General features: G+C 43.1%; 2 protein-coding genes across 6 annotated transcripts in view; one reads left to right on the forward strand and one right to left on the reverse strand.

The window, feature by feature from the left end:
• The first annotated feature begins 6,881 nt into the window (after window positions 1-6,881).
• On the forward strand, window positions 6,882-55,329 carry FN1 (fibronectin 1). 5 transcript variants are annotated; one of them, XM_075283964.1, is made up of 46 exons: window positions 6,882-7,223; window positions 15,602-15,730; window positions 15,849-15,986; window positions 16,450-16,581; window positions 16,818-16,955; window positions 18,194-18,352; window positions 19,781-19,948; window positions 20,057-20,236; window positions 20,454-20,630; window positions 21,115-21,267; window positions 21,721-21,849; window positions 22,839-22,979; window positions 24,279-24,400; window positions 24,753-24,927; window positions 25,890-26,066; window positions 27,585-27,713; window positions 27,836-27,925; window positions 28,035-28,229; window positions 28,819-29,091; window positions 30,019-30,285; window positions 31,074-31,168; window positions 32,044-32,212; window positions 32,307-32,393; window positions 33,040-33,231; window positions 36,256-36,528; window positions 38,834-39,016; window positions 40,168-40,257; window positions 42,050-42,319; window positions 42,422-42,538; window positions 42,627-42,791; window positions 42,914-43,069; window positions 43,758-43,871; window positions 45,370-45,639; window positions 46,028-46,215; window positions 46,346-46,433; window positions 46,557-46,733; window positions 46,840-46,929; window positions 47,050-47,226; window positions 47,404-47,493; window positions 50,314-50,765; window positions 50,856-50,994; window positions 52,318-52,485; window positions 52,845-52,970; window positions 53,113-53,219; window positions 53,382-53,483; window positions 54,542-55,329. In XM_075283964.1, the coding sequence occupies exons 1-46, from the start codon at window positions 7,070-7,072 to the stop codon at window positions 54,620-54,622; spliced, it is 7,392 nt and encodes a 2,463-aa protein (XP_075140065.1). In that variant the 5' UTR covers window positions 6,882-7,069; the 3' UTR covers window positions 54,623-55,329. The 5 variants fall into 5 exon arrangements, with proteins under 5 accessions (XP_075140065.1, XP_075140066.1, XP_075140067.1 ...); XM_075283965.1 differs by having other exon boundaries at window positions 6,883-7,223; window positions 50,446-50,765; XM_075283966.1 differs by lacking the exon at window positions 45,370-45,639 and having other exon boundaries at window positions 6,883-7,223.
• A 5,615-nt stretch (window positions 55,330-60,944) lies between these two features.
• ATIC (5-aminoimidazole-4-carboxamide ribonucleotide formyltransferase/IMP cyclohydrolase) overlaps window positions 60,945-71,862 on the reverse strand; it is an 11,445-nt gene continuing 527 nt past the window's right edge. The window contains exons 2-16 of the mRNA XM_075283762.1: window positions 70,048-70,174; window positions 68,889-68,965; window positions 67,838-67,904; window positions 67,631-67,719; window positions 67,274-67,425; window positions 67,044-67,200; window positions 66,146-66,271; window positions 65,841-65,948; window positions 65,152-65,237; window positions 64,217-64,306; window positions 62,993-63,121; window positions 62,632-62,724; window positions 62,161-62,343; window positions 61,921-62,073; window positions 60,945-61,119 (exon numbers count right to left, since the gene is read on the reverse strand). Of these exons, the coding sequence (XP_075139863.1) occupies window positions 61,000-61,119; window positions 61,921-62,073; window positions 62,161-62,343; window positions 62,632-62,724; window positions 62,993-63,121; window positions 64,217-64,306; window positions 65,152-65,237; window positions 65,841-65,948; window positions 66,146-66,271; window positions 67,044-67,200; window positions 67,274-67,425; window positions 67,631-67,719; window positions 67,838-67,904; window positions 68,889-68,965; window positions 70,048-70,174 (1,757 nt within the window). The 3' untranslated portion in view covers window positions 60,945-60,999. The remainder of the gene's footprint in view (window positions 61,120-61,920; window positions 62,074-62,160; window positions 62,344-62,631; window positions 62,725-62,992; window positions 63,122-64,216; window positions 64,307-65,151; window positions 65,238-65,840; window positions 65,949-66,145; window positions 66,272-67,043; window positions 67,201-67,273; window positions 67,426-67,630; window positions 67,720-67,837; window positions 67,905-68,888; window positions 68,966-70,047; window positions 70,175-71,862) is intronic.

Consider the following 71,862-nt stretch of genomic DNA (forward strand, 5'->3'; position numbering starts at 1 on the left):
CCTTAGTACTCATCTGAATGCTGCAGTTTAAGGTGTTGGACCCCCCATCCCAATTTGATTGATGACCTATCCTCATAAGATTAGGATCTCAATATCTTACTCTGGGTTCACACTTGTACTCAGGTTTCCTTAATCCCAGCTGGGGTACCTAAAAAATGGAAACCCAATCCGCTTACAAAGTGGTTACTCATAGAAATCCACAGACCCCATAGATTATAAAGGGGTCCACTAGGTTTCTCAGGACTTTTCTCTCTGCATTTTTTAAGTGGAGTGGAGAACAGAAACCCCGAGCACAGATGTGGACCTAGCCTTAGTCTTGGAAAATCTCTCATGGATACAGTGAACGTCCACATGAATACATGTTTTTCATCAAAGAACACAATCTGTATTTTCTGCCATTTTGGCTAATATCTGTAATATGCAGCCCTTGAACTTTCCCTGAAGCCATCGTAAATTCTAGAGAATGTAATATTTAATGTTTGGAACTATTAGAATAAATATTTATAGAAATGTAACAAGAATGTCATCGATAGTTCTAACAGATTTATGTATTAGACAGCGGAGTGCTAACTCTGGACGTATTGTGAGTGTAAACCTATGCAGCCGGCCCGATCACTATTCAGGATCCCCTGTTCACACCACAGGGAATATCAGACTTCTACAAGACTCAGCACTTAGGAGCTAATGAAAAGAAAGACTTTACCTCCTGACCTGGGCAGATAAATAACCAAGATCATTTCTAAATCTAAATTCAGAATAAAAACAACTTGTGTTTATGTTGAAGAACTCATACTTATACCAATAAATTATACTTAGCAGCCTGAAAACATCTGATCTAAGGCAGGGGTAGATTTCGTGTTGTGATTGTACCCCATGCTGCTCATACATCACGTACATGAACTCTTCATGGTGGGTGTGTGGTGGCCCTAGAAGCCCAAACATAAATTCCCCTTTTAGAACGCTGCATTGTAAAAGTGAAATTATTCTGCTTTCTTACTCTATTGTGCTATTAGCACATTGATTTAAGTGGGTTGGGTAGGAACTAGAGATGAGCGAACACTGTTCGGATCAGCCGTTCCGAACAGCACGCTCCCATAGAAATGAATGGAAGCAGCTGGCACGTACACTTTGCCGGTGGCCGGTCGCTTAACCCCCCCGCGTACCGGCTACGTTCATTCATTTCTATGGGAGCGTGATGTTCGGAACGGCTGATCCGAACAGTGTTCGCTCATCTCTAGTAGGAACCAAAGTAAATTTTGTTAATTAAATCACTCCCATCAGTAGCTTTCCTGATAATTTTGCTTATGGCGACCTTTCATTGTCTGCAGGGGACCCTGAGTAAGTATAGGAATAATAATGAAATTCGCTGTGACACTTGAAGAACGAATGTAATAGTAGTATACACAATATTTTTGATATTTTTCTCATTGAGTCATTATTGGTTCTGCATTAGCTACTCTCTCTAGTAAATATATGCACATTTATGTACGTGTATAAACGTCATATCTTGTGGGAAAGGTAGCTCGGTAGCAGCAATGGTGTGGACCAGTGGCGCAACTAGGAATGGCGGGGCCCCGTGGCGAACCTTTGACATGGGGCCCCCAACCGACACCGAAGACCTTGACCGACCCCTCCTCCGCATTATGTCCCATAGTGGCCCCTGCACACAGTATTATGTCCCATAGTGGCCCCTGCACACAGTATTATGTTCCATAGTGGCCCCTGCACACAGTATTATCCCCCATAGTGGCCCCTGCACACAGTATTATCCCCCATAGTGGCCCCTGCACACAGTATTATCCCCCATAGTGGCCCCTGCACACAGTATTATCCCCCATAGTGGACACCCATAAACAATTATTATACTCTGGGGTCTTTTCAGACCCCAGAGTATAATAATCGGAGACCCGGGGGAATAAAAACACAAAAAATTACTGTTTCTTACCTGTCCCCGGCTCCTACGCTGTCTTCTCCGCTGCCGTCCTTCTTCTATGACGTCAGACATCACATGATCCGAGAAACAGGCCAAGTTCATGTGACGTCAGAGACGTCAGACAAGAAGGAAGGAGGCCTGGCAGGATCGTGGAGAGGTAAGTAGCTGTGTTTGTTACGTTCCCTTACCTCTCCCAGTCCGCCGATCATTATACTCGAGGATCTGCAAAGACCCCCGAGTATAATGATAGCAGCGGTAACGGCTGTCAACGGGCCCTTAATGTCCCGGGCCCTGTGGCAGCGGCCTCCGCTGCTATGGCGGTAGTTACGCCACTGGTTTGGACCCAACCAGTCAGAGACAGGGACACAATGTCTGGTGAAAACTGGTTTATTTGAAAAAACTGCAAAAATAAATAAACCTTCACGTCAGGCACAGATTAAGCCAAATAAAATACAGCCATAACTTCAGGCAAAAATGTCAAACAAAACCCTTACTTCCAGCCACATGAACATACACATTGGCACAATACTGTCTCAACAGGCTCTCAATGTCAGGACAGACCCAGGCACCTCCTCTCGCTCCCAGGATCTACCCTGAACAGTAGGCTCTGCAGCCTTTTATGGCCCAGTAATGAGTCCAGGACCTACACTACCACACATAGGTCAGAAACCTGAAGCTGATATTTTGGGACTCCAGCGCTCTGTCTGTCACCTTCCCACAATATGGTTCAACAAAAATGCAGACAGATCCCTAGAAATTACTTGTCATAGATCCTCATTTCCTGAAATCCATTCTAGAATTTTGTCAAAGATATACAAAAGGAATGTCCACAAATATGTATATTTTCCCAAATACAAGGTATATAGTCAAAGAGGACAATGTCCTTTTAGATCACAATAGATGTATATTTCCTGTTCCCTTCCCCCCTCAAAAAACCCAACCCACGAAAAGAGAACTCTGGCTGAGCACATATTGAGAAAAAGCTGGACTTTTTGAGTCAAAGGCGTCTTCAAGAGGAATAAGAAATGTAATGGAAGAACTTCTACGTCTCCCTTCTGCTAAACCCTCTCCTGGTTTTGGCTCAAAAACTGCAGCAAAATGTGAAACAGTAAACGCAGCTTCTCTGCAATGTGTGGCCTCTGCCTAATACGTCAATTTTACTAGACTAAAATAGGTTTTGGCCCCTATAAGCAGATTCCAGATGAAAGAAGAGAACGCAATTAAACATTGCCCACAAGACCAACCTGACGTTCTCTGTGCATGGAACTCTTCTTTAATAACTTCATATAAAATGTGTTTAAAAGCACATGTAGTTCTTTCCCATTGTCAAATTATGTTTTTTTGATAAAATAAGATGACAGAGAGGTACGCTTGTTCCAATTTTCTGCTATATTGCCCCTTTATATATTTCTTTGTATATAGTAACTAGGGTTGAGCGATCGGGATCGGAAAAGATCGGATTCCGATCGGCAATCGAGTAAATTTCACGATCGCTATCGGAATTCCGATCCTGAACTTTTTAGGCGGGATCGAGGTCGCAGATTATTTCCCACAATGCTTTGCTACTGGCCAAGCATTGTGGGAAAAACTACAAATTGTACAGTGCTGCGGAATATGTTGGCACTATATAAATAAAATGTATTATTATTATTAACAATGTTAGCTAGGTCCTATAGGAATGAATGGATGAAGCCGGCACACAGCCTGTGCCGGCGTCCGGCCGCTTAACCCCCTGCGCGCCGGCTGCGTCCATTCATTCTAATGGGGGTCTAGCTAACATCTCTAGTAGCTTAAGGCTTGGTTCACATATGCTGATGTGTTCCGTCCATAAGAGTCAGCATGAGGACCCCTACGGACGGAACACAAGCGCAACTGCAAGCACTGTGCAGTTCAAGCGCACGGGCCCCCTAGACTATAAAAAAACAACCCCCCCAAATTAACTCATAAACAATAACATGATTTATTACACTATTTATTTCATAACCACGTGGTGTAAGATCGTACGTACTGTTCCTCTATTTGCATATATAGTGAACTTTAGCAGCTCAAGGCTTCTGCTAGAGGGACTTCACTTTCACTGAAAATCGAGGCTCGCTCTGTAGGAGGCTGCTCTTAACCTCTCCAGACATACGACTGGGCCTGCAGCAGCCGCAGATCACCAAACTAGCAAATGGAGAAACCTAATAAAACAACCCCATAAAAGAAAGGATATTAAGGCCGAGGCCCCACGTGGCATAAACAGCGCAGTGTTATTCAGGCACTGCAATCCCGTCCACACATTGCAGAAAAATACACACCTTGGAAATCGAAGCATGTCAATTATACCTACGGAAACGCCTGCATTTTCCGTGTAGGTATAAAGGAAACAGAAAGTCAGACTTGTGAAAAGCATTGCCACTGCAGAGTTTTGTGCAGCACTTTTTTACTGTGATACCTGGAGCCTCTGCCTTGAGGCCGTGATGGCGAACCTATGGCACGGGTGCCAGACGTGGCACTCAGAGTCCTCTATTTGGACACCCATCTGTGGAACAGATTATACTGTGTGGGGGCCACTGTGGAGCTGATTGTACTGTGTGGGGGCCACTATGGAGCAGATTATACTGTGTGGGGGTCACTGTGCAGCAGATTATACTGTGTGGGGGTCACTATGGAGCAGATTGTACTGTGTGGGGGCCACTATGGAGCAGATTGTACTGTGTGTGGGCCACTATGGAGCAGATTATACTGTGTGGGGGTCACTGTGCAGCAGATTATACTGTGTGGGGGCCACTATGGAGCAGATTGTACTGTGTGGGGGCCACTATGGAAGAGATTGTACTGTGTGAGGGTCACTGTGAAGCAGATTATACTGTGTGGGGGTCACTATGGAGCAGATTATACTGTGTGTGGGTCACTGTGGAGCAGATTGTACTGTGTGGGGGCCACTATGGAGCAGATTATACTGTGTGTGGGGGGTCACTGTGCAGCAGATTATACTGTGTGGGGGCCACTATGGAGCAAATTGTACTGTGTGGGGGTCACTGTGAAGCAGATTGTACTGTGTGGGGGTCACTATGAAGCAGATTATACTGTGTGGGGGTCACTATGGAGCAGATTGTACTGTGTGGGGGTCACTGTGAAGCAGAATGAACTGTGTAAGGGGTCACAGTGGAGCAGAAAGCTCTATAAAGCCCCATTTGTATGACCATATTTTGCAGGTCTGTAATTGTCTGCAATTGTAGATCCGCACATTTTTAAGGTTAAATTGCCGTGTTGGCACTTTGTGATAAATTAGTGGGTTTTGGGTTGCAGTTTGGGCACTCGGCCTCTTAAAGGTTGGCCATCACTGCCTTAAGGGTTTCTCCCATCATAACAACTTATCAGTTCTCTATAACATAGGTATTTCATTGCCGGGACCCCCATTTATTACAAGTACTGGTGTCCGTGGTCTTCTTTCTGAAAAAGAGGAAGGGGAGAATTGCTTCTTACAGCCGATACTTGTGCCAGTTTGGATTCCCAGACAGGTGTAAGACTCACTTGGAGCCCCTGCCCTACTAATAGCTCTTGCTCATTTAGGTGCCGCCTGATCTCAAATTTACACTAGTCAGGAACGGGGGAATATTTGTCATATGACTCAGAGTTTGTTTAATTCTATCCAATCTGGTGGATCGGGATGCCCCCCCGCCAGCCTAGAATACTGACTACTGTCTAATAAAAGTGGCAAGGGGAGAGGTGAGCCATAATGCAAGAAAATGTGACAAGTTGAGGTGCATTTTTGGCCATATTCGAGGCGCCTTGCCCTTAGCAAATGTGGGCCGATGCTCACACATGGCTACTGCTCGTCTTCCCTCGTAGGACTTTTACACGGGCTAGTAAATTGTAATGAGCGTTTATAGGAACATTTGTTCAGTCAATTTTCATTCCGGCCAAGCAAGGTAACGTTTGCTGACTGATCACATCTTTTATGCCACCTAAAGATATACAATGTTTGTACTGATACATTTGGGGGTTCGACCACCAATTTATCACCCAAATGGCATATGGGAAATAGATGCAAATCACAGAGTTGCATCAATTTACCATAATCCCCCAGTGAAGCGAAAATGGCTTGTAAGTCTCCATATGCCTGCAAAGATGCCCACTCCCTAAAGAGCCTAAAGAGTGGTATTATCTCCTCACCCAAATGGCATAGTAGAGGAGTAACTTGAAGTTTCTGGATCCCAATACAGAATCTGTAATAAGGTCCCAGATTTATAATACTGGTGTCTGATGTTGGGGAGAGGCCTTTGGTCCCCTAAGGTTCCAGGGCCCAGTAGTGATTGCCACCCCTATAGTTACGCCCCCTGCAGGCAAGGACAACATCTGCATAGTTTGTAGGTTCTCCCCGTGGGTTTCCTTGGGGTAGTTCAGTTCCTCTCACACTCCAGACATATTGATAGGGAATGTAGCTTGTAATCCTTACACGGGCCAGCAACCGATGAGCTCTGTAAGGTGCTACAGAATAGGTTGGCGCCATACAAACATTAAATAAAACAACCAGTGAATAGGTGATAACTCCATATCACCACAACACTCCTTTCATCTAACATCTGCCTCTAGTTAAAAAAAAACAAAAAAAACGCTGCAAAAACGCTACGTGTGAAACCAGCTTGATAGAATGGAACAAATCTATTCTGAAAAGCAATACAGTTTCTACATAGCCTGCAATGGAATAGAAGCTGCCCCGTGCATAGAGATAAGCTGGACTTTAGCGTCGCTGCGCTGACATCCCCACATCCTCCGCTCCTGCCGCATCCCTCACATTGCGCTGTTTGCGCCTCCCACCACTTATATAGCAGAGGCAAACCCCGCCCCCCGGGGACGTCACCGCGGTGAATAGACCAATGGCAGCGGCCGTCTCGCGCCCCCAGGTATTCTCCCGAGTGTGTGTATATATATACAGCGCGGCCGCCGCTCTCTCTCTATCCCTGGCCGGCTGGAGCCGCTATCTGCACCCGCTTCTTACGCTTTTGCCTCCCCGCTACATCTGACTATTGGTGACGCTATTGCCTGTTCTCTAAGCTCCTCAGACTGGGAAATGCGCCAGTGACCGGCTGCTACTAACACCTCGGCGCTATTTATTGACTACCTGCCCCCCCCCCCCATATTACCGTCAAGATGACGCGGGGGCCCCTCACCGGGCTTCTCCTAACCCTGTGCGTTACCGCTGCGGTACATGCTGCACCATCTCAGAGGAACAAAAGTCGCAGACAGGCTCAGGCGCAAGCACAGCAACCCATACAACCGATAGTGGCTGCGGACTCCACTCAGAGTAAGGCTCCATTCACATTGTCATGTCTTTGTGTGTGCTTGGCAGGGATCTGTGTAATGTATTATGTGTGTGATGTCTCCTGGCCCCTCTCTCATATGTGATGGCCACAGTTGCAATACTTTGCCTGGGGTTGAGCCGATCTTCAGATTTCAGGATCGATTTTAAAATCCGATTTCTGATCATTTTCCAGCCAATCATGAAATTTGCTCCATCGCTGACCAGGATCCGATCTGTCCCGATCGCTCAACCCCAGTCAATGCTTCTCTATGGGAAAAGTCACTTTTAGGGTTGAGCCGATCTTGGGATTTCAGAATCCGATTTCTGATTGTTTTCCGGCCGATTCCGATCGTGAAATTTGCTCGATCGCCGACTTTCCAATCCTGATCGCTCAACCCTATTTGTGCTCCATGGGATATCTATTTTTGGGGGTGTCAGTAGTTACCTTGTGGTCATAGCTTTTACCATTCAGTGTTCCTACTTCTGAGCTGGGCATAGTCACAAATGCAGGTTTGGTTCAGATTTGCTTCCAAAACCAGGTGTGGGGCATAAAAAGACACACAACCCCCCCATCCACACATGTAAATCTCGCCTTTAGGTTAATTCACACACAGCCAAAGTTTTGCAGGAATATCTGGGACTCTTCATTAGTATGGGGCGTGCAGAAATCCTAATAAACACTGCTGTGTGAATTGCACCCTTATTGTTCCTATATAGCCACATGGGACATAACATTTGTATCCAAATCCCCCATATTGTTCCATCAGTAGCCACATAGGATGTAAAAGCTGTAACATTTGTATCCATTTCCCCAGTGTAGTTTTTGGTGTGATATTCCATGCGTACCCGCTGCGGGTTCCCTCTCATGGTGAAATCCCGTCTATGGGATTGTATGGGAGTTCCTATTGTCCTGGTGCCTTCTAAAATCTGCCATCTCTTGTCATTCCCCCCCCCCCCTGCAAATAGTCCTCACAAAGGAGACCCAATTATAGGGAACACTCCGTTTTATTGTTCCTATATTGTCCATATAAGAGGGTCTGTACTTTGTCCCATAGGTGTATGTGTACTGTCCTACCAGTTACCAGCACGGTATATGACATCATGGCTGTATAGTCCGACTGTCTCGCTGACTGTTTCCTTATTGTAATGTTCTTTTATAAACTTTTAAGTCTTTTGTTTTGTCTTTGTCAGACTTGTTATTTCCGCAGCCTCAGACAGGGCTATTGTTCTGAGCGGGGGTCTTGTAGTGGTGAGCTATAGAAGTGCACAAAATATTTAGGTTCTTTAAAGGAACCTCTTGTGATGCTATGCATAGGATGCGGAATAAATGTCTCATTGCTGAGGGACACTTGAGGGGTCCAGTCTCCTTATTGCTGGGGGTCCTGATGTTTGCAATTATGCTAAACCCCGCCCTTTGCTTAGAGGATAAGCGCATATAATGGGATCTTGGTGTCTTCTTATTACTTACAAGGAGCAGTATGTACCATTTTGGCAATCTTATGGATTTGTTAGCTGCTTTGCTATTAGAATAGTCATGGTTTTGGTTGTGTAGAAGCCCCCCTTAATCTGTAACATTGTTACCCCAGATTTATTATACCTGCAGACCACTCTGTGCCATTTTTTGTGCCAAGAATAATAACTTTGCTGGGCACAATAGAGGAGGGCAGGAGTCTTATTCCTCAGCCTCGCCTGCTACCACTCCAACTCTCCGCGAGATGACGGGACTCTGCTCTACTCTACCGACCTGCCATTGGAGTAGTGTGGAGTTGTTATCGGTCAATAGATTAGAGCAGAGACGGACATCTGCAGGGGAGGCTGAATATTAAGACAACCCCCCTTTCACTCCTTCTCAGCACTACACTCTGCTAATCTAATCATGGAGTGTTAATAGGAGATTGGTGAAGGTCCAACTCCCAGCCCCCTTCCAATTTCATCAATAGTGAATTCCCAGGAAAGCCTATATGGCTTGTATAGTCTCTCAGAAGTTCGGAGATAATGGGACTCCTCGGTTCTGGACACTCCTCTAGCTTGTCTCACTCTGCAGACCCAGCACAAGTGGCCGCTGCATGGACCATCCACAATGCAACAAGATACAAAGGGGCTTTATTAGCATAACCAAAAAAACAATTGGTATTGCCAAAGCAAAGAATGGTTGGGGTGGGGTGTGTGGTTTGGGGGTACGCATGTCCTTGGGGTCTCGTCGTTCTTGTTTGGGACATGTGGGTGGGTGGAGGGTTTTAATAGTCCTTGGGGTCTCATCTTCCTCTTGTTTGGTGGCAGGCGGACACATATTGGGCAGTGATCTCCACAGTAGTCTCCTTCTTCTACGTTAGTAGGATATAGAGTTTTTCCTCTTCTTGTCTACAGATGTGAAGTCTGGGATGTGGGCAGAGAATCTTTGGAAATAGATGGTCCTTGTTGCTGAGTATTTGGTGCAGTGTAGTAGGTAATGGGCCTCGTCTTCTAGGTCCCCTTGGTCTGTTTTCCCGTGGCTTGTATGACTGCTTGTGCCCCCCCCCCCCTTTTAAATTTCTATATTGTGGGCGCTCAGTCTGTACCAGCTCAGGGTCTGTCTGTGTTTGGGGTGGGGTATTCTCTCCAGTTAGGTGGCCATGTTGTAGTCCCTTGGCAGAGATTGGTATACATTGAGTTTCTTGGAGTTGTTTTTCATTTCTCCATTCTTCAATGTATTGCTCTGTTTGCCTCTATGGTCGCCTCTATTTGGACCTTGGTCATCGTCTGTTGGTGTTTTTGATTTGGTGGCTGCTTATTGTTTGGTTGGAGGATGCCGGGTTTGTTTCGAGTTTGGTGGTAGGAGTCGGGTGGTTGCTTTGTGCGCAATGATGTGATTCTGTCTCCTGTCTTATTGCTGCAAGTACATTAACCACTTGGCTTTCCTTACACATTCGTGTCACACACTTTTGTTTGCCTCTGTCATGGGAGTAGGTGACCCCTGCTTTCACCACCACAAGTGTCCTAACTCTTGTAGTGCAAATGACAATCTGTTCCCGTCCACCCTGTAAGGGGGCCTAGTGTTTGTACACATGAGGATGCTTGTATAGCGAAGCACAATATTGACCCCTTTAATAGGATGTTGTTACTTTTGTGGATCTGGCTTCAAAGGATTGTTTTCCAAATAAACAAATGTTACAGGAGGCAAATAAAGAGTCCGTCACTTGAGTTTCCTGTGCTAAGAAAGTCCAGAGACCAGCAGCAGACTGTGCCACACCTTGATGGAGCCTGCCATTGAAATGTATTGCAGTTTTGGAAATTACAAGCATTCTGACACCAGACCATAGAGAAAGGTGCTTGGTTGACCTATGTATGGGGTTGTCTGGGGGGTATACATATATAATATATGGAATTAAACAAATGGCACAGTAAAACTAAAGAAAAAAGTGATCCTCCCTGATTCCTTCCCCGGCCATGTTCCCTTTCCAATACTTACCAGATCTTGCCAGTTTCTACTTCCTGGTCTCATTAATGGGAATGCCCACTTAGCCAGTCACTGACCACCACAGGGGTGATCCACTTTAGCCAGGGAATGGCTGGGTAGGCATTTTCTGTCTGCCAAGATGTAGCGGGGACCCGGAATGGGGGTGGTGGGCGATTAGAGAGGTGAAAAGCTTCAGCCAAAAAAGTTAACCCCTATCAAGCCTTTTGCTGGAACAAAAAAAAACCCTCTACCAATTGTGCTGCGAAGGACTGAACTAAAATACCCATTAGGAGAAGTAAATGGTCATTATGCTTTATCTAGAAATTCCTCTATTATTTCCGCAAGGGAAATAGTGGTTAGAAAAGACAAGGGATCGGAAACAAAAAGAGCCCGCGTCCAAGGGAGTGGTTTGTAATGCCTTGTAATGCCTTGCGTTCTAGCCAAATCCTTTATACTTCGCCCACTTATCTTTTATGAAGTGTCGCTGTTCTGCCATTTCTGGCTATGGTGGGTTATAGATAGATTTAACTACTCATGGATGGCTTTTATCTGTCTAACACAGAATTATTGCTACATTCCCTGCGGTTTACTTGTCATAACACAAGCTATGAAGGATGTTTGATCTCTAACCACGCTGGCCGGCTATATCACAATACACAATAGTATTCCTAATTTATGTATTACACACTTCATTGCCTCCATCTCACAAGTGCGTTGCTTTCTAGTTGGGTAGAAGGGACGTCTGTAACCCAAAGCCCTCGAAGACTGGTCTATTCTGGTGAAAGTGCCATCAGTGAGGAACATCATGGGCTGCTTTGCCCTCTCCTGTTATTTCAAATACAATGGGGCTTTATGTACATAGCCAAAAACTTAGTTGGTATTGGCAAAGCAAAGAAGGCGTGGAATTTGGGGTTAGGGTTAGTGTCCATAGTCTCGTCGTTCTTGTTTAGAGCATATGGGGTGGTGGGGTTGGGGGTTTAATAGTCTTTGGGGTCTCATCTTCCTCTCGTTTGGTGACAGCTGGACACGTATTGGGCAGCGATCTCCACAGTGGCCTTCTCTTCTCCCAGTAGGATGTAGAGTTTCCTCTTCTCGTCTGCAGATGTGAAGTCTGGGATGTGGGCAGAGAGTCTTTCAAAGTAGATGGCCCTCACAGCTGAGTATTTGGTGCAGTGTAGCAGGAAATGAGCCTCGTCTTCTAGGGCGCCCTGGTCACAGTGCTGGCACAGTCTGCCCCGTTTCCATCTCTAGGTTGTGGGCGCTCAGTCTGTACAGGCTCAGGGTCTGTCTGTGTTTGGGGTAGCTGTGATTGGTCTGTATTTCTATTGCCTAAAGCTACCTAAACTGTGCTACGTCTACCTCCCAGCCTTTGTCACTTACAAAGGAGTCATTAGAGCCAGTAAATGAAATGTAAAAGAATCCCTTTGTTCTCCAACCCCATATTGTGTCACGTCTTGTATCATCATTATGTCATACAAGGCTTTACCCCCCCTCCCCTCCCCCATATGTTCCTAGCCTGGGAAACCAAGGTAAAGACCTACTTATTATGGTTTAGTCAAAAGAATAATACACACAGTAAAGCTATAGTTGTATCAAATATGATTTATAGGTATCTGGAAACTTAGATTTGCCTTCTAGAAAATGGCGCTGTATGTATGATGGCTGTAATAATGGAAGATTCCAACAATATTTCAAAATCTAGTGACTCAGTTCAAAGATTACGTATAGTAAATGGTTGTGCATTGAAATAAAATAATGGGGCACATTCACAAAATATCACCCCTGGACTAGTGTATGGGGACAGCTATTCTTCCTAAACCTGGACTGAGCGTACATGTATTATGAATGGGGGAAGCTGCTGCCAGACACCGGGTGATGGGTTACCTCTGCCCCAAAACAAGGGCATGCTGAAATCCACTACTTTACTGTAACCTCATCTGAGAGAAATTTGGGACACCCCAGAATGATTAGATGGCCGTCCAGTTCTGGGTTTGACCATAATATAATACGATGTAAATCCTATTCACGCAGTGACGTTAACAGCCTTGTATGAATTTTTTTAAACTCGCATGCCTAAATTGAATAAATGTTGAAATAGTCTTGTAGTATTTTAGGATGTTTTTACGGATCCCTCAATAGACTCAAATCTATAAAGAATCTATACAAACTGGTGGCCCTCAGGTGCAAAAAGAGGTGAACCATATATCGTATTGTCCATTGGTCATCTAAATGGTCATAGAAGGGACATCTTACATGAATTATGATGCGGAGATTATGGGACTTCTTCAGGATTCTTCTACCAGCTCAAGACTTTGACTGTTATAGTGGTAACTTGTAGCCCCTATGACCAGATATCAGGAAGAAATAAGGATTCCGCAAACTGGCTTGATTTCGACACGCCTGGTTCTGGTAGAGGTGAAATTGGTAAAGGTGTCCGATTGTGACTTATTCCCCATTGAAATATGTATGTTCGCTCATGTCGGACTTGGGACAAATGGTGGGAGTTTTATACTTGGTTGGAGATTTCTCAAAGTCTACATTATCCTCAAGTTTTACATTGAATAATATAATCTTGCTGCTTAAAGATTTCATTGCTTACGTCTGCAGGGTGGAGCAGATGCCAGATTATAATTTTATGGGTTTCCAGGCCACTGCGTACCACTTCTATTGAATAACTCCTACACCAAATCCCCCAACCTGTAATTGGTCATGACTGATTTGGTAAAAATCCAGCAATAGTCTAGTACAGGGGTCGGCAACCTTCGGCATCTCCAGCTAGCAACACGCTCCATTCGCTTCTATGCAAGTTCCAAGAACAGCAGAGCAAGTATGCATGCTGGGAGTTGTAGTCTTACAACTAGAGTGCCGAAAGTTGCCTCCCCCCGCTCTAGTGTGTGCACTTTTTAGGGTTTTTGGGCCAATGCTCCAAACATACCAGGAATCTATCAAAGAAGGGTCAAGAAATGGAACAGCTTCTTCTTATAATGTCTTATAGTTTACCATTTGTAAGGACGTCTTGTAAAAGTTAACTTTTCTCGAGCGCCACAAAAATCTCTTTGATGCTCTTGCCCTGTGATGATGAATGCGAATACGTACAAATTGTATGTTGTTGGAGTCTTCTGAAGTAAATAGTGTTTGGAATGAGATTCGAGAATATTTCACTTTAATCATGGTTCATTTGGAGATGAACGCATTTAGCTATAGTAGGGCTCAATAGATGGATTAAAACGGAAGCAAGATCTCTAAAGATGGTCGTTTTGGCTCCTTAAACATGTCAGACGTATGAGAGCAGAGACTTGTCCAATTGTTTAACCCTTAAGTACGATCATGGTGTATATCATACACCACTATCGTACACCTATGAAGATGGTTTTAGCACCAGCATGATTAAGGAGAAGAACTTTGTTCCTACAAGTGTTTTCGTAGGTGATCCCTGTTGCTGAAGTAAACTGCTCTGAAGTCTTTCCCATCTGCTGTAGCATCCAGCCTGGAAACCGCTCCTGCCATCATGTAGAGGATGGTTTATGGAGCAGTTTACTATGAGAGCACTTCAGCCCTAGAGACCTCTAGTCTTTCAGTGCACTTGCAGGAGCGGCCTGCATGTTGATGGTTTTAGCAGCTGTAGTAAAAAACAAAGTTTTGTATAAATATCTCCAGGTCTCCCGGTGCTTGTAGCAGTTTTGTGGGATCGGAACAGTCGACTGACCTCTTATATATAGCCTTAACCTTAGATTTTCCATCCTTCTATTATGTTCATTATGGAATTTGAAAGTAATGTGTTTTCCAGGTTTAAAAAATAAAAACAAAAAAGTTTCAGTAGCACTGAAGGGGTTTTACCAGAGGTGGAAGTTGAAGTTCTGGGCCTCCGATGTAAAATCTACGAGGCCCTACCTACTTTCTGTCATTAGAAATAGGGGTATGTCTTAGATGCCAAAAGGACCTTTGGGGCCCACTTAGGGTCCAGTGCCAGGTAGCAACAGCTCTGCACCCTCCTATACCGCCCTTTGTTGTACCAAGGATGGGTAATAAGCTAGTGGGGTCTGGCTGTGAAAACCCCCACTATGACAAAAACTGAGTACTGTGTTTACCCTTATGAATAGGTCAGAAGGCGTACTATGTCTCCTTAGAGCTAGTTCACACGGGGGCAGGTGGGACAGATTTTGGCACCGGAGTGACTCAGGGAGCTGCATCACTCTCGGGTCAAAACCCGCCTACTACGACCGTTGCAGTCGCGGCTTCCGCCTCCATAGTCTGCTCAAATGAATGGGCCGACACCAGAGGTTGTTGTCGAGCCGCGGCTTCCACCTGAAGAAAGGGCAGCCCGCTTCTTTTTCCCGCTATCAGCAACATGCCTATAGCGGTAAAAAAGAACGCTAGTGGTCTCCATAGACCATCATTGTATGGAGGCAGATTTTGAGGCAAAATCTGCTGTCAAAATCCGCCTCCTTGCCCCCGTGTGAACTAGCACTTAGGGAGACCACTTTTGCAGGACACCTTCCAGAAGGAGAGCGAGTTTTTTTTTTTTTTCCATTAAGGGAACCCTTGGTTAAATATTCCTTTCCCATATGAATTGTAAGGCAGCCCCGCATGTGCCCTGATGCTCCATTCATATCTATGGGGGTGCGGAGTACAGCACTATTAGGCGCTTTTTGCCATATTTCTGAGGGAAATGAAGCAACTTTAAGGCCAGATTCACTCTGTATTTCAGTTTCATACATGACCTGTGTATGTCTGTATGGCTCAATCTGTTCTTAAACTCCCATTAACAACTTATATTCATAAAACTTCTATAATGAAAGGCCTCTCTTCTTTGAACACCGGTAGATCTCCATTTCACCGGTCGTAGTTTTTGGTAAGACTTGAAACTTGAATCTGCAAACTACTAAGCTTTTGGACTCTTCACCATGCATACGTTAAAAATACTTGGTATTTTTTCTTTCTTCAGGGGGCTGTTATGACAATGGACAGTATTATAATATTGGACAGCAATGGGAACGGACTTACCTGGGCAACACGCTGGTGTGTACTTGCTATGGTGGCGGCCGAGGCTTCAATTGTGAGAGCAAACCAGAAGGTGAGTGGAACAAAACTTTATCCATCCAGAGTTTGTACATAATACACCTATGGATCATCTTATATGGTCCAATTGAATACTCGTAGTCCTGACCTACGTCCTTTTAATCTCCAAACAGCTGAAGAAACCTGCTTTGACAAGTACACCGGTGGAACGTATCGTGTTGGACAGACCTACGAGCGACCTAAAGACAGCATGATTTGGGACTGTACCTGCATTGGAGCTGGAAGGGGCAGGATCAGTTGCACCATTGCAAGTAAGGAGCCCAATACTTCATCTGGACTGCTTTGAGTAGACATCTGTTGCCTATAATTAACCATTTGCTCTTCTGTCTGCCTGCGAGCACATGTCCAGGCATTCCTATGTCACATGCAAATCGCTTGCCTTTGTATAGCCATGGGCCTAAAGGTGTTAATGTGACCATTAAAGTGATGAAACCAGATGTTCCCCATAGGGGGTGGCACTTTATCACCTTGTTTTTAAGTGCATGGGGGGAAAGTTCTAGAACTAAAACTAATCTTTATAGTAGGTTTACTTAGTCCCCTAGTTTTGGTAATAACATTATTTGCCAATATTGTGCGAGTTCACAGTATTGACTTCCTTCTCTTGCCTATATTACATGGTTCCTTCTATCGCTATTATGTCTATTTTCCCATTTGGCGGTGCACTAGTAATAAGTGATTGCTGGTACCTGGTCAGTAACCGAAGTATCTTTGTAGATCGTTGTCATGAGGGCGGACAGTCCTACAAGATCGGAGACACTTGGCGCAGACCCCATGAAACCGGAGGCTATATGTTAGAGTGTGTATGCCTTGGTAATGGCAAAGGAGAATGGACCTGCAAACCCGTAGGTAAGAATTTTCGTTGCGTGCGTGAAACGTTGTCGCATTTTAAGGCTTCTTGCAATCCAACATCGGTCTACCAGGCGAATGGAATAAGTTGAGATGTTGGAGAATAGGGTTTTTTTGGGGGATATTGCGCAGCGAGTACATGATGTGAAAACGTCTGATGACCAATTTTCAGACAGTAATGATTAAATACTATATATGATATTGATATCTAAAAATGTCCCGTTTTCTCTTCTTAGCTGAGAGATGCTATGATAATACCGCCGGTACATCTTATGTGGTGGGACAAACCTGGGAGAAGCCTTATCAGGGATGGATGATGGTAGACTGCACATGCCTGGGAGAAGGAAGTGGTCGCATTACCTGTTCTTCTAGAAGTAAGTATCTTCCAAGGAGGATTTCTGCTTTTTGCTTCATTGAAGGGTGTTTCATGACTATTATATTTATACTGCCATTTGGATAGACCATCAATATCAGATTGGTCTGGGTCTGACCCCCCCTTCCCCCCAGTACCTCTACCAAGAAACTGTTTGAAGGGGCTGTCCTTGGCTTCTTCCTTACCGAGCACAGCGCTCCACATTCTGTAGTGGCCGAGCCTGGTACAACATGTAGTTTTGTCATAGCCATTGTGTTGAGTGGCATTAACTTGTCATCTCGGTTGTGTGTACCGATTTTCATTGGTGCAAACCAGACAATCCAGAGGTTATAACTGAATACATTCCGAAATCGCCATAACCTCTGGATTCTCTGGCTTGCTCTGACATACCTGGATGATGGCCTAAAATGATTTCCAATTCAATCGGCACCTTGTGTGCAGGTTATTGCAATGCTGTCAAATAAATGTGACACGCCTATGTATTGTACCAGTTTCCACCACTCCAGAATGTGCAGCGCCATGCTTGGTATATTCTACTATACTCTACCCATCCCCCTTTACACAGCACTGTAAGCGATAGGACATTTAGCAGAGGCTTGAGAAGACCTCATCCCTATTATGCAGCGTCTTGAGTATAGGACGGTTGTTCATGACTGTGCACATTCCCACAGACTGTCTAACGTGGAAATATTTTAATTTAATTTTTTTTTTTTTATCTCAAAATCTTCCTATACCATTTGGAAACCATTTTCATGGATCCGGATTTCCTTGGAATGTAGATGACCCCGCTATCTTGCAGTCTTGTAGATTTCGGACGGTTTCCTCTGTATAATAAGCAGGGAGTTACCATTTTCAGTGTTTCCCAGAACAAATTGCATTGGCAGACGTTCCCATGCTTCAATCACTACCACAATTTATCGGGTTTCGGCTGAAGATTCCGGTCTGAGATAAATTAGTTTGGTCAAAAATTTGGCAAACGGATTGGGAATAAGATCAGAGTGGGATCAGATAATGTTTCCTCCTGTATTGCTACATTCAGTGTGATCATACACCTTTATTTCCCTCTGTATCCTGCTAGTTGGCTTCTGAAATAGAATAAGATTTATGATACTGCGGGAAAACCTGGTGTATGTTGCGTACCATAGTACTTTGTTTTTTTTGCTTTTTTAAAAAAAATTTTCTCTCCCCATCTTTATATTGGCTTAAATTGGTAACCCTTGTCCTATCTTTTATGTATAGACCGATGTAACGACCAGGACACTAGAACCTCCTACAGGATTGGAGATACTTGGACAAAGACTGATACCAGAGGAAACCTTCTGCAGTGTATCTGTACTGGCAATGGCCGAGGAGAATGGAAGTGTGAGAGACATTCGTCACTACAAACCTCCGGCATCGGTGAGTTACTTGGATTATAATCCTAAGGACTAACATTTGCTTCTTATACGGTCACAAAGAAATAATAATTTCTTCTGTCTGTACTGACTTGAAGTTTACTAGAGAAGAAGCTAGGCAGGACATGTATAGCTTCGCATAAACTGCCTAATGTGAAAGGGATTGAACTCTTTTTGGAATTTTTTTTTAACCTTCCTATCACCAACAAATAAACTTATTTAGCATACTAATCTTTGAGATTCTTCTCCATTTGCTGCTGGCCTCCAAGGCTCTCTGACACTGTGTTGTAATGGTGACCTGATGGCAAACACTCATGACCTTTGTTGTGAAACACTACAGAGGGTATTAAGACAAGAGTACGGGGTAAAGTTTTAAAATCCCCTTTCCGAATGATACGGCTGTAGGAAAGGATATTCACTTCCTGACGGCACATTTCAGTGTGTGTGGGCACAATGCCACCATGTGAATAAGGAAAAATATCTTTGTACCATGTTAGCCATTGGATATGAAATATAAAAAATTTAGTCTTCAGTAGTTGATGACTTTTTTTTAATAGCTAACTAAAATGATAGATTGCAAGCTTTCGAGGCTCTAGGCCTCTTCCTCAGACATTGTGTTTAAAGGGGTATTCCCATAACTCTTTTTATGCAGCCTGCAGGACTCTGTGCTCTCTTCACTTCCTGGATTTCTCGGCACATTGGTGAGCGGGGTTTCACTTGCTCTGCTATGTTTGCAGTCAGTAATGAGGGATTGGTTGTAAATGCATTACCACAGTATAAAGCTGATGTGGAAACTAATATAGCAGAGCTGTATTTGAGTCAACTTGCATTACAGACAGAGGTAATGGACTCCTTATCTCAGCCCTCATCAGCCAAATTCAATTAAACCCACTGATAAGTGGAAAAGCTGAAGATGGACAGCACAGTAATCCCGGAGCTCTCACCTCCCCCTCCCCTATCTGAGGAGCTCCATTGCTTTTCAGCCCCTCCCTCCCCCCTGAGAGCAGGCAGCTACATCACTTGGGAACTGAGCAGCTAAGCCCCATGGCCAAAGAAACGCAGTGTCCACAATGAAGTGAATAAATTAAGTTAGCAGCCAAACAAAGCAGTTTTGATAAAGCAATGTATTTAGGAAAAGTCTTAAATCCACATAAACTAGCAGTATAAATAGGATGCTTTCCATGGGACAACCCCTTTAAACTGTGCCTGAAGAAGAGGCCTAGAGCCTCGAAAGCTTGCAATCTGCCATCATTTTAGTTAGCCATTAAAATAAGTATCTACTACTGAATATTATACCACAGTTAGAGATTGCACATAGTGTGCATATGAATATGGTACTGCAATTTATTTTATTTTTTAATATTTTTTTTTATTAATGGAAATTTTCTATTAAAATACAAAAGTAATAACTCTTACTTTGCTTTCTCCACAGTGGTTGATACTGGTCTAAAAGCAATCACACCCGCGGCCAGCGATCTTGAACACTGTGTGACTGACAGCGGAGTCATGTATTCTGTGGGCATGAAATGGGTCAAAACACAGGGTAGTCAGCAACAGATCTGCACATGCCTGGGCAACGGAGTCAGCTGTGAGGAAAGTGGTGAGTGCAGCTACTTTTATGCAAAGTCAACAAAAAAATATTCATTTTTCATATTGAATATTTTTGAAAAATATATTTAACATTCTGCTTTTTCTGTGTTTTATACAGTTGCAGTGGGGACCTATGGTGGCAACTCAAACAGTGATCCTTGTGCAATCCCATTTATACATGATGGAAGAACCTACTATTCATGTACAACAGATGGACGTCAAGATGGAAAGCTCTGGTGCGCAACTACATCCAACTATGATGAGGATAAGAAATATTCTTTCTGCACGGAACAACGTGGTAAGATGATAAGAAAAAGTGAATTGAACACTTATAGGCCAAGAAAGTTTTCTGAAGTAAGAACGGTCTTTGTACTTCTATAATATTGGATGAATGGATAGATAGATAGATAGATAGATAGATAGATAGATAGATTTACCTAGATGATCAGAAAGCATTGTCTTGTTGTAATCTTCCTGATCCCTTGAATTTACAAATGTTTCCTTTCCTTTTCAAGTATTGGTTCAAACAAGAGGAGGGAATTCGAATGGAGCCCTCTGTCACTTCCCTTTCCTGTACAACAACCGTAACTACACCGACTGTACCTCAGAGGGCCGTCGTGACAATATGAAATGGTGTGGAACTACTCTCAACTATGATGTGGACCAGAAATTTGGCTTCTGTCCCATGGCAGGTGAGGATCTTTAAATAAAGTGACTGCATCTTGCCTTATATAAAATCTCCCATTTTATGTTTACGGGACCTACCAGACATGGTAGCAACCAGGCTTGGGCTGTAACTCCTTAAAAGCTTTGTCCCACAAAGAACATGACTATCTGTCCATTAGAGAGAAGTATCTGATTATTAGGGGGTCCAAGCATTGGGGCACTTAATAATGAGGGGTCTTGAGTCCACCATTCTGTATTTGCTGGATGACTACAGACAGGGATTGGTAGTAAACGGTGGTCACACATCCCCCACCACTGTATTCATGGATTTTGGGGATGTAGAATACAGACCTGTACAGTGCGGCCATGAAACCTATTATACATGGTATAAGTGGTGTGTATTGTGCACTTTTTTTTTTTTCTGCTTTTTTTTATGTCTAGACAGGTCTAGCTATCAAAGAGATCAAATTTTCACAACTTGTTATTTTTCTCCTCTACTTTCCACCATAGCTCATGAAGAAATCTGTACCACCAATGAGGGCGTCATGTACCGTGTAGGTGATCAGTGGGACAAGATGCACAACTTGGGTCACATGATGCGGTGTACATGTGTTGGCAATGGCCGTGGAGAATGGAACTGCATTGCATATTCCCAGCTTAAAGGTAAAAGACTAAGTCCACATTTCCACTCTTTTTATGACAGACTGAAGACCATTGTATACAATTTCTGTATAGTCCTATATGAACGCATTGCCATTCTTGTTCAATCATTGTGTCATTCTCCCGACATAATTTCCCCTGCGGTTCTCACTATTAAATTTATATCATATTTTTTATGGTCCGTCTTCAGTTTTCCAATGTCCATATTGTTTAAGTGTCTCAACCCTCAACTTAAACAATTAACGTCTTCTTAAAGGTGTCATTCATACTATACGTTGCGCCATACAAGATGGTATAGCGCGATATTCTTTACATATAGTGAACTGAAGTGTGATGCTATTATATACTGGATTTATTTGGAAGAGCTTCATTATACAAGAGATGTAGAACCTGTAGACTTTATAGCTTGTCCATATTTTGCTCATGCCCATTTTCTTTCTCTGCCTCATGTAACAGATCAATGTATTGTGGACGGCGTCACCTATGATGTTAACCAGTCTTTCAACAAGTTTCATGAAGAGGGTCACTTGATGAACTGCACATGCTTTGGCCAGGGACGTGGCAGATGGAAGTGCGATGCCGTGGGTAAGTCATGTTTTTGAACATGGTGATCTTGCGTCTTTGATCTGAATTATGTTCGCTCTGAAGGCTTGTTCACACTGAGCAGGAGGGGGGGGGGGGGGCGTATTCTTACGCCAAATCCACTTCAGAATCCGCCCCCTCACAATAGAGGTCTATGTAGACCTCTAGCTTCCTTTTTTCCGTGAGTGGTATGTTCTGGCTCATGGGGGAAAAAAGGAGAGCTGCCCTTTTTTTCAGGCGGATTCCATGGCAGAGTCAGCCCCGGTGTCCGCCTCGCAGCAGTCCATTCATTTGGGCCTACTCCGGAGCGGGAAGCTGCAACTGTTGGAAGCCTGAATCTGGACCAAAATACGCGGTCCGTGTCCCATATGAACGAGGCCTGAGTCTTGTATCTGTCAGTTCAATACACTTGTGTCTCATGAACCAGCCAATATTGGCAATCTAATGTACGCGAAAATTGTAGTATACGTCACGCTGAGCTGTCTAAAATCCCAGTGCACACTAGGACTAATTTCTTAAGTCGGCCATTCTCATTGTGAATTTCCTTTACGATGGTTGATAATATCTGATAAAGCTGAAGAATAGGAATTTAAGAGAACTACTTCCATCCTGACTGATGGTGTGGAGATATATAACCTGAGATCTATCTGTTACTAGGGTAGGTGAGGGCAAGTTCTCCGATAAGATCTGTTTATTCACTCAGTACTTGCTAAACCCTGTGGATTTCAGTATTGTTTGCTTTGGCTCGCATTCAACTACAAGATGTCACTTGGTGCACAGTTCACGTAGAAAGTTGAAACTTTCTGTATAAATGTTCTCAATTGACAAGAAAATTATATTACACTAGTTTTGTACAGACACTTTGTAGAAAGAACCTTTTATGACACTCTAAGAACATATGAGAGGAGTCGGCCTTCCTGAGACAAACTATTCCTCTGACGAACCCTTGCAGAAGTCGACCGAATATTGACGCTTATGTTATTACCATACAGATCAATGCCAAGAGACCGAAACGCGAAAATTTTACCAAATTGGCGAATCTTGGGAGAAGAATGTAAACGGCGTCAGCTACCAGTGCTACTGCTACGGCAATGGAATTGGTGAATGGCATTGCCAACCTCTTTCCTACCCAGGTCAGTGATAACCAGCAGCTTTTGTACAAGGCATACAAAAAATTTTTGTACAAAAATTGTCTATATTGATAGAAGGATTCAGGTTGTTCAGAGTAAATGACCATCTAGCCTTTCACTTTACTGCAATCTGATTAGGATTTGTCAGTGCTGCCACTAAAGGATAAAGTCCAGGTCAATGTCCTGCTGTGACCAGATGTGCAAACGTCTGAGATTCCGGGAATAAACAAAATTCTACAGACCTTGATTTTTAATCAATTGGTACAATAAATCAGCTATTAAGTTCTTTGATATCCAGAATGGATAAATGTAGAATGATGTGGGTGAAAGAATAGGGGATGACTGTGTGCACCTACAAAAAAAAAAAAAAAAATCTTAGAAATGGAATTATTTAAAATTTTTATTTTTATTGTGATCAGTTTCTTATTATATGTAATATAATTTATTTATTTCTTAAATACCAAACCTAATATGGCAAAGATACATGTTACATTTTGGGGAGTGGAGTTGGTAAAGCCATTAAAGAGGTAGTCCCAACTTAAACCTTCAAGGGACGTTCACAGAATACGCCACAAACGTCTGATCGATGCATGTCCCACCTCTGGGACCAACACAGGATTTAGGGGACCCTATCGTGTGAGGCTGCCACATCTGATAATAGGGTGAATGGAGATGAGTTGGGGCCTTGTCTATTGGTCATTATGTTAGATCTTGTGCAATATACCATTAATGTCTAAGGTGGTACTTAAATATGTTTGTCACTAAAAAAAATGTTCTATATGTTAAGACTTAGAGTAATGTAGTTAGACCTTTAACCCAGAATGTTGTGTAAGAGTGTATGAAATGTAGACCTTGTAGTATGCGAGTCACCAGTTGACCCCTTGTTCTGTCCAGTGTTTCTACAGGTATGCTTATTCCAAGGACGCTGTCCACTTGTCATACAGTTGGTTTTGAAAAGATAATAGACATCCTTCTTATGCACACATGAACTAGATCTTTTCAGTTAAAAATTACCAAAAAAAAAATGCTCTAAAAACAACTAGGCTTCTGCAACCACCTCAGTACCTCAGTCTCAAAACCACTTGGTCAGTTTTACTAAAGTTGAATGAAGGTGCAAGCGGCATGTAGATGAAATCCGAGATTATTACACCAGTATTTTCTTTTAAAAAGTTGCAAATCGGTAGATTATCAAAACCAGCATGCCGACCTCCGCCTTTAAATGTCTAGGGTTGGGTTCACTATAGTCAGTTAGGTTCTATTTGCCCTCCTCCTATAATTACATGTAATTTTGTTCTCTCTCAGCTGGAACTGGACCTGTACAGGTGATAATCACCGACCATGCTAACCACCCCAACTCGCACCCTATTCAGTGGACCGCTCCTCAACCATCTCACATCAAGCAGTACATTCTACGTTGGAAGCCTGTAAGTCACATCTTAAGTCTGTCCTATGGATTTTCTGTGTTGACTCTTTGCCGTTCCCTAGTCTTACAGCCATTGTTGCAGTTATGCCCCTAAAGGGAGTTTGTGGCCAAATATTTGGAGACCATTGAATTTGTACCATATACAGAAGTTCCATTATAATAGTGCTCATTAGTTTTTGAGGGGGAGGGGGTATTCCAAGTTAATTGTTATGGCTTTGCCAAATTTTTTACATGGTCTTGCCTCTTGATGGGGAAATGAGCTATTGTGTACTTCATTTTTTTTATGAAGTGGCTTTGGCTTTTTGAATACGGACTAAATTTTGGTTTAATATTTAGTTTTTTGCCTCTTCCAGAAAAACAAACAAGTTACTTGGAAACAGGCAACCATTCCAGGGCACCTTAATTCCTACACAATCTCCGGCTTGAAACCAGGAGTGGTATATGAAGGACAGCTTGTCAGTGTTCTGCAGTATGGACAGAAGGAGGTTACCCGATTTGACTTCACCACTACCTCCACCACATTGGGTGGTAAGTGCTACATTCCGTGTAGGAAATTCGTATCTCAATATCTACAGTATTCTTGGTTTAAGAAGCCCAAACTTAACTTTGGGTGACATTGCTTGGATGCAAGATTCCTTGATTTTTTTTTTATTTTTTTTTATTTATTTTTTTTTTATTTGCTGAACTGTGTGTGTCTATCATCAAAAAGACTTGTGGAATTTGGTCCTATAAATCTGTCACTTAAGATAGGGTCGAAGTGTTTACTATGTAAATGCAAAGCTAAGCCTGCTTTAAAGAACAGAAGAAGCTCCAATATTTGGATATGTGATTTGAGTGGAAGGGCTCCATTATGTTGACTTTGTTAAGTATGGAACAAATATAAGGATCGAAAGCATTAATTCCAATAGTTTATGCTGGCCATATAGGTAAGTTAATTGTCAGCTGAACACACATTTGGCTATTTTTACTTAACCCATTAGTCACATTTATCTGAGTGCCCATGTACCCTGGATGGAGTAAGGCATGGCCAGACCTTTCTGATAACAGCTTATTTTCTAAAGAAGTCCATTCACCATTGGGGGAGAGTCAACCGTCCCCCTTTAAACTTTAGATGGCTGGCAGGTTAGCCCAGAATTGGTGGGTCCTTCACAGTATCACTTGATACGGTTGGGCCAGCATTAGCTCATCCATTCAAGTGGTTTTAGCCCATTTTATGAAATCTCAGTACAAAATGGTGTCTTTTACATTGTATTCTGGAGACCTGCTCAAAAGATAGCATTGGAAGGAGGGAAGGAAGGCTTGTTGCAAAAGAGTGGTGGATTCCTTTCTACCTAAATGTTCTATAATATTTTAGTGAATCTGATGTGAGTGCCAATTTTTGTATACATTTTTTTTTTTTTGGGGGGGGGGGGGGGATGGTCTCAATTTTTTTGTGTCTAAACCATACCCTAAATGTAACTGATATGCTTCATATACTTGTTCCTTTAAAGGTCAAAGCCTAACTGGAGAAACGACTCCTCTCCCCCCACTGGTGGCCACTTCTGAGTCTGTGACTGAGATCACCTCCAGCAGCTTTGTGGTTTCTTGGGTCTCCGCGTCTGATACAGTTTCTGGATTCCGCGTTGAATATGAACTTAGTGAGGAGGGAGATGAGAAACGCTTTTTGGGTAAGTGCCCGTTATTTTTGTCTGAGTGTCGTTGGTAGACAAGTGGTGTAAGAAGTTCCTGGCTGGCGAACTAGACTTCAGCATTGTGGAAAATGCCTGTGGGTTGTTTGAGGCAGAGATGGATTTTGAGTTTTTACAAACTCATGAATATCTGGTTAAAATTATAAAGTAAAATAACTCTTCAAACCGATCTCTGCTCGTAGCGGTAACACTTTATTTACTTACGAAGTTCCAGGACCATTGGAGGCTCATGTCTTATTTCAGAAGTCGCGATGGGACTTTGGTTCTATGAAAAGTTGAATGCCTGTGATTATTTGTTTTTGTTTTTTTGTTGTTTTTTTTTTGTCCATAAATCCAATGTGCTTTTTGATGTTGACTGTTCTATGTGTGGCTGGCCAAATCGGGCACCCTTTATATCCTGATCTATAGTACCAAAATATTTCTATATAGCGTCATCACTGCTCTCCAATTCACTCCATAACAAATCTAGACCAAGGATCTGGGAATAATATCACTCCTTAAGGATTGAGCACCTTCACAGGCATATGGAGACTTACAAAGCCGTTTTCGCTCCACTGGGGGGATTACTGGAAAAATATGCAAATCCTTTTGGAAAACAAATTTGCATATTTTTCCCATAAATCTAGACCATTAATACACAAGTTTCTGGTAATCAACCAACTCACTAACTGGTGGTGTGTGTCTATGCTCTATGAGCTAGGATTAGTAACTGGATAAGTGGAGCAGCATTTATTATATATAAGTGCTGGCGCATTGGAGCAAAATTTGTTACATAGTTTAGAAATGTGTGGTTTTGTTGAATACACACTTGGGGGTTCCCCCTTTTTTTAGGTTAGGCCGTCAATATGAGTAGGGGTTCAGTCTCCAAGAATCATGTTCCCATACTTGGAATAGACCACTAAAGATTGATGTCCTAGAGCGGGGGTGCTCACACTTTTTCAGCATGTGAGCTACTTTATAAACTGACCAAGGCAAAAGATCTACTACCCACTTCTTGTGGGCAGGGGCAGGGCGTGTTTGTGGGCGGTGTCGGGCGGAGCGTGAGAGCAAGAGACAGCGGCGTTCTGTGGCCGCCCAGGGATCCCCGCTGTCTGCTTGTTCACAGCGCAGGCTGAGAGTTATCTCTGGACACTGGCAGGCTGGGACTGCAGCAGCCCCGCCTGCCAGTGTCCGGAGATGACTCTCAGCCTGCGCTGTGAACAAGCAGCACCCCGGCTCCCTTCATCCCTAAGAGTGGGGAGCGCGTCATCCCCCGGAGCTGCTGCTGCCTGGCCTGCAAGTGTCCGGAGTGCTTGTTCACAGCGCAGGCTGAGAGTCGACTCTCAGCCTGCGCTGTGAACAAGCATACATCGGGGATCCCTGGCTGCATCCCGCGATCGACCCATACGTCCTTTGCAATCGACTGGTAGATGAGAATCCATATTAAGAGAAGATTCACCTGTAGAAAGTGTCATTGAAAGTGTGGTCTCATTGCAAACTTTTTTTTTTCCATTATAGATCTTCCCAAATCCGCTACATCAGTCAACATCCCAGACTTACTGCCTGGCCGTAAATACAACATCAATGTGTATGAGATCACCCAGGAGGGAGAGCAGAGCCTCATCTTGTCCACATCTCAAACCACAGGTGAGTGTCATTCGGAACAATCTAAAATATGCAGGTTTTTTTCAATGTTTATGGTTTAGGTTTTTGTACTTCTGTATCATGGTTATGGGAATTGATGTTTATTCGCGTTTGTGTCTCCTTAGCCCCTGATAGTCCCCCAGAATATAACATTGAACACGTTGATGACACTTCTATTGAAATTAGCTGGACCAAACCTCAGGCTCCTATTACAGGTGAGGCGATCTCTACCTTATGGATCATCTGACTGTAGCTTTTAATGAATGCTTAGTCTGTGTTCTTCAAAGTTCCTCCTGCGGAAAGTAATTGCTTTCTTTTCTACAGGCTACAGAGTGGTCTACTCTCCTACTACGGAGGGAGCGAGCACCGAGCTTATCCTACCGGACACTGCAACCTCCGTGACTCTCTCTGACCTCTATCCAGGAGTTGAATACAATATTACCATTTATGCCGTAGAGGACAGTCAAGAGAGTAGCCCTATTGTCATCCAAAGGGAAACCACCGGCACCCCACAAACTGGTAAATGGCGGACCATACATGTCTTTGTAGGATGCAATACTGTATGTGCTCAGAGCTAGAGACTCTGGACAGTGCCAGGAAAAACAAGCAAATCTTCCCGTCCCGGGTTTGTTTTTTGATGTATTGAATGTAATCGAATGTAAACTTCCCCAAGCTCTACTAATTCTGACCAAATTTCCAAAAGCCTGATTTATGAAGCGCCACTCCGTAAGGAGCTCGGGGCAGTTGGCCAAATATAATACAGATGCACTAGCACTCCTTTGTCTCCTGTCAATGTACGTAGTAGATAAAGAATGCATGTTATAGCAGGCGTAGCTGATTTTATTCTGTATGTTTCGTAAGTCATACAGAAATATATATTTCATGTAAAATTAATATTTGTATAAATTCATGGCCAGACAGAAAGACATGGGAGCGCTGTGTTGGCTCTGAATGTAGAATTAATCTTGTGTAAAGTTCTGTAGCTGGCAAGCAACACGACGCTCACTGGAGAGCTCGGATTATTTCTAAGGAAAGATTATCCCGTTTTGGTTCTTTGAATATATCATTTTAAGTCTTGATGTCATCAGAATTTTTTCTTTTTATGCAGTCATTGTACCGTCACCCACTGAACTGCAGTTGCTCGAAGCAACCGATGTAAGGATCGTGATCTCCTGGAACGCTCCACAAAGTGAAGTTTCCGGATACAAGGTGGTGGTGAGACCAGCCGGTTCTCCAGGTCGTGAACCTCAGACCCTACCAGTCAGCAGAAGCACCTTTGCAGAAGTTGTTAATTTGCAGCCTGGAACCAACTACAGATTCGAAGTATATGCAGTCAATCGTGGACAAGAGAGCGAGCCGCTTGTGGGAGAGTTTCCAACTAGTACGTTTCATTCTTCCGAATTTATATTGGAGTGGAATGGTTTGAAAGGGTTTCCAAGAAATGGGAAAAAATGGATACCAATAACCTATATTACATGCCAATAGATATGAGCAAGTAGTACTCGATCGAGTAGGTATTCGATCGAATACTACGGTATTTGAAATACTTGTACTCGATCGAGTACCACTCGCTGTTCGAATGTAAAAGTTCAATGCAGAACCAGCATTGATTGGCCGAATGCTATATAGTCGGCCAATCAACGCTGGTTCTTCTCCTACCTTTAGAAGTCTTCTCCGTGCAGCTTCCCCGCGGCGTCTTCCGGCTCTGAATTCACTCTGCCAGCACTACAAGCAGGCATGCGCAATCGGCTCTGCCCAGGCCCAATGCCTGGCAGAGTGAATTCAGAGCCAGAAGACGCCACGGGGACGCTGCACAGAGAAGACTTCTCGGAGGATCCAGCCCGACCCTCACTCGTGGACTTGGTAAGTATAATTTGATCAAACGTTGCCTACCCCTGAAACAAGCATTCCCCCCCCCATAGACTATAATAGGATTCGATATTCGATTCGAGTAGTCGAATATTGAGGGGCTACTCGAAACGAATATCGAATCTCGAACATTTTACTGTTCACTCATCTCTACATGCCAATCCACTTCATATCTAATATAGCCGGACGTGGTACTGCTCCTATTCAAGTGATTGGGAGCAGAGTTGCAGTTCCAGGTGCCACCACTCCCATTCACTTGAATAGCAATATGGCTTCCTGCGGTCTTCTACCTCGTATACAGCTTCTGGCACCTTTATCTCACTCCGACTGTTCTTGGGCAGCCCCTCTTTAAGAATTCTATTCAATGAGAGTTCTTCAATATGTAAAAACTAGGGCATGTGGAATACATCCCATAATCCGTTTTTTTTTCCCCTTCTAGAATTGGATTCTCCAACCGATCTGAGATTTGATGACTTGACAGAATCTTCAGTCCTTATTGTTTGGACAGCTCCTCGTTCCCAAATCGGCCGCTACCTTCTTTCAGTGGGTCAGACCCGAGGAGGTCAACCTAGCCAGTTTCATGTCAGCCCCCCTGCAACAAGCTACAAAATTAAAAACTTGCAACCTGGAACTGAGTACACAGTCACTTTGGTGGCTCTGAAGGGAAGTCAAAGAAGTAACCCAACTACAGGAGTATTCTCAACCTGTAAGTAAAAAATTATATAATGTGTAGTAAAATAAATATATTTATTACATTTCTGACTGTAGATGCCACACGTTTTCCTGGAACCGTACTGCCCTGTTTACTACCCCTTTGAAGATCGACCTAGCACGTCGTAAATAATCTGGAATGTTTAGTTAGAGCAGTTTGGTTCTGTGTAGACCTTAATCAGATAATTCTTTCTGGACAACCACAAGGCATCCTCTGTACCCAGAGTATGAATTGGTTACTCACCTCTTCTACCTTACTTGTTGCTATTTATGTGCAGCAGTGAAGGGTTAAACCCGCCAGTATTCTTGGAATGTCTCACTGTCCAGCGAGGAATTCTCTGTCTCTTTCTTGTGTCCTCTTACCAGACTCGCAACATCACACTTTTCACTTGTAATTTTCTAATTTCTAGCTTGAAGTTTTGCGTCTCTAGTTTAAAACACCACTTGACTGTTCTTCAAATAGTCGAGTGGGTTACACATTGGACAGGCCTGCTGGATGTGAAAAGCAAAGCGGAATATTTAGTGATCTTGGCAGGGGTTGAATAACCACTTCAAGCAGTCTGCAGGATGTAGGTTCAAGCAAATGATGCCTTGTTGAACTAACCTCAAGTGGGGTCCGGAGCACAGACTCTGAGAACAGACTGCAGTAAACATCCCATGCTATTCCCTTGGGTTAAAACTGTGTGGGAGATACTGTATAGCCCTGCAAAATTATACTACTTTTCCATGTCTGTGTCCGTGTGTAGAAGTATCATTTACATGTTCTCTCTTCTGAATTTACAGTGGAACCTGTTGGCTCAATTCCTCCATATACCACAGAGGTTACAGAGACCACCATAGTCATTACTTGGACTCCTGTTCCCAGGATTGGATTTAAGGTATGAGCCTATATTATGTTGTACTATTGGAAGCCATTGAATCGGCAGGGCATAGGAGCTCAGCCATATCCCTCCTCCATACTTTCCCATGTGTCTGGGTGTAAAAGAACTGGCTGGAGCAGGAGTCTCTCTGCTGTATCCTGTCTAAAGTAGAGCAAATATATTAAGCTGTGCCCCTTGGTAAGCCCAACCTTTCAGTAGTCAGGCTGGTCTTACAGGGCCGTACTGTAAGTCCGCAATTAAGGGTTTTCAATTGCGGACACATTATATTCAGTGCAGCCTCTTACACCACCAGATATATTATCCGTAACCGCAACCGAGGTCCGCACTTTATAGAGCAGATCCGCAAAGGTTGTGAATTCACGGCACTGCGCGGACTCACCCATAGAACTCTATGGGCGAATGCGGCAGGACACGGGTGTCTAGGTTGCTGATCAGCAACTTGCGGACCGTAAAATCAATACGGTCGTGTAAGACCAGCCTTAGTCTTCGTTGAAAGATGGAGCCAATACACAACATCTGCTTTCTACAAATTTGCCTTAGGATTAATCAGAAACTACTGCAAACCGTAAGACAAGTATATTTGTCTACATTCCTTTCTAGATGTTGTGTTCCTTTAAGACTGAATAAAGGAATCCAATACCTTTAATTGAATCTGTATTTTATTCTATGTATTTATGGGCATCCTCTTACTCGGCATTGGAATAACTGGGGTATATATTGAATAAATCCTATTTTTCTTTTTGTCTTCTGTAAATGCTTTCTTGCAGGAGGGTGGTGAGTATTATGTCCTTTCCATCAATGTGCTGATTATATTTAGTGGGGTTTGTTCCTAATTGAATAGAGCCTCTTAACTTTGATACTTCTCATTTTAGTTGGATGTGCGTCCAAGCCAAGGCGGTGAAGCTCCAAGAGAAGTCATCTCTGAATCCGGCAGCATTGTTATCTCTGGGCTTACCCCTGGGGTTGAGTACAGCTACAGCATCTCTGTATTGAAGGATGGTGAGGAGAGTGAATCTCCAATTACAAAGACCGTTGTGACACGTAAGCGATTAGGCGCCTTTTATGTTTTTGCTTTTATGGCTTTTTGTGTTATTGAAAGTCACACTTTAATTTTTGTTGCTTTCTTTTATTACAGCACTCTCTCCTCCAACAAACCTGCGCTTCCACCCAAGTCCAGATTCTGTTACTTTGACCATCTATTGGGACAGAAGTACATCTCCAGGTAATGGCTCATGAATATTCTCTAATAAAGGGGTATTCCCGTTATTATAGAACAGCTACAGTCTACAAATGGCAGGTATGCCCTCTTAAGGGAAGGAGGTCCTTGTCCTCTGTTAACCAATTCGTAGCAGCCACTTATGCTATTTCCATTGAACCCTATTGGCGTTACGGAAATGGACAGGTCTATTCACACCCTTAGGGATCCCTTTACATGGTGGAACATGAGGAGTAAATCGAGGTGGACATCCACCTTGGATTCCTCTTCATCTTTCAGCAAGATTGAGCAGGACGCTTTTTTTTTCTTTTCTGCGTCCTGCAGCGAATCTTTGCAGAATCCTCGGCTCATTTGGAGGTAGACCCCCCCCATCCCCCCCAATCAACGTCAAATTCCTATGTGTGAACACCCACTTGGACTTCAATGTAATGAGCCATATGCAAGTACGTCCAACTTCGAGTGGCTAAACAAATATAGGTGAATTTTAGGTCTTCCAGTACATGATGAGAAAAAAAAGCAGCAAAAAATTCAATGAATAACTCTGCACCACCATGCGTTTTCGCTGTGCTTTCTCCACAGCTACGTTTTGCTACATGAGGCCATAGCTTAAAACAGGTTTATTTTTAATTTATTTTTTTTGTCTGCTTCATAGGTATTACAGGATACAGGATAACCTCAGCTCCCACCGACAGACAGCTTGGATACCCCACCGAAGATGATGTTGATGCAAGGCAGACCACTTTTACTTTTGAGACCCTTAGCCCTGGTGTGGAATATAATATCAGTGTTTATGCAGTTAAAGGGGATGAGGAGAGTGTGCCCCTATCCAAAATCGTTACTCAAGGTAATGACAAACTATTTTGTGCCCGTCTGCATTTATTTACAACTTGAGGTATTGACCAATGGGATTGATGAATTTGACTCACAAACCATTTTTTTTTTACATGGACTACATTGCTTTTAGCATGTTGCCATATAAACTTTTCTAAAATGGTTTTGTATAGTCAGCTATGAACACAATGGTATGAAGGGACAAATCTTCATGGCTATAACCTCTTTAAAGTGGTCCTCGGCTTCGTGTAATACGTCCCAATCATACATAGTTAAAATACCCGGTGCCTCCTTTTTCATGGGACTGTTCCCGGTCCCCACTTAATTTCTATAAGATGGCTACCAACCTCTCGGCCTTCTCTTTGATGTGCACTGTGCTTTGATGGGCTGAGTTGCTGCTCTGCTCTTGGTCCATCCAAGAACATTCTGAGATGTTGGTGGCCATGTTACCAAAATGAAGACCTTGGGAATTGGAGGGAATTCACCAGGTTTGAACAAGAGGGTCATTTTATAGCGGACTTGTCGCTCCATGAAGTGTCGTCCACTTGTGTTTGTAGCATAACATTATCAAGGATGACGATGGCTTTACCCGTGTTTGTAGAATTTGTATGACATGGATAATGGGAAGTAAGATGATTCCACCTTCACAAGTATGAAGATTTAAGGGTCCAGCATATTAAGAAGTTCTTGTCTCTTTCAACATTACTAGTTTCCCCTAAACCCTCATTCACCCAGACTTTATTATCTGACCTATTATGAGCTGGAACTATTTCTTGCTACCCTTGTGCAAAGTGTGACTTCTCGTTATTATTATTATTATTATTATTATTATTATTATTGGATTGGTGACCTGTACATTCACATACATCTCTTCCCTGCCTGAGATATGATGACATTTTTCATGACCCCTTTTTGCCAAAATTGACAAATTGTCTAATATCTAAACTTATCGGTTGCATATATGTCTGCTGCATTGGAAGGCTGACTCCACCTTTAAAACTACATGGAAAGTTTGTCAGACATGTCAAGTCATTATATGGGCAAATCTAAAGTCCTTGATCCGACGAATTCAAGCCACGAAATATAAAGTCCTCATTTTATTTGTATTGTCTGACATTCAAGACCAGTTAGTGTTAAATGGTTGATTTTAGGTGGACTTGGCCTTTGAGCATTCGTCTCTACCTTACTAATATTTGCTGAGGTTACTTTACTGTTGCTGTTGGATTTGCGGCACTGCTCCAAGCCCAAACATGCCAATGTGTGTCTGGAGACTTTAAGACGTATCTTGGTACTTTGCGGCAAACAGTGATTATAGGCAATGCCAAGTAAAACAAAAACTAAGGCAATATAGATTCTTACAACACATAATATACATCTGTTGTGTTTGGAATATATATATACACACATATATATATATATATATATATATATATATATATATATATATATATATATATATCTATATATATATATATATATCATAGTTGGAGAAGAGTTTTGGTGGGTTGCTAAGATTAATATATTCACACTCCCAAGTTCTCTATAGGGAAATGTAGATGAAATGTAGCTTAAATATTTAACTATTACTAGGGTTGAGCCGATCATTTTTCATTCGAACCCGATCTCGATCCCAATGCAAGTCAATGGGATTTTTTAATTAATCGGAGATCGGATTTTAAAAGCAATCCTATTCACTATACAGCATGGAATCTAACAATTGAACGCTTTAATTGTTAGAATCCACGCTGTGTAGTGAATCACTAAAGTAGCCAGAGGATTTTTTTTTTTTTTTTTTTTTTTAAATCCTCTGGCTACTTAGTCCCCCCTGGTGTCCACTTACCTCCAGAGATGGCTGCTCCGGTGCCTTCCTTCTTCTTTGCTTCGCTGCCGCTCCACGCTGCTCCCTGCCCCCTCCCTGCCAGGTTAGGAGAGTGTGGGCGGGTTAGGAGAGTGTGGGCGGGTACTGGGAGGGGAGACGTCACTTCTCCCCGCCCTGTACCCACCCACACTCTCCTAAGCCACAAGCCCCGCCTACCTAGCGCTTTAAACACTAACCTGGGAGGCGGGGCAGCGAGGCAAGAAGAAGGAGGGCACTGGAGCAGTCATCTCTAGAGGGAAGTAGCTGCTAGAGATGTTTAGTTTAGCCTCCCATTCCAATGAATGGAGGCAGCCGGCGCGCAGGGGGTTAAGGCTGTGTGCCGGCTGCTTCCATTCAGTCCTATGGAACTGCAGCGGAGCCTTCACACTGAGTATACAGCGTATACTCAGTGTGAAGGCTAAGCAATGCATTGTGGGAAAAGATCACCGATCTCGATCTCACATAAAAAGATCGCGTTCGGAATTCCGATGGCGATCGTGAAATTTTCTCGATCGCCGATTGGAATCCGATCTTTTCCGAACACAATCGCTCAACCCTAACTATTACGTTTTAGACTTCGTTCACATATTGCAGATTTGATATGCAATTTGCATCAGTATTTTGACTGCAAAATCAGCATTGGACTAGAAAAATCTAATATTATAATTCTTTAATTTATATTTACCAGGGTTTAGGGGCCAGTGCTGGTTTTGGCTTCCAAATGCTAAAGAGTAATCAAACGTGCGCTGTGTGAAATGAGGAATATATATATATTATTTCTTTTTAATAAATTTTATTTTAAATATTTTGTTGAATAGAGAAATTGTTCATCAGACTTCACGTTTCCTTCTGCCACATTGTATCTAGTTGGAGTTGCAGTGCCTTCTTTGAAATCAGCTACTTGCTTCATATTTAATTATGCAAAAACCAATGGCTTGCATAGTACATTGGTTACACATGGTCATTGCATGTGTATATTGATCGGTCAGATCAAGCTTTGCAAATCTATAAAGAGTAAAGCATCAATTCCATGCTGTTTTAATTGAATCAGACACACTTTGAGTATCATTTGCTTTCTAGTAATTACCTGTAATTTTGTGCAATCCTTGACTGACTTGCTTTGCTTCCTTTCCCGCCTCCACCAATGTTTGCTTCTGTTGACTTGCATCACCCTGCCAGAAATCCCCCAGCTCACTGATCTAAAGTTTGTCGATGTAACTGACACCAGCATTGACCTGAGGTGGACTCCCATTAACGCCACCACCATTATTGGCTACCGAATCACGGTGGTTGCTGCTGGAGAGTCTGTCCCCATCTACGAAGAATTTGTGCACCCCTCAGAGGGGTATTACAAGGTTTCAGGACTGGAGCCCGGCATTGACTATGAGATCAGCGTGATAACTCTGATTAATGGAGGAGAGAGCGCCCCGACCACAATCGTGCAACAAACCGGTGATTGTACACTCCTTGCAAATTTGCAGGGGCAAAGCTCTATGTGCTCACCAGCGGGACAGGGGCAGAAATATGGGTTATCCACTTAGTGCTGGGCTTAAGTGATGGGGAAAATGTCTTAACAGTATGGCACATGCACTTTATAATGCTGTCTTGGCCGGAAAAAAAAAAACAGTAATTCGTCTTTCTCTTGGTGTTATCCAGTATGTGACCTGGCTGAATTCATGTCAGAGTGCCAGAATATTGAACTCTTACTATAACCTCAATCTTATTGAATGGGCCGTCTATGCTGGTGATCCACCTAGAGCTTTGTCCGCCTTCTGCAGTGCATGAAACTGATAGAGCTTGCTGTGGCTTGGGTTTTGGTTCGATCTGCTGGAATAATTTTAGGCTGTCTGGTTTTCCACTTAAAATGACATTTTACAGTAAGGTGTACGCTATATAAAAATTTACTTTCTATCCGGTTCCATTTATTGATTAAATAAAAATGAATAGTCTCTTGTTAGAGTAGAAACCCTTTTATAGGCTAGATCCTAGCTAATATATTAAAACTGAGATAATCTTAACTTTAGGTGAAGGAAAGCACAGCTAAGCCCCTGAATTAAAGAGGACATTTCATGGTTTGGGCACAGGCAGTTTTATATACGGCTGAAAAGTCGACAGTGCACTGAATTCAGAGCACTGTCGGCTTTCCCGATCTGTGCCCCGGGTAAAGTGCTATCGGATCCCGGTACCGTAGCTCTTCACAGTCAGAAGGGCGTTCCTGACAGTCTATCAGGAACGTCCTTCTCCACAGCAGCGCCTATCATGCTGTACAGTGTGAGCGGGGAGGAACGCCCCCTCCCCTCCTGATAATACTCGTCTATGGGCGAGCTGTGTGAGCAGAGGGAGGGGGGTAAAGGTCTGCTATGAAAAATAGTGTTTTGAACATGGACATCACTGACATTAAAGTAAATTATAAATGGGCTTTGATTGCCGCTTTTACAATAGCTTAAAATCGGGGCTCCCCTCGATCTAAAATTAATGACATATTTTAAATCATAAATAAACAAGTCAAACCTCTTTTGATTTTATGGCAGCATTTTTATCATTTTAATAGGTTTTTTTTGTAATAATATACTTTTAACAACTTTTGTCTCCTTTCTGTGAAATCTTGCAGTTCTTTGTTCCTTCCCTTGCTTCTCTATTGAGATCTGTACACACTATACAGTGTACAGGCTTTTGTGTAATGCAGGTAAAATAAGGGTAGAGGGGTCTGTACAAAAAGGGCAGTCTAAGGGTTAGTTCACACTGGGAGCGGAAGCGAGGATTTTGGCACCGAGAGTGACGCGGGGAGCCGCATCACTCTTGGGTCAAAACCCGCCTCCCACGACTGTCATGGCTTCCCCCTCCGGAGCAGGCTCAAATGAATGGGCCGACTCCAGAGGTTGCTGCCGCAAGGCGGACGCCGCGGCTCAACCAGCCGAGGAATCCGCCGGAAGAAAGGGCAGTCCGCTTCTTTTCTCCATGAGCGGCAACATGCGGCAAAGTAGCCTGGCGGTCTACATAGACCAACATTGTGAGGGGGCGGATTATGACGTTGATTTCGCACCATAATCTGCCCCCTCTATGCCCTTGTGAACTAGCCCTATGGCTTAGAAACCTGCGTCTGGTGTCATATGAAAGAGGAAATTCTCCTTTACTGTGATTCTTGTTGCCGTTCACCTATGTTATGATGTGATGCGACCTCTGGAAATAGTACAGGTAGACTTGAACTGTAGTGTTATATGAAATGAGAATTGTCTATTTCATATGACGTCAGAAGCATGTGTCTGTTTTATATACAAACTCGTATAACTATTTAATAATTTATTTTTTCCCTGCATTAAACAGAAGCCCATGCACAGTGCACTATGAGAAACAGGACAGAGCGCTCAATAGAGAAGCGAGGGGACAGAATTAATATATGCTGAAATTTTTTTTGAAAGTTTAGTTATTCTTTAAGGATAGGCTATTGTTTCTAATAACTTGCATAACCCCTTTTAATAACGGGATAAAAATGGGTTTTATATTAAATACATTATTAGTACTGGGCACCATGTATTCTATTCCATTATAGCAGATTACTAATGGACTAAGTAGACCCTTAAAAACCCAAAACACACAATTTATCTCAAAACCTTTATTACAAAAAAGTATTAATATAACACTACTATAATATGTTAGTTATAAGACTGTTAGTATGTTCGGGTCTGTGTGCGTGTATTCGTGTTGAATGTGCATGGATATACTTAGTAATCTCTGTCTCATTGTTGCACATTTCTAGCCGTGCCACCCCCAACGCACTTGCGCTTCACCAATACTGGCCCTGACACAATGCGCGTCACTTGGGCTCCTCCCACATCCATCGAACTGTCCAGTTTCCTCGTGCGCTTCTTTCCCGTGAAGAAACCTGATGATGTCACTGAGCTGACCATTTCCCCATCTGACAGTATGGTTGTCCTAACAAGTAAGATTTCATCTTGGGCAAAGTTTCAAATTGCTAAATTGTAAGATTTAACCAAGTATACGAACGTATAAAGGTCTTAATATAATGGCCAGAGAAACTAGTTGGTCTACATTGGCTAATGCAAAGTGCATGGTGGAGGAATAGTTGTTACTACCATTGTTCCTTCCCTATTTGGCAGTACGCCCCTTCCTTCACTGGGCGCTGTAGTGCCGATCCTTCATAATCTGTTGACCAATAAGACTTTACTCCTTGGTCAGCTGACTGGCAGCAATTTATGGCAATTATCTGCAACGATCGTTCCTAGGAGCACTTGTTTCCGATACTTGCCGCTTATTATTGGCCTGCCTAATAGGACACACATTTATCTTTCGCTGCCATTATTTTACTTTAGCAAGAGCCTTTACACAATATTTTGTGAAAACAAATAGTATGGGGTTAAAGGGATTCTACCAGTAAAACATTTTCTTTGTGGATAAGACGTCGGAATAGCTTTTAGAAAGGCTATTCATCTCTTACCTTTAGACGTGATCGCCGCCACGCCATTCCTTAGAAATATCGTTTTTTTTACCAGTATGCAAATGAGTTCTCCCGCAGCGATGAGGGCGTCCCCACCGCTGCCAGAGAAGTGTCTCCAAGCGCCGCCGCCTTCTTCGTCCGCCGTGTCATGTTCAAAGTCTTCTTCTGGCGCAGGCTCGTAACCGAGCAGAGCAGACTGCGCAGGCGCACAGGCCATGGGAAAATGGCCACTAACTATACTGTGCAAGGGGCCATTTTCCCGTGACCTGTGCGCCTGCGCAGTCTGCTCTGCTAGAAGTTACGAGCCTGCGCTGTAAGAAGACTTTGAACATGACGTGGCGGTTGAAGAAGGAGGCGGCGCTTGGAGACCTTTCTCTGGCAGCGGGGGGGACGCCCTCATCGCTGCCAGAGAACTAATTTGCATACCAGTAAAAACCAGTATTTCTGAGGAATGGCGCGGCGGAGACCGGTAAGAGACGAATAGCGTTTCTAAAGCTATTCCGACGTCTTATCCACAAAAAATAAAGTTTTAATGGTAGAATCCCTTTAAATTCCAGTATTTGCTCAGGGTTAATTCCTTCAAGTACCTTCTTGAATTCCAATTTTTAACTTTTTTTTTGTTGCTCTCTTTGAAGACCTGCTGCCGTTTACGGAGTACCGGGTCAACGTTCACTCTGTTTATGAAGAAAGAGAGAGCACTGAACTTACCGGAGTGCACCGAACAAGTAAGTATTCTCAATCTATTATAGTTAAGCCTGTACATACACATGGGATGCCTATTACTTATTGGCAGCTGGTACTGGATGGCCAATAGAAGGATCGCAATACTGGGATATGGTTTTAGAATTGGCTGCAGTAAAATAATGGATCTTTACTTAAATTCCCATCCACTTACTGTAAGAACGGCTTTCATGTGGTAACATCTGTAGTCAGTCTCATACCAGACTGTTCATCTCTGAGGTTTCCAACCAATAGAATGGACCTGCAGCGGATGCAGACTCGTGTTTGAGCATTTCACTCCCGGGAGCCTTAGATTCCTGCATCTCAACCAGAAGTCCGGAGAGATTAAACTCTATCTACTTTGTATTTGTTTATGGAGAAAGATTCCAGACTGTGGGTCTTCACTTGAATACTGTTCAGACATTCCTGTGCATTACAAAAACGTCACCATTCACCTAAAAAACCAAACAAAATGAAGATTATTTTCTGAAGTGCCCCGATTTATGGTAAACCAGGCATAAGAACGATATATGATAAAACATGCTTGGGGAAAATCTGTATGTAATGCAGACTCTAAAAGCCGTGGCAAGTTTATTATTGCTATGGATTCCATTTTTGTTTAGGGTAATTTGCAAGTGGATCTGATTTTTGTCAATGCTCTAAAAAAAAAAACCAAAAAAAAAAAACCAGTATATGGCAAATCTAACATGCAAACGGAGCCTTTAAATTGCAATAATACTTGGAGGATCTCTACAAATCCACAGGAACTAAATGGAAGCAGTTCCATAACTTTACATGTGTATGGATAACTGTATAGTGAATTGCTGACCTAATTTATTAACTATATACCGTATATACTCGAGTATAAGCCGAATTTTTCAACCCAGTTTTTGTGCTGAAAAAGCCCCCCTTGGCTTATACTTAAGTCAGGAATAAAAAATAAAATATATATAACTTTTTTTATTTTATTTTAGGAGGGGGGGGGTCTATGACCAGCCACAATATCAATGTATAGAATCTCCCATAAAATAGTGCAAAAAAATAAATAAATAAATAAAATGAAAATGTTCTAAATCCCTCCTTTCCCTAGAATACATATAAAAGTAGAAAATTACTATGAAACACAAACACATTAGGTATCCCTGTGTCTGAGTGCGCCCGGTCTACTGAATATAGGGGATCTGCAGTGCTCCTGTTCTCTCGGGAAGGGGTTAATAGGAGCACTGCAGATACCCTATATACAGCCAGACTGAATTCCAAGTGGGGGAAGAAAAATCCCAGTCCTCAAGCTCAGGGAAGGGGCAGACAGACAACCAAAACACCCCCTCCCCCAGCACCAGCACCTACTGCACCCAAAAACTCTGACCACTTTAATTTTTGAAGTTTTCCAGTAGCTGCTGCATTTCCCCCCCTCGGCTTATACTGGAGTCAATAAGTTTTCCCAGTTTTTTTGTAGTAAAATTAGGGGCCTCGGCTTATATTCGGGTCAGCTTATACTCGAGTATATACGGTAATTTGCAAATGGATCTGATTTTGTCAATTCACTGCTCTAAAAAAAAATCTAGCGGATCTACCGACAGTATATGGCAAATCTAACCTGCAAAGGGAGCCTTTAAATTGCAGTACTACTTTGGAGGATCTCTACAAATCCACAGTAACCAAATGGAAGCAGTTCCATAACTTTACATGCGTATGGATAACTGTATAGTGAATTACTTATCTAATTTATTAACTATTTATTTATTTTGAGGAATATTTATTCATTTAGTAATTCTTGCCTTTGCACTCTTCACGTAGCTTTGGACTCCCCAACTGGAATTGACTTTTCCGAAATCACTACCAACTCCTTTACTGTGCACTGGATCGCTCCCCGTGCAACCATCACTGGATATAAAGTCCGCTACCAACTGGAGAGCGGAGCCGGCCGTCCAAGAGAAGAGAGAATCCCACCATCTCGCAACTCTATCACTCTTACTAATCTCATTCCTGGCTCAGAATATGTCGTGAGCATCATCGCCATCAGCGGTCCTCAGGAGAGCTTTCCTCTCGTAGGACAACAAGCTACCGGTACGGGGTTGGATTTTTGTAATCCAAACATTTGATTCATATAAATTTGATTATTTTATCTGTGTTTCCTTTCCTTCCCTAAAGTGTGCATTTTATTTTTAGTTTCTGATATTCCAACTGATGTCAAAGCAACATCTTCCTCCCCCAATGCGATCACCGTTACCTGGGATGCACCAGCTGTCAATGTGCGTTACTATAGAATTACGGCTTCTGAGATCGGTAAGAGACTTTTTAGGCTTTTTTGGTGTATTTATATTGTTAAAATATTACAAAAATGTACTTAATTTTTTCGGTTTTGGGAATACAGGAGGTGAGGGTCCAGTTACGGAGCTTACAGTACCTGGAATTTCCACCAGTGCAACTATCAACAACCTGAAACCCGGAGCAAGTTACACAATTACTGTATATGCCGTCACTGGCCGAGGAGACAGTCCTGCCACCAGCAAACCCGTCACGATTACCTATGGGACAGGTATAGTTGGTTTAACCAAATATGCAAATTAAAATGATAATCTGATAGATCTTGTTGTGGGTGAGTGGAGCACCTACAAGCCATAAGGGCTTTTAAACTAAGGGGTCTGTGTTTAATAACAGGTGTGGAACAACCCACAGAGATGAAAGTCACCGAGGTCCAGGATGAAAGCATTCACGTACGATGGACACCATCCCCAGGCCCTGTCACTGGGTATAGAGTCACTAGTGTGCCCAAAAGTGGTCAGGGTGAGACCATTTCACAAGTTGTTCCTGCAGGTAAGATTTTGTGGTCAAGGTAAATGGAATTATTTCTAATATTATGGGATCCCCTTTAGTCAGTGCTCATATACCAAGACAGAACTCATTTAGTAGGAAGAAAACAGTCTAGTGCCACCTATAGGAGTGTTACCCAGTTCCTCTATACTGGCTGGATCCCTGGAAAGAGAATTGGAGTGATAGCAAGATTGTTCTGGTGAGCTGTTGCACAGACAAGCCTAGCTTTATTGAAACTCTTTGAAAAGATTTTCATATTAAAGGGGTTTTCTAGGCTAAAAATATTGGTTATGCCACCATTATCAGACTGGTGGTGTTCTAATACCCAACACCCCCCGAGATTATCTATTTTCAGCAGCTGATGCAGAGAATGGAGCAGGAGGCAGGCAGCACTGTTCTGTGTAGTGGCCACTCCAGGTACTGCAGATTGGCTCCTGTTCATTATACATCGCTGTCTGCTTCCTGCTCCATTATGTATATGAGAACAGGTAATTGAGGGTGGCGCCGAGTGTCAGACCCACACCAGTATCCGTATCTATATATAATTATCGCCCCCAATTTAACTTTTTGGAGCAAAGGTCTCTATAGTATAAAGTCACTGACTTTCTATGGAAAACATGAGCCTGATGATGATGATGATGATGATTTTTTTTTTTTTTTTTCTGTACTAACCATACACTGTTTTTCACAGACCAAACTGAGATGACCATTGTGGGGCTTCAACCAACTGTTGAGTATGTGGTCAGCGTATATGCCCAGGGTGCAAATGGAGAGAGCCAGCCCATTGTGGAAACAGCCGTCACCAGTGCGTATCACCATGCAGTGTTTTTATTATATTTCCCACATTGTCAATGACTGGTTTGTGATCTTAGGATTCGTTGCGTAACTATTTTTTTCCTTAGCTGACTCTTGGAAGGATTGTTCCTTGTGCCCAGACTGTAAAAACAATAACTAGATTTAAGACCTTCTCGGACAACCACATTTCGGACTGACATGGTCGGCAAACTTGTAACAATAATTCCGAAGCCCAAATTCTTGGCCTAATGGACGTTGCTTTATAGAAACTAATTTTTGCCAATCAGACTGTGATCTTGACCACTAATAGCTTTTAGTATTAATGTGATGGTACAAATTCTACATTGGGCTTTTGCAATGAATTTAAATCTTCTTTTTAATGTGGTTTTCAAGACCAAAATCAAGTTTTCATACTGATCACAAGTATTGTGATGGGATCCAACACATGGAACCCTCCACTGTGTGGGTTCCGATGGATAGGCCACCGGTATGAAATCTCGATTTGAGTTCAGAAAACCAATTTGAATCCTCATTTGGATAACTGTTGCTTTAGTCATGCTGCCAGCTGACAGACATGTGCTAGCTTGGCAACTATTAAAACCGGTTTTGCAGCAATGCATATCTGGCGGCTATAATCTGCATCTGCTCCTCTAATGATTTTGTAATAAAGCTTTAGCTTTTCATATACGAGGTAACTGTTCGATACAGATGCACGCTCTGCCAGGTGTGTATATGTTCTGAATAGAAGGAGAGAAGAGTGATTCTACCAGACGCCTATGGGGGCTTATCTTAGGCCTAGTTCATACGGGGTTCCGCGTGAACTCATTCCGTCGCGGCTTTCCGCTCCAGATTAGGCCCAAATGAATGGGCCTAGCATGGAGGGAGGTGTCGCAAGGCGGACACCGGGGCGGAATCCGCCTGAAGAGAGGGCAGATCGCTTCTTCTTTCCGCGGGCGGGAACAAACCGTTAGCAGAAAAAAGAATGCAGCGGTCTACATAGACCTCTATTGTGAGGGGGTGAATTCCGTGTCAAAATCCACCCCCTCTTTCCCCGTGTGAACTAGCCCTTAGAGGGCAAAAGCATTAATTGTATTGAAATCAAGCATGCCATACACAGTCAGGAGGCCCCATACACACTAGATCATTGTCCAGCATTGACCAAATCTATAAACTTGGCCAATGTACAGCTGATGTGTATGGCCACCTTAAGTCTGGTATGATAGAAACATAGATAACCTTTTAAGAGGGTACGTTCATGTACTGGCAGGCATGAGTAGTGCACACTGAATAAAACCCAGGGTAATTAAATTTTTAGCAGAAAATAATCCCATCCCCCTTCTATACGGCATTATTAATCAGATTTTTAGCCTCTTTAAGATGCTGCTTTTATATGTATAGCAGAATTGCAACCTTCGGTGAAGATATTGCATTCTGCTTTATTTCCTGCTGCTTTTCTTCTGCTGCTTGTCTTTGCCGCTAACCGCTTTTATGATCAATTTGCCTGACAGACGTTGACAAGCCCAAGGGACTGACATTCCCAGAAGTAGGAGTTGATTCAATTAGATTGAATTGGGAAGTCCCTGAAGGGCAGGTTACTGGTTACCGAGTGACCTACTCAAGCCCTGAGGATGGAGTCAGAGAGTTGTTTCCCGCACCAGAGTCTGACGATGACACTGCAGAGCTGCACGGTCTCAGGCCGGGCACAGAGTACACCGTGAGCATCGTGGCATTGCACGATGACATGGAGAGCAAGCCCCTCATTGGAGTCCAGAATACAGGTATCTGGACGCATGGCATGTTCCTTGTGTCCTTTTCCTCTTGTCAGTCCCCTTCCACCCCCCTGCACTAAAGCCATTTATTTGGTGATGTCCAGTTGTCTTTACCACTTTCCGTATCTGTTTCATATCCATTTCCTGTTTGTGAGGGTGTCTGTATTTTTCGGAGCTAAAATGACATTCAATGCAACTGCGATGGTGAGACTAAGTGTCAAAGCGGGCACCAATAATATAGCTCAGCATTGAAGGTCTATGTAATCCGTGTATATGTGGGTGGTTGGGGGGTGATTCGTATTATTCTTGAATGTTGCACTGCATGATGTTTATGCATGGTGTTTGTCTTGTTTTTTTAAATTTTGATCCTGTACTTACCATTTGGTATGTCTTGCAGCAATTCCCGCGCCAACAAATCTTCAGTTCTCTCAGGTGACACCAACTGGGCTCACTATTAGCTGGCATGCACCTAACGTCCAACTTACCGGGTACCTTGTGCGTGTGAATCCTAAAGATAAAACCGGGCCCATGAAAGAGGTGGAACTACCAGCGAGCACAACTGTCACCTCCATTACTGGACTCATGGTGGGTGAGAATTGATAGCAACGAAATCTCATGATTTGTCATATATATTTGCATTTTTAACCCCTATCCCAAATGAAGAAATAAAAAAAAAAAAAAAGCTTTAGTAGTGACTGTAAAATTTCTTCAACAGGTTGCTACCAAGTATGAAGTCCATGTCTATGCTGTCAAGAATGGACTTACAAGTCTGCCACTTCAAGGAACAATTTCTACCCTTGAAAGTAAGTATCCAAGCACTAAAACCAACACTCTGTTCTCTTGGTTCCATCAAGGCAGCGGAAAGATGTCTCCTTATGTCACTTACCGCATGGTGTTTTAATTCACATCTTCATATCTGTTCTTAGATGTCAGTCCACCTCGTCGTCCACGTGTTACAGACGTTACAGAAACCACAGTAACTCTTACCTGGCGCACCAAGACCGAAACCATCACTGGCTTCCTGATGGAAGCCGTGCCGCATGGAGGTCAGACTCCTATTCAGAGGGTGATCAAGCCTGATGTGAGAACCTACACCATGACAGGTAATCTCTCACTCGTGATCAATAATCGGTTGTTGGTGTGGGATATGGCGGGACTAATGTATATACTGTATATAGTGATGTCTCACAAGTGTCCTTTATATTCTAGGACTGCAGCCTGGAACAGATTACAAGATCTACATTTACACTGTAAATGACAACGCCCGTAGTTCTCCCGTCAGTTTAGATGCATCAACAGGTAACCGTCTAGTAGAAGTACGGCCTTCTACTGATGTATACATGGCACTCATTGGCTTCCTCTCGCCAGATTTCTTTTACCCTACAAACTTTTCGATAACTTTACACTGTAATTTTACAGCCGTGGACAGTCCTTCCAATCTGCGCTTCCTGACCAGCACACCCAACTCTCTCTTATTCTCCTGGCAACCTCCTCGCTCTCGTATTACAGGATACATAGTTAGGTATGAGAGAGTAGGTGGCGTACCTAAGGATCTTCCTCGCCTTCCAGCGTCAAGCACTGAGGCCACCATTACTAGTGAGTACCACTGCTTAAGGGTAAAACTGTCCTTATGTTGTTGGTTTAGTACAAGGTCCTCCAACTTCTGCTGCAACGTCCCATTCGAAGTATCACCTTTTGTAGTGGATGGATCTGCAGTATGAAGACCCTACCGACTACATTTATTGTAATTTCATGGCATTTCTCTCTTTTTAGATTTGGAGCCTGGTGTAGAATACACAGTCTATGTCATCGCAGTAAAGAATAACCAGAAGAGCGAGCCTCTTAGTGGCCGGAAGAAGACAGGTATTGTAACATAGATTTATTTTTCAGTGTTTTGGACCGTTGACGCTCCTTCCCCTTCTGGACCTGTCCCGAAAGTAGCATAGTGTACAATTTTGGAATAAGCCATTACTCTTGTCTTATTCTATGTAGCCTGCTGTTGCTTAATATAATTTGACAAACAAAAATCTTTTTTTAAGCAGCTTGCACGTCCACATTGCACATAATATAATGGGATTTATGGGCTATCCAGGGTGGAATACTCTACGGTTTTATTTAGCTTTGTGTTGCTTCAGTCCAGGCAGTAGATGTCTGCATCATGGATTTGTAGGCCTCAAATCTGTCATGTTGCTTCCACTCTAACCAGTTGGTACACATTGTCTCATGCCACCTTCTACACTTGACCGCCACTATTTTTGAGAAAATGGAGACCATCCTACTCCAAAATTTATATTTCATTGGTATTTCCCATTGTACAGATCAATGGAGATCCTTATGTGACAAGGCTGCGTGTTCATGTTCTCATGCACTACAATGGGATCGGTACAGAAGAGTTCCGGTCCAGAGACTTTAAATGGGGTGCCTGTAGTAATCTATCTGCCCAAATGCCACCTCTACTGAGGAGAGGTGGCATTTGGGCAGATTTGCAGTCATGTCCTGGGGCATCTGCTGTGTCTGAACCAGCCTAATGGAGATGGAAGCACCTTTAGATAATAGCTTGGAGTGCATTGCTATTCGCTGCTCCTAGTTATATTTATTTTGCCCGTTGCGCTGATCAGCTTTAAGGCATAATCTGTGGGGTGTTGGTAACCAGATCCATTGTAATTCTGCTTAAAATGATAGGTAAATGGCACTGAGAAAAAAAATCTTGTTTTTGTTAGGAATGTATAATGTAAAGTGTAACCGGCACGTCACATTGTTTCTATAAATCCATACAGTATATACATTTTTTGCAGGAGTTTTAAACCTTTTTGTAATAGACTTTACTAGGGAATGTTGGGAACTTTTATCAAACTGTCTGTGAATGAACGTTGCTAAGAAAAATCCATCCTCCGCATGTACCGTAGTCATTCAGGGTTACATGCAGAGGCTCCTTGGCCTGCCTAGTCTTTCCCAGCAAGACAATTTTTTTTTTTTTTTTATGGCCCGGTGGGGGCAGGAAGGGGTGTGGTTGGGGGCAAGGTTAAGCATGGGGTGTAGTAAAGCACCTCCGGTATCGGCATTGCATACCGGAAGTAACTCATGCGTTCCACAGTGGAACACATGGCAGAGAGATGCATAGAGAACTGAGGCAGTGGTATGATTAAGACATCAAAGGATGTCAAGGGGGATAGTGGAGGCAGGAAGGAAGTGTAAAACAGAAGAAGTTGCCAAAGTTTGGTAGGCGAGTGCAGGGTGGCGCCAAGACCCGCTGCATGTCCTGCATAGTACTAGAATCCCGGACATACAGCGGGTCCCGGCTCAACCCCGCACTTTGCTCAACTTATCCCAATGAGCAACAACCAAGCTGCTGACTCCTCGCTGCCAGTACGCGGACCGGTGCAACATGCCCCGCGGCCTGGTACTGGTACGCGGACCGGTGGTTGGGAACCACTGCTCTATGGACTAAATGACCGCCAGGGAGATGGAAGAGAACTTTGCTTTTAGTGGTCAGGGCTGGAGGCCCATGTAGCATAAATACTGCGGATTTGCAAAAAAACGCTGCGTTCTACAGTCCCTGCAAAGTGGAAGGGATTCTATCGAATTCCACCCACACATTGCAGAAAAATATGCACAGTGGACATGCTGCGATTTCCAAAAACGTTGCATTTTTAGAAATCATAGCATGTCTATTATACCTAGAAAAACACCGGCGATTTCCCTGTTGGTATAACTGAAGCAGAAAGTCTGTAGAGGAAACCTTCGTGAAACCTTTGTGGAAAGCAATCTGAGAAAAACGGAAGCCGTTTTTCCTACAGCACTTTTTTACCTTGGCCCGCTAAATGCGATCTTCGCCTAAAACTGGGAGAAATTTTAGTTTTGAGGTAAAAAGGGACCAATGTTGGCAGGGAGAGGAGAGGCCATATGTAACCGTAGGCCGTATTCACCATGTACAATATGTATTGAAGATGGATTTTTCTTAGCACTGCTAAAGGTAAATTTCAGAGGCAGTTTTTCAATAAACAGAACAAAATTCCCTAATTTCCTACATGTAATAAAAATAAGTGACCATTACACTTGCCTTACACACTGGTTTTCAGAACCAGACTAGATGGTAAATTTTGCTGAATCAAAGTTGTGAATTTTTTTGAATTTTAACCCCTTTTTCCACACATTACATCTCTACCATTTGCAGCAGATCCCAAATGAATCCGTTTTATTCTCTGTGTCTATACGACCATCTGTACGATTCAGTAGGCAGCATGCTCTATGGTGTGCTTTATAAACGCCATATTCTTCATAGAATGAAGCTGATTGTATCTGTATCTGAAGCATTGGGCAGATCTATGGTAATACCACTACTACAGTACTGACATAAATCCTTACACAAGTTCTGTTTCGTGACTGTAAGCGTGAATAAGGTCTTGAGCGAATTTCTCTTGCAATTCAACAAATAATTTCTGTAATTTATTTAAGATGAATGATCCATGTATAAAGGAGAAATATTCTTTTCCATGGGTGCATTGTCTTTGTGGCATGTGAATTAATATTTCTCCTATGTACTTGGATTCGCCGATGGATTTAATGAGTTTCCGGTTTTTCTCGGTACTGTGTCTGCTACACGCAGTAATACCGCCAATCCATGCTGCCGCCTGCTTTCACTAATGCTTTGCTTTTATTGCTCTTAACGCTTTTTTCGGTCAGATGAGCTCCCTGTACTGGTTACCCTCCCTCACCCCGGCCAAGGCCCCGAAATTCTCGACGTACCCTCCGAAGCAGAGAAAACTCCTTTTGTTGCACAAACACTTGACAATGGTAACGGTATCCAACTTCCAGGCTCTGTAGGACCCTCCAGTTTTCCTCATGAAGGACAAGTCATTGAGGAACATGGCTTTAGAAGTCCTGTTGCACCCACCACTGCTTCCCCTGTAAGACCAGGGCAATATACACCAGATCGGTTCCCAGAAATAGACAGGTTCCATATCAGCAGAGGAGACTACGATGGGCCCTATCCTCATGGCTTCACACCTCAGATCAATGATACTGGAGTACAGGAGGTGTCATCACAGACCACAATTTCATGGAGACCTCTTCTGGAGACCACAGAATATGTCATTTCGTGTCAACCTGTGGGAGAGGATGAAGCGCCTGTTGAGGTAAATTTGGTTACATTTCTACGTATACACTTAATTTAGTTGATTATAAATGTGAAATGGGGACCTTTACATTTGTAAATCTTTTTACAGTTTAGAGTTCCTGGAACATCCACCAGTGCCAGACTAAATGGTCTCACCCGTGGCGTCACCTACAATATAATTGTGGAGGCACTTAAGGGACTGAATCGCCACAAAGTCTTGGAGGAACTTGTGACAGTCAGTAACTCCAGTAAGAGCCAAATGTTTTGTTGGAACTCCCATTTTATTTTATTTTTTTTGCTACTTTGTAAATATTTTTGTAATCTACTTTATTAACCTATATAACTTCCTTTTTAATAGAAAACAGTCTTTCTGGCAATGCTTAGTGTTGCTAACGGGAACTTTACTCGTTCTGTACACCTATACCAAAGAAGCATTTACCAAAGAGTGGATAGTCCTTTCAAATGGCTGTATCTCTGTTTTTATACCAACTAGAAAAATTAATCTTTGCAACATATGAAAGCAGAGAATATTTTCAAGGGATATAGAACCAGTGATGCAGACACTTTGATAAATGCTTCGGTTCTGCATATTCGCAATACACGTGCATGTACATACTTTTCCTATCAACATCTCTGTTCCTAGGGAGAATGTTACAACCTGTTTTCTATTTAAAAAGAAGTTGGATAGGTTAATAAAGAATATTACAAACATGTTCACTAGAGATGAGCGAACAGTAAAATGTTCGATAGTCGTTTTGAGTGGCCCCTCATTATTCGACTACTCGAATCGAATATCGAACCCTGTTATAGTCTATGGGAGGAAAATGCTCGTTTCAGGGATAGGCAACATTCGATCAAATTATACTTACCAAGTCCACGAGTGATGGTCGGGCTGGATCCTCCGAGAAGTCTTCTCCGTGCAGCGTCCCTGCGGCATCTTCCGGCTCTGAATTCACTCTGCCAGCCATCGGGCCTGGGCAGAGCCGACTGCGCATGCCCGCACTACAAGCGGACATGCGCAGTCGGCTCTGCCCAGGCCCGATGCCTGGCAGAGTGAATTCAGAGCCGGAAGACGCCGCGGGGAAGCTGCACGGAGAAGACTTCTAAAGGTAGGAGAAGAACCAGCGTTGATTGGCCGACTGTATAGCATTCGGCCAATCAATGCTGGTTCTGCATTGAACTTTTCCATTCGAATAGTGAGTGGTACTCGATCGAGTACGAGTATTTCGAATACTGTAGTATTCGATCGAATACCTACTCGATCGAGTACTACTCGCTCGTCTCTAATGTTCACCCAACACACCTGACACAATAGCAAATAAATGTATGGTTTCCATATAGCATTAACCTGCACAAGAACTAAACTTTGTAAATATCTGTATGATTCCTCTTGCACAGGTCCTAAGTTACCTCCTGTATTTTATAGCCCAGGGTTGTATTCCCAATTCTGCTAGCGGTATCCAAAAAACAACTCAACCATTTGTTATATATGTAAAATAGTACGGAAGACTGGCAAATCCTCTGTGTCCATTAGTTCAGTTGTTTCCTTATTTATTGTACTGTTTCTACAGATGTCCCTGATGGCGCCCTGCAACCTGTTGAGGATACCTGTTATGATACATTCACTGGATCACAATATGCAGTTGGACAGGAGTGGGAACGTATGTCGGAGTCTGGATTCAAACTCTGGTGCAAGTGTCTGGGTTATGGAAGTGGACACTTCAGATGTGACTCCTCCAGTGAGTATATGTTACATGGTTTGAAGATCAGTGGCTGTTTGACACTCTTGGTTTTATTCACTTACAACCAGATCAACAAATCGCCATTCTCAATTGTTTCGACATAGACACTGAGACTGTGTAGTCCTTATACATCAGTCAAGGAGTTTGTAAGAACACAAATGTTTCCTTGATGGGACTTGACCCACCACAACTACGCCTTCTACTATTGTATAGTATGACTATTTGGTGGCACCGTAGTCCTCCATCACAAACTTGTATCTGATTGTGAAAAGGGAACACCCATTAAATTGTCCATTCTGTACACAAGCAGACCCTTCACATTTTATTTATAAGTCTCTTTTTTTTGTGATTCTCAGAATGGTGCCATGACAATGGAGTCAACCACAGGATTGGTGAAAAGTGGGACCGGCGTGGAGAGAATGGACAGATGATGAGCTGTACTTGTCTTGGAAATGGAAAGGGAGAGTTCAAGTGCGAACCTCGTAAGTAGAAGGGAGTATTCACATGGCCATGAAAGATGCCACTAAAGATTTACATCACAAACCTCAAAATGGGAGTGTGGTGGGTGGGTGGGATAGTTGACCCCGCCAGATTTGTGATCATTTGCGTGTTTGCTTTTTACAGATGAAGCCACTTGCTATGATGATGGGAAAATGTATAATGTTGGTGAGCAATGGCAGAAGGAATACCTGGGAGCCATCTGCTCCTGTACATGCTATGGAGGACAACAGGTACACACTGTGACTACTCTCATATATGGCGCTATGTTCTGATGCATGACCAGGCATACGCCTTTATAGCGTTTTTAACATCTATATAGCTAAGAAAAAGAGAGGAGTTCCAAATGTCTTCTGTTATTTCTATTATTTTATCAATCCTACTTGTTTTAACAGGGATGGCGCTGCGATAACTGCAGAAGACCAGGTGCTGCCGCTTCCCCCGATACCACAGGGCACACTGTTTCCCAGTACACACAAAAATATCAGCAGAACTATGTAAGTATTATTGATGGTGTGTAACTGACTTGCATAAGTTGTATGTATTGTAGGGAGTTTAGAGGTTGTCCTGTTTCCCCACTGGTCCAGCAGTGTGACCCTGTATCTGCCCTCCAGTCTTATCGGCTGCATCAGCTGGGACATTGCCAACTGAATGAAGAACAGATAGGCCATTTTCATAAACTGTAGTTTGTTATTGGCACCTTTTAGTTGATGAAGCTGAACTATTTGAGATCTAGAAGTAATCCATTTGCTTGGCTCTCCAGTAGATGGTTTGTAACAAGGTACCAGGACTCACATTGCTTAAAGGGATTCTACCATTAAAATCTATTTTTTTTTCTTGTTGACACATAGGAATAGCCTTAAAGGCTATTCTTCTCCTACCTTTAGATGTCTTCACCAGGCCGCCATTCAGTATAAATCCCGGTTTTCGTCGGTATGCAAATGAGTTCTCTCGCAGCACTGGGGGGTCCCCCAATGCTGCAAGAAAACTCTCCATCTTCTTCAGGAACGGTCTCTTCACGCATCTTCTTCCGGCACTGGCGGTCAAACTTCTAGGCCTCAGACAGAGCCAACTGCGCATGTCCACAGGCCACAAGAAAATGGCCGCTTACTTACTGTAAGGAACCGCAGACTTATAGGAGAAAGTAAATACTGAAGCAATAATCCAGAAGTATCTAAGACTTGGCAGGAGAGCCAACAGGGTCCACTTTAATATTAAAGCCTTGTCCATTGATAAATCATTAAAATGAACCTTCATTTTGGATGATCGGGCAGCTGCCGGACCCCACTCACCTACAAATCTAACCTGGTGGTCCTGTTTGACATTCACCTACAATCTCTTGGCTTAGAATTTTGCAAGATCATCAAACAAGTCTATATGAAGTATATATTTTCAGAGTGGTTTTTTTTATATATAGTATATTAAAAAAAAAAAAATTATAAAATTTTTTTTTTATATATAATATAAAAATATATATATAAAAATATATAATATAATTTAAAAAAAAAAATAAAAAACACATTGCCTTTTCTGATTCCTTCTTTCCATTTTGCAGAATTTGAACTGTCCCATCGAATGCTTCCTTCCACTGGGCTTGCAAGCAGACACACAACATTCCGAGCAGACCAAGAACTAAGACTTGATACAAGAACCTAAAGTGCATTCTAGCTGACCTGCTGGAGCAGCAGTGCGGGGTGGGGGAAGATGGCCGCCTCCTGACTGGCAGATAACACAAATGCTTCACAATCCATCTGAAGTACTTCCGTGCCATTCAGTATTCAATGATTGTAATTTTGTTTTATTTTGCTTACGTTGATCTGGGAAACCAAAGGGAAATGGCTGTTTGTAATACTGAGCAGTATTGCCATTGTGGATCCTTTTAGGAAGAATCCTGTGTGAGGGCCTTTGTTTGGTCCATGTAACCCTGCAGCGTATTGAGTTTCATGGGCTTCAGGGTGGATTGATGTCAATGGGTAAATAAGAAGGCTGCGAGCCAAGGGGACCAATTCTGCTTTTTTTTGTTTTTTAATATTACCAATGCAGCGCCAACTGGCTGCTTCTGACACTGACGTCTTTTACTGTATGCACAATCTTAATTCCTTTCTCCGCACAATCCTTACTAATACCTGACCTTCCTTCAGTGTTATTTATCAATGTCTGCTGCATCTTCAGAGGATTCCTTCTACTTAACAATGGAAAGTAATTCTGAAAACTAGAAGTGATGGCAAACGAATCTGATGTAATTATGGTTGGTGATTTTTATTTTTTTTATACTGTATGTGCCAAAGCTTTTACTACTGTGGAAAGATGACTCTTCTTTTAATAAAAAGGTCTTAAAAATAAGCGTGTTCCCTTACTTCACTATGAGGCGTGTACACACGTGGGCAATATTGTTGGCAGCCATTGTTTAATGAAAGAAAAACCCCACAATGGTCATAGAAGTAACTTGAATCTGACAAAAGTAATAATAAAAATTCTATGAAAATGAAAAAAGTCAGACATTAGTTTTTGCTTCAACAGAATAAAAAAAATAAATAAAACTCATGAAACAGGCCAGGACAGAAATGATGGGTTCCCGTGACTTAAAGGGGCTCTATCAGCAAAATTTTGCTGTATTAGCCCCACATATGCGGGGACGGTAATCTTATTTTAAACCCCGCTCCCGGTTTAAAATAAAACTATAAAAACATATATGTAAATCATACTTGAACGTGGGCGGTCGTGCATGGTCTGACGTCATCTTCTGGCACCCCTACCTCTTTCTTCTTGCAGCGACGCCCTCTGGTCCTGGCTCTTCCGCGGCTTCATCCTTGTCTGTGTGTTTTGGGTCATTATCCTGTTGCAAGATCCATGACCTGCAACACAGACACTGGGCAGCACATTTCTCTCTAGAATCCCTTGATAGTCTAGAGCAGGGGTAGGGAACGTACGGCTCTCCAGCTGTTGTAAAACTACAACTCCCAGCATGCATACTTGTTCTGCTGTTCTTGGAACTCCCATTGAAGTGAATGGAGCATGCTGGGAGTTGTAGTTTCACAGCAGCTGGAGAGCTGAAGGTTCCCTACCCCTGGTCTAGAGATTTCATTGTACCCTGCACAGATTCAAGACACCCAGTGCCAGATGGAGCAGAACAGCCCCAGATGCAGATGACCACATATAATGGGGGTTATTTACCAATTATGCAAAAAAAAAATTTTTTTTAAATAAAAAAAAGTGCACTTGTGCAAAACTCACAACTGATGAAAGCTCTGATCGTATAAGCCACATTACTGTGAGAAGAAGGGAAGGTTTTCCCTTTCATACAAATTTTGTGCACAAGCCACTAACCGGTTCCAGATATAATGTCAGCACCTCAAAGAACTATTCAGTAGTAAAACTGGCAGAGTAGCCACTAGAAAGGCGATAGATATTCAGACCTCCTTATCAGCATACGACTGAGCATAGCATGGGCCACATAACAACTTAAAGGGGGTATTCCCATGACGCTTGTTCACTAACCTGCAGGCTGTTGTGCTCTCTTCACTTCCTGCTTCTCTCAGCACATAGGTGGGCGGGGTTTCACTTGCACGGGACTGGTTGTAAATAAATTACCACAGTGTGAAGCTGATGTAGCAGAGCTGGATTTGAGTCAGTTTGCATTACATACAGAGGTAACAGACTCCCTATCTCAGCCAAATTCAATTAAACCGACTGATAAGAGCTCAGAAATCCCTGAGCTCTCACCTATCAGATATCACCCCTATCTGAGAAGCTCTGCTACTTAAAGAGGACCTTTCATCAGATCGGGCACAGGCAGTTTTATATATTGCTGGAAAGCTGACAGTGCGCTGAATTCAGCGCACTATTGGCTTTCCCGATCTGTGTCCCGGTACCGTAGCGCTTTAGTGTCAGAAGGGCGTTTCTGACACTTAGCCAGGGACGCCCTTCTGCCCAGCAGCGCCTATTGTGCTGTGCTCTAAAACTGGGGAGGAACGCCCCCTCCCCTCCTGATAATACTCGTCTATGGACGAGCACTGTGAGCAGAGGGAGGGGGCGTTCCTCCCCGCACCACAGTACAGCGTGATAGGCACCGCGTGGCAGAAGGGCATCCCTGGCTAACTGTCAGAAAAGCCCTTCTGACTGTAAAGCGCTACGGTACCGGGACCGATAGTGCTTTACACCAGGCACAGATCGGGAAAGCCGATTCCAGCAGTATATAAAACTGCCTGTGCCCTGGACCATGAAAGGTCCTCTTTAAAAGACACAAACAGCTCAGAGCTGCTCCCAGCCCCTCCTTCATCACTTCACAAATGAGCAGATAATCCCAAGGGCCATAGAAACAGAGTGTAAACAATGAAGTGAATAAATTTAAGATAGCGGACAAACAAAGCAGTTTTGATAAAGCAATGCATTTAGGAAGTCTTAAATCCACATAAACTAGCAGTATAGATAGGATTCTTGTGATGGGACAACCCCTTTAAGGTATATAGACCAAGCCCCGCCTATAGGGGCAGTGTTGAACATGATGGCAAATCTGAGTAAGTTGTCAGACCACGCCCCTCAGATGCATCCCACCATTCTGACATCAGCTGCCAAGGAGAGGCGGGGTTATGAGAAGTCAGAGGCGTTTTTAGGAGAGCTTGAAACATGTAACTACCAGAGGATATGTAAACAGTTTCTTTTTTTTTTTTTTCTTTTAATTTTATCCTATCAATATGTCTTTGGAGTAGGGGAGGAAATTCACACAAATGGGGAGAACATACAAACTTGCAGATGTAGTTTCTGGCAGGATTCAAACCCAGGACTTCAGTGTTTCAAGGCTGCAGTGCTAACCACTGAGCCACCGTGTTGGCTCCTTTGCAGTCTGATTTTGAGGTGGAATCTGCCTCAAAAAACATCTACCATTCATTTCAATGGAAGTCAGTAAGGGTCCATTCACACAGTTTTTGACACTGAATCCACGTCAGAATCCATGTGGAGAAAAAGCCTCTCATTGACTTCATTAGGTTCCTTAGCGGAAAAAGGAACTCATTGAAGCCAATGGGGGGCTATTTTTCTACATTGGTTCTGATGCGGATTCAGCGTCAAAATCAGTACCAAAAACTTAGTGTGAATGGACCCTAACAGTTTTTTTTTTCAGCTTTTTTCTCAGAGGGGGGAAAAAAAAAAAAAAAAAAAAAAAACATATCCATGAGCGTTTTTTTTTTTCTAAGGGGAAGTTTCCAGGTGCACACAGTGTACTGGAGCAAAAGAAAAAAAAACACATCAAGAAACCTTTTCCTGAAGATTTTTTTTTTGCAGCCTGCAAAAAATTCTGTGACACCATGAGGTGGAGAAAGCAAAACTTGACATATGCTGTGATTTGTATATACACAGGGGTAAAGCAGGACATCAGGGGGGTGTTCAGTAATATTGGAAACGTGCCCTTGTATCTCTTATAATTGATGTCATATAACTGTTGCTTAGAATATTACCATAGAACGGACAGCGGTATTTATGGTGTGTACTTGTAGGCCTACCCATGCATATGTAGAGAGGTCACAGATACCTGTATGCGAGCTGATTGGGACCTCTCCATCTGTGCTACACTAAGCATATCATCCTCTATGTATAGCACATGGGTATGTCTAGGTCGTAATAGGACAAATACCCAAATGGATCCAAGGAGTCATTTCAGGTCTAGGGGGTAGACTGATTCAGATGTTCCCATATTTGCCAATATTCAGACCTGACTATATGAAAGAAGTCATAGTACAATACATTTCTTAATATAAAAGATACAATGAGTCTAGTTGGTTATATCAATTGCAGATATCAGAAGCAAATATGAAGATGGGAATGAAAAATTAAACTCTGATGGCAACTAGAGATGAGCGAATAGTATTCGATCGAGTAGGTATTCGATAGAATACTACAATATTCAAAATACTCGTACTTGTTCGAATACTACTACTATTCGCAGTAAAGATTCGATTCAGAACCAGTATTGATTGATCAACGCTGGTTCTGCAGCAGGCTAGTCTGGAGAGCTGGTAGCTTGCGGTTATGTGGGAGCTGACTTTTTCCTCATAGGAATACATTGACCAGCGTTGATTGGCCAAATGCTATACAGTGTACAGCATTCAGCCAATCAACACTGGTCCTGCCGGAGGCTTGTCTGTGAGGAGGCGGAGTCTAAGATCGACCACAATGGAAACTGCGGTGGTCCGATCTTAGACTCTGCCTCCCCACAGACGAGCCTCCAGCAGAACCAGCGTTGATTGAGCGAATGCTGTACACTGTATAGCATTTGGCCAATCAACGCTAGTCAATACATTCCTATGAGAAAAAGTCAGCTCCCGCATAACCGCAAGCTGCCAGCTCTCCCAACTAGCAAAGACGAGCCTGCTGCAGAACCAGCGTTGATTGGCCAAATGCTATACAGTGTATAGCATTCGGCAAATCAATGCTGGTTCTGCAGGACGAGAAAGTTCACATTACAGCTTACCTCCTATCCAGAAGGAGTCCGCAGGAGAACCCCCTACCCCACGAACGGAATATCAGCGCAACTGCAAGCGCTGTGCAGTTAAAGCGCAGGTACCCATTATAGTCTATAGGGTCCGTGCGCTTTAACTGCACAGCGCTCCTCCTAAATACGCTCCTCCTACTCGTGGACTTTGTGGCTCTCCTTTAGTCAAATACTGGTTTCCCCTGGAACAAGCATTTTTTTTTCCCCTAGACTATAATGGGATTTGATAGAGTATTGAATATTGATGCTCAACTCGAAACTAATATCAAATCTCAAATATTTCACCACTTGCTCATCTCTAATGGCGACTTGTAATGGCTGTGGTCATATAGATTCAGAATATTATGACTGGCTATATAGTTGTCTAGAAGGGTCTCTAAATCTGAACTTTCCTGGCAGAACAACCAGACCACGTATACTGTGATAGTCAATACAAAGGCTCTCACCATCTGCCGTGTACTGATCCATTTGGATTCTGTCTGAAGGACTTTTTTTTTGTCATAATCCCCATTTATTACGAGGGCTGTTACCACTTCCACTACCTGAAATTTTATACAACGTGTTGCCAATGTGACATTGAAGACTATAGGTAGTTACAGGAGTGTCCTCCGCATGCTCTAACACAAGTCTCCGAAATTCTTGGATTGTCTTCCCAACAGTTAGCCCTCACACGTATCAGGTACCTGCTGCTAGTTTATGGTTTAGGTTTTGCTGGTGTTTGTTATGCAACAAAACAAAAGCCACATCTTTAGGTTCCTGCCATATTAGTGGAGCCAAACCAGGTTGTATAGCTTCTTTGAAAGGCTAAATGACTGTACAGTAGGCAGTCACAACTTCAACCCTGTCCTAAAGGAGATCGACATGGTGTCTCCCACTAGATTGCCCACATCTGGGTAAGCCTGCAGGTCAGTCCCCAATAGGTCTGGAGAATTTTCAAAACTTGCCTATATGCACAGTTATAAGTGCCTATGAGACGGGCTGTGTCAGACTACCTCTAAACCTTCGACTGACGTTCCTGAGACCTGGAGTCATGATTATGCCTCCCTGAGTATCTTATTGGGGGTCATCTGCTGCTAGTGAAGTGTTCTGGATTGCAGAGAAACACGTACAGATTGTCATACACATGGACCTAGAGTAGACCGCATCCAAACATAATATGGGTCAGTACCTGCAACTCCATAGGAATAACTTTGCTCACTTGCAGTGTATACGGAGATCAAACACGTCAGCGTTCTCTGGATTTTATGGATGCCTGTCCCCACTTGCATTTTAATGTGACTCTTCAATAGTTATACCCATTGCCCTTAGTAACCCCGGGAGCCAGTCTAGCGATTCTTCCCTTGCCATGTGCATACACAGAAAATGGGCGCAGCCAGGCCAGGGATTTTTGCTAGGTGGTGATCTGATATATACTTGTACCGGAGTCATAACAGAACAAACAACATGCAACAAGTGCAATACAGTGTTTTATTTGTAACAGTATAAAGATAAGCTAGCAAAGGCAAATGGTCCTGAGATTAGGAATGTTAGTGGTGGAAGAGCCGCAGGTTGGTGTGCGCCAAGACAATGCCCAACTCATCACACGCTTCAATGATGAGCTTGTCAGCCGCAGAACCAGAAGGAGCAGCAATGAAATGGACCCCGCTCTGCAAGAAGAAGGACAAAAATAAATAAGGGTGTAATGTCGCCCTGTCGTGGCAGGTACATGGATTCCTACTATTTGATCAAATGTGTTTGACAAAGAACCTTTAGTTTATACATTAGGAGTTTTTAATCTTCATAGTGCCTTGTGGATTTCCATAACCCTGATGCTGGGTGTGTAGTGCAGCTGCAGGTTGTTTTTTGTATAATACACAGAAAAATTAGCAGTTTTCAAATGTAAAGTGTTCTGCTTTTCAGACAGTCGTACAACCAAATATGTTAATAATCACCATATCTCCGCTTTATATTGGCACAACAGTGTGTTACAAAATTTCTCATGAATACTTCCATTACCCCATAAGTGGTCAAACTGTTTGAGTATTTTTTTAACCCTTTAGTGTTGCATTCATTTTGTTTGCAGAAATGAATGCGCAGCTGAAAAATGAAAATTGCAAGTTTTCCAGAGAGACTATTTCAGTGCCAGATATGTTGCACCCAGCTGGTTTCAGAGACACTCTTTAGCCTAAAGCGGGTATCCCAGACAGAACAGCCTTTGAAGAGTTCGTTTTTACGTGAGCTGGGCACAACATATTGCACCTCTGGAAAAATTCCTTTTTGGGGGTGATGGGGAGGGTGTAGTTTCCAAAATGGGGGTAACATGGCAGGGGATTCCACTTTACTGGCATTTCAGGAACTCTGCAAGAGTAGCATGGCATCCAAAGTCTACCTGAATCAAAAACCATTTTGTTAACCAACCACTGTTTGACATGACCAATTTAGCCATCCACAATCGCCAATAATCTCACCTTCCTTGCCCGTTCCACATTGTCTCGGAATGGGAAAAATGCATCAGAGCTCAGGGAGACGCCCGTTAAAGTAGAAATCCATTGTTTCTTGTCCTCTGGGGTCAGCAGCTCTGGGGGCTGTTCATACAGGGCCTTCCACTGCTCCAGTTCCTCCTAAGGGCAGAAGGGACACAGCGCTTATACATAGATGACACCTATTTATATCCTATACGTGTCCTGATACAGCCAGTATATACTAACCTTTTCTAGGGTGCCGCTCACATATTGGTCAATGGCATTAGAAATCTCAGCTCTCTTCACTCCAGCTTTAAACTTAATTCCCAAAACACGAGGGTGGTGCCGCAGCCACCAGTTATCGGCCTTGTCCCCAGCCAGCCGGGTGCAGTGTATACGGGACTGCTGCCCTGCACCCATACCCACCACCTGGCATAGAAAGACCTCAGATTAGAATTCCTAAATGCTCTAACATATATATAGTAGTCTGTACAGAAAGACTCTACATTATAGGAAGAAGCGCAGGAGAAGTTATTAACCCTATGTATTACATATGGCTTTGTCCTATCCATTGGACAAGTGATAAGAGTTTGATCTCCTGAACGGGACAGCCTTTCCCTGCTTGAGTGGGCTGACCGCTGCACACAGACTTCACTGAAAGTCTATTGTATGTAGAACAACCCCTTTAAGGATAAACATAGGATAACTTCCATTTACCTGGCCATCCTTGGCATAGCAGACAGAATTAGACTGGGTATATTTCAGGGCAATAGTGGCTACGATCAGATCTCTGATGGCGGGCTCAGGGAGCTGGGAAAAAAAATTTAAATACATTAAAAATAAATATACATACGATGATCCTCCCCTCCCCCCATCATAGTTTTTGGTACTTTGACAGCAAGAATAAAGCAGACTGCAGCATTACCCTTGCCAACAGATTCCTAAACCCATTACTGATATATCACTCCATTTTGGAGAACATTTGGAGAGACTCCAGCATAGAAGTCATTGTATAGGTATGAATGCAGTATTAAAGCTGAATGTGAACACACCGGAGACGTGGACCTGAGATCTGTACCTCTTTCTTTGCTGTAACCACATTGCTGAATAGAGAGCCATCCACAACCGCATCATTCCTCCTCTGCTCCAGTTGCAAGCCAAAGATAGTCCGAAGCTCAGCACTATCTGGTTCATAGCTCGGGTCCACCTAACAAAGAAAACACGCCAATGTCACGGCAAAATCTAAAGGTTTGGCTCATCTGGAAAATACAGTTACCGTATATACTCAAGTATAAGCCGAATTTTTCAGCCCAGTTTTTGTGCTGAAAAAGGCCCCCTCGGCTTATACTCGAGTCAGCAAAAAAAAATAAAAAAAAAAAAAAATTTTTTTATTTTTTTTGGAGGGGGGGGGTGTCTATGACCAGCCACAATATTAATGTATAGAATCTCCCATAAAATAGTGGAAAAAAAAAAAAAAAAAAAAAAAGATTTAAAAAAGATAAAAAAAAAAAAATCTCCTTTCCTTAGAATACATACAAAATAAGAAAATGACTGACACATACACATTAGGTATCCCTGTGTCTGAAAGTGCCCGGTCTACTGAATATAGGGTATCTGCAGTGCTCCTGTTCCGTCGGTAAGGGGTTAATAGGAGCACCGCAGATACCCAATATTCAGCCAGACTGAATTCCAAGTGGGCCAAGAAAAAAAAAAAAAAAAAAAAAAAAAAAAAAAAAAAGTCCTCAAGCTCAGGGAAGGGGCAGACAGACAACCAAAACACCCCCTTCCCTTTCCCAGCATCTACTGCATCCAAAAACTCCAACCATTTTAATTTTTGAAATTTTCCAGTAGCTGCTGCATTTCCCCCCTAGGCTTATACTTGAGTCAATAAGTTTTCCCAGTTTTTTTGTGGTAAAATTAGGGGCCTCGGCTTATATTCGGGTCGACTTATACTCAAATATATACGGTATTCTACCATTGGCAGATTTATAGGAATCTGCTACAATTGTGTCATTCTCTTACTAGCTGCACATGACGTTGTTCACGTTCACTGCTACATGCGCTTCTAATACTATATAAAGTTTACCCATCTTGATCCAATGATCAGGAGTGGTAATAAGGACAGCTAATAGCACATTGCATGCTAATACAGGTCATCCCAAACTCTAGTACCTCCATAGTTACACAATTCACAGTGCGTCATCTTACTTTTCAAAGGAATCTGGGAGAATTGGCATTGCTAAACCGTATTCCATAATGGGAACCAGAAGCCATCAATAACACATGTATGAGGATACATTACCTGCAAGACACAATACCCTCCATTCTTCTTTTTGGAGAGGATTTTCAGCGCCTCTTCATCATACCCTGGAGCTATGATACCATCAGAAACCTATTAACAGATTAAGGGAATGCAAATTACCAACCTGGAGTATTTCAAGTTAAACTTACCCCCCTTCCCTCATAGATTGTAAGCCCTCGCGGGCAGGGCCCTCTACCCCACCGGGCCAGTCGGTCAGTTAGTATTATATCTACCTGTATAATTTGTGTACTGTATGTAACCCCCAAAATGTAAAGCACCATGGAATTAATGGTGCTATATAAAATAATAAAAACTTCATTTGTGTTCATAGAGAAGGATTCATCATCAAGATACACCTAATAAACATCTGCTCATCAGTACCGGATTTAAAGGGGTATACCACCTAAATACTTATTACATACAGATGTAGCAGCTTCAAATGACATTGGATAACTTTCTATGAAAGCCAATGGAAAATCTGAGTAACAAACTGGCCACATACAGCTCTACTGAACAATGCGTTCTCTCATATTCTATAGATACAGACATCACATATGTCAGTACAAGGAGCCTTTAATCCACTAGTTCAATCCTTAGGTTATTGGTGAGAGTCCAACACACCTACCATCAAGAGCAGATAGCTGTACACTGTGAGGACAGAAGTAAACAGTTATTGACACCGTGAATACTTTAGCTCAGCTCCCATTCTCTTGAATAGGAACGGAGCGCAGTATTTTGGCACAGACACTAGTCCGTGTACAGATGAGTCCACTTCTGGCTCCGTACACTGTGCAGATCCAGGGGCAGCAAGTGCTGGGACTCACAGATCTGATTTATTGACCCATCCTGAGGATCGCCGCACCAGTGTCAGGTCTTGGACAGCCCCTTTAACTCCCACTATTCCAATGACCATGGTATGTCCGCCTCTTACATACCTCTCTAGAGATGATTTTTGCAGTAGGAACGTCACACACATCAGAAATGGCAATGAAGTCACCAAAAGACGACATCCTGTCCGAACCTAGGAAAGAAATGGATATATAGCCAGACAAGAATGGTTTGTTTTCCCAAAAACAGTGACCATTGCAGATACAAGGGGGTGTTCACCACACAGACATACTGTAGAATGATTAAAGGGGTTGTCCAGGAATTGCATTTTATGGCCAATCCTTCAGGATAGACCATACTACCTGGCCAGTGGAAGGGGCATACAGACGGCCCCCACATCGGTCAGGGGGCCGCTGGTGATGCCTGTGCTATACACAACCCAGTGCCCATATACTGGCCAGCCACCATCACCGGCCACCTGAGAGATCCCCCACCGATCAGATATTTATGGCCTAAGGTTAAACCATAAAGACGTAACTCCTGGACATTCCCTTTAACACAAAAAGCAAACTGTGGATATTAACACACTGCCCAAAATAAGAAGGGGACTACTTAGTGCAAACCTTTTAAGCCAATCTTATACATTTTCCAGCCAGTGAAGCAGAGAAGCAGCCGGCTGACCATTAGTTACTGGCAAATTGTGAAGATTTAGCAGATTGGTAGACGTGTACGGGGCTTATGTGAATATGTACAACATGGACGTTTAGAATGGGCCATCACATAAACCAGCTCATACCTCTGGCTCTTGCATAGGCAGTGGCCAAGGGGGTGAGTGTGGGGTACAGGTCATGAACCATGCACACCTGCGCCTCCTCTTCTGTCAAAGGAACACCAACAGCAGCACCTAGTGGTAGAAGTGGATATTGCAAGTTACTCAGGGAGCTTGTACATAAAGTAGGCATGTAGCAGAAGAAATAGAAATAGCAGCACAAACTTAAGTAATAATTTAGAGTATAAGAATAATTATTACTCTAAATAAATGCTGAGTTTTTACTAGTAAAGAAGCCTTACGGTATAGCAAAAAATCCATTGCATTATTACCTGCCGGGCTGACGTGTTTGAAGGAGGTGGCCGCGGGGAGGCCTAGCGTGTTTTTCAGCTCTCTCACCAGCTGCCAGCCATTCAGAGCATCGCATAGATTGATAAACCCTGGAGAGCCATTCAGCACTGCAGAGACACAAGACATTAGAATAAGCAAGTAATATGGGGCAGATTTACTAATCCTATTATATTTTGGCAGTGCAACCTTAAAATTGGCCACACTGGTTGAGTATGATATATATAAAAAAAAAAAAACACTACCGAATGCAAGCACAGTAAAAGCACACAGACCCCATAGACTATAATTGAGTCCGTGTGCTTACCGCCAGATCTCCGCAGGCGTCGTGCGGACAGGAAAGTTCACCATCTGATTTGTGCAGGCAGTGCACAGCAAGTACAAGGACCCCATTATAGTCTATGGGGTCCATGTGCTTTTATAGCACCGCAATTGCGTTTGTATTCCGGTCGGGGGTCCCCATGTGGACTCTCCCCAGAAGGAATCCAAACGCTGATGTGAACGAGGGGTTAGTCTGATCCACCAGTGTATGAAGTAAGCCTGTCACACTGCAATAAAGTCTGCAGACAGGATGCTATAGAGCAGGAGGTGAACAAAATGAGAGATGGTTCTGCATAACGTGTCATCTATATCATTAGCTCATTTCAGGATTAAGAGTCCAGTGGGCGGTGCTACGCCACTAACTCCAAGATCTACAGGTATTTCTTCTGTACTGTTAAGTCACTTTTTTATTTAACATTAAAGTTTATTGAAGGTTTTTCAAAGAAATTTTTTTTTTTTTTTTTTTTACAACAAAGGGGAAAGCAGGGGGGAGAGGAGGGGAGGGGAAAAGACCAGGGGCAACAATCCAGGTCTGGAGAGGGCATGTTAAGTCACTCTTACCGGTCAAAGGAAGCTTTGGTCCACGAGTAAAGATCTGAGCGGGTACTTGGTGAGGATTGATCCCGTATCGCAGTGGGAGTTGGGACACCCCCTTACTGTACTGCTTACGGAAATAATCTGAGATGGCGTCGTCATACTGCGCTGTATGAGTAAAAGCCTGGCAAGAGAAGCAGAAGGTGTAATATAAGGAGAGAATATAAGATGGCAGACTTGCTTCATCACAAGCTCACCTTTAGCGCCAGTTGGCAGCGCCTCTCTAGGGTCGTGTCCTTCGCCTCTGATTTCTCCATTTCATCTGCAATACTGTTGTAATCATTGGGGTCACACAGGACAGTGACACGGGAATGGTTTTTGGCAGCCGCGCGAAGTAACGTTACGCCACCTGAACCAAAAAAACTGAATTATAAAATCTACCTCAAGATTATACGGCATCTCTGACGTAGTGTACGTAAGTGTCATAGAATGAACCTCAAGACCAATTGCAGGTATACAAGCCTTTCTCCAAGGACATCCAGAAATACTGATGGAGTCTGGATAGTAAACAAAGCTCGAAAGCCACAATCAAACAGATTTCAGGAGCCACTTACCAATATCGATCTGCTCAACGGCTTCCTCCACCGTCACCCTCGGGGCAGATACGGTCTTAACAAAAGGATACAGATTGCAGACAACAACTCTGTAAGGAAAACAAAACAGCAAATCCCATCATCGTAATGTAACAATCTGTAACCAAACATTAGCAAGTACATGGAAAAAACAAAGACCGGTCTAATCCCAGCCCACTACTGGAATACCTGACATAGCTGAAGCCTAGGCGTGTAAGGTCTTCCTGGTCCTCAGAGGTGCCTCTCGCCAAAATACCTGACAACAGGAACAGATCAGAGCCCAGGTAAATGGGACAGCACAGAAAGACTTTATAATGTATCTGTTCACTCCTTTATATGGCACTTCCCTAGTGCCACCATATTGGAGATAAAATATACATTGGCGATTGCAACAGATGTGAAAATGTGAATCATAATGGAAAATTGTGCCTGATTTTTCAGTATAAAAATAGCGGACACGTGATGGACCCATTATAGTTTAGGAGGTCTGCTGGTGTCCATGGGTAACCACTCGCCCCCCCACGGCAGACCTCAATAACAAATCTCAGCATAGATGTGAACCTAGCCGGATCCAGTGTTTATCCCCAACAGATCACATGCTGATGAGGGAAGGGGGAGTAGTTTTGTAGGTACCCCTTTTTGATAGTCCCCCATCATGTCTTCATCATCAATGGGGGAGGGATCTGACTGCTGGAACTCAAGAAAGTCAGTCTGGTTTCCTAGTGCTGGTCAAGTAACAGACCAATGCATGTGCCCTGCCATATATTCTCTATGGGACTGCTGGAGACAGCTGTGTGCTGTACATGGGCAAGAGCCCCTCGAGTTGAGGAAAACTGATTGATGGGCAAGACTGGCATGTCACCCACCGATCAACACAAGGGGCACCCTCTTACTCCTGTACAAATAGAGTTGCTGTCAGGAATGTGAAGACTCAACATTCACATGGGCGTACCACAGATAGGAATACAGTCCTCGGCTACCTCCTGAAGCTCCATAGAGAATAAATACAGCAGAAACAGGCATGGCCGACCGCTTTGTTCAAACAGTGAACGGACCACCCAGTGACAAACCAGTTATTGAAAAAAAAAATAAAAAAAAAATATATATATATATATATATATATATATATATATATATATATATATATATATACATACATACATACATACATACACACACACACTTATCTTCAAATATACACAAATAGGCATTGTAATGGTTAACAGCAGTTATATCTCACCTCCATGTACTGCAGGATGGAGGGTCTTTACACGTCCCCCCAGCATCTCTGGAAAGCCAGTAAGTTCAGACACATCTCTAAAAAAAGAAAAAAAATGCAAAATGCAATCAGTTTTTTAATGAATTTCAATTTCATTATGCCATAAGATTTTTTATTTTATTTTTTAAACAGTTTCTGTATGCACTTTTTTTGTTTATCCCATGAGATTCACCAGTTCCTGGCACTCTGGTGTCCACCGCTGCTATCCGACTGCGCATGCTTGGGCCACAAGAAAAATGGCTGCTTACACAGTAAGTTGGTGTAAGTGGCCATTTTCTTGTGGCCCGGGCATGCGCAGTCAGCTCTGCCCAAGGCCCGATGGCAGAGCAGACTGCACATGCCTAGAAGATTGAACCCCAGGACAGAAGACACAGGGATAGGCTGATACAGGCGAAGATTAAGGTGGCTCTGGAGATTTCTCTCGCAGCATTGGGGACGCCCCCAGTGCTGCAAGAGAACTCATTTGCATACTGAAGAAAACTAGGATTTTTACCAAATGGTGGTGCGAAAGCATCTAAAGGTAGGAGAAGAATAGCCTCTTAAGGCTATTCCAACACATTAGTCAGGAAAAAAGGGTATCCAATGATAACATCCCTTTAAGGCTGAGGCCCCACATTGCAGAAATGCAGCTGTTTTTTTTGTTGCAGATTTTGCTGCGTTTTTTTAGCCAAAGTCAAGGATGGCTACAAAAGGAATGGGGAATATATAAGACTTCTTATACTTCTTTCCTTGAGCCAGGAGTGGACTGAGCAAAAGGTAGAAGAAAAAAAAAAAAAAAAACCAAAAAACCACTGCATTTCCACAAAGGGCCTCAGGCTAAAGGAATCTAAGGTGTATGAGGTTTATAGGTGTATAAGGTGTATGAGGTTTATAGGTGTACAAGGTGTATGAGGTTTCCAGGGACCACCCGTTAGTAAGAACCGCATCACAATAGTGACACAATAAGTGTCCATGCGCTGCCCAGTGACCACCATCTAGTAACCATACCTTACTATGGCACAAATAACATAACAGTGCTACTCTGAAAGCAAACACCCCTTTAGGATACCAGAAAGTAGAACAATGACCTAGGAGTATATATATTTATTTGGTGTAACCTGTATATAAGGGTCATCATTACCTGACAGCGAGACCGGCATCACGCAGACATTTTGCAGTTCCACCCGAGGCCACCAAGGAAAGACCGAGAGCGCTCAAGCGTTGGGCAAACTCCACAAGGCCAGTCTTATCAGACACACTGAAGAGAGCTGGAAGGCAAAGTCAACTTTTAGGTACAAGTCTTTAGGTTTATTCCTGCAGGGTGCACGGGCTGAAGGAATACCGATCAGCTGCTGTATACAGCAAGAGCATTGCTAGAAGAGCAGCCAAGAACATTGTCATTCATCTGCACTACTGACTCCAGTCACTCAAGACCGCCACCATATATACCAAAGATGGCTGTATAGTTTGATCGCATGGGACGTCTACTAGCAGGGGAGAACAGGGTTAGCTATGCTTGACGTGTACACCCCTGCCTGTTACTCAGAGACAAGCAGTGCAGGATTGGTCCTTAAGACAGTTGCTCACTGCTCAGCAATGATGGCAGGTGGTAAGGTCCGTCCTTCTGACAGTGGAGGGATAGCGGTGCCGAAACTAACAGCACAGATATCTCTGGCACATACAGTTAAGGCCCCTTTCAAGTCGGTTTATCGGATCTGTTATTCTAATAAAAAAAAAAAATAAAAAAAACTCTAAGGGCAGGGACACATAAGTGGAGAAGATAGGACTGGGATGTTACCCCTGATGGTATTAGGTGAAGCACATGTGGGGACTATCAGAGGTAAACATAAAACAAATGGATCAGGGCGGGTTCACACCTGCGCCCGGTCACCGTTTTGTGGGTTTCAGTTTTCTGTTGACAGGAGACAGAAACCTGGCAGTCAGTGTCCTCCGCGGCGAAACTTACAATAAATAAATTTCTCCATGGAGACCACAAAATGCTCACGAGCGAACACTTTGCAAACCCATTCAAATGAAAGCGTTTGAAAACTGACTGCCGGTTTCCGTCTCCTGTCTAGTTTCTTGGGCAGAAGATGGAAACCTGCAAAGCAGAGACCGGGGCGCAGATGTGAACCCACCCTGATCCATTTTTTGTGTTTACCTTTGATAATATTCACCTAATACCATCAGGGTAACATCCTGGTCCCATCTCCTCCTCTCTGACCACAAGTGCTGCCCCTCCTACACCTTTCACCACTTGCATGTCCCTGGCTCCTGAATGAGTTGAGGCAAGCAGATGCAAAGAATGAAAGCCCAGGCACAGGTGTGATAATAGTATAAGAAAGTAAATCTGTAACAAACCAGGTGTCCAAGTCTATTTATAACTGTCCAATAGAACTTTTATTTTGAAGCCAAAGTTGATTGTTCGGCCCCCTGCCCCAACCCTCTTTAAAACACAACAAGCTAATCCCACCTTTACATAGCAGAGCACGAGGGATCCTTAATTTCATAATGGTGTAAATACGCCATACAAGATCACACTCTGCTGTCCCCAAATGACCCCCATATTGTGCAAGCCCATGTACATGTGACCGGGATCCTCAGCTACATTATAATTGCCTTTATCTGTGCAGTCACATGGAGGAGGAAGATTTTATTCACAGCCGGAAGAGATTTTATACGGATCAACCTATAAGTGGAGAATGAGCCCAGCATGACTGCACATGAGCGGACGTACAAAGACGGCTATTGTGGGGGGTCTGCATATCATACAGATCATATCAGGGGTGGGGTGGGTTTACACATAATATGTAACATCATCTACTGATTTATTATCAGGAGGGTCAAAGAGCAGGATCAATTGTGATAAGAAACCTGAATCACCACCAGCACTGGTATACTGGCAACAACTGGGACTGCTATATACACACACACAGTATATATATTTATAAAGAGA

Source organism: Leptodactylus fuscus, chromosome 8 (genome assembly GCF_031893055.1).
Source record: "Leptodactylus fuscus isolate aLepFus1 chromosome 8, aLepFus1.hap2, whole genome shotgun sequence".
Taxonomy (NCBI): Eukaryota; Metazoa; Chordata; class Amphibia; order Anura; family Leptodactylidae; genus Leptodactylus; species Leptodactylus fuscus.

Coding starts and splice junctions, on each gene's coding strand:
- FN1 (XM_075283964.1), top strand. CDS start 7,070: ATGACGCGGGGGCCCCTCACCGGGCTTCTCCTAACCCTGTGCGTTACC. Junction 16,582..16,817: donor ATGGACCTGCAAACCCGTAG/GTAAGAATTTTC, acceptor TTCTCTTCTTAG/CTGAGAGATGCTATGATAAT. Junction 40,258..42,049: donor TACCGGAGTGCACCGAACAA/GTAAGTATTCTC, acceptor CTCTTCACGTAG/CTTTGGACTCCCCAACTGGA.